This window comes from Notechis scutatus, chromosome 5 (genome assembly GCF_049901735.1).
Source record: "Notechis scutatus isolate UNSWTSFEM ecotype Mainland chromosome 5, rNotScu1.2, whole genome shotgun sequence".
Taxonomy (NCBI): Eukaryota; Metazoa; Chordata; class Lepidosauria; order Squamata; family Elapidae; genus Notechis; species Notechis scutatus.
This window is the reverse complement of record NC_142013.1, coordinates 115,070,765-115,142,853: the sequence shown is the minus strand read 5'-3', so window position 1 is coordinate 115,142,853 and position 72,089 is coordinate 115,070,765. Positions and strand designations below refer to the sequence as shown.

Sequence of the window (72,089 nt, the reverse complement as noted above, 5' to 3'; positions counted from 1 at the left end):
GACTCGGCCCTTCTCCGGTTCCCGCTCCATCGTCGCCCCCGTCCGCCGCTCCAGGAGGCTCGGGACTGGCCGGGACAATCGCCCCTCCGCTGGGGCGACGAGCAACCGACAGCGGTTCTCCTTCGTTCTGGGGACTCCTTCCTTCCTTCCTTCGTTCCTTCTTTCTTCCTTCTCCTTTCTTTTCTTTCCTTCCTTCTCCTTCCTTCTCGTTTCTTTTTATTCCTTCGTTCCTTCATTCCTGTCTTCCTTTCTCTTCCTTCCTCCCTCCCTCCCTCTCCTGCCTCGGACTTCGGTTTTTAGCATGGAAAAGCGACCGGAAAGGGATTTTCTCGCAAACTCGTTTTCAAAAAAGAAAAAAGAAAGAAAAGAAAATATCAAGGCCGGAGGAACTTTTTTAAAAAATCTTTCTCGCGCCTCTGTACATTTCTAAGGCTGTTGTATATATAAAGAGATATTTAAAATAATAATAAAAATAATAATAACTTTATAGATTGTGAATAAAGGAAGGCGGAACGCCTGAGCCCAAAAGCGTTCGCCAGCACTTTGCTGAAAGAGAGTCAACCGGCCGAGGCAGCTGGCCGGTCCGAATCCGTCTTGGCTGCGGCGGCGGAGAACCGGCAGGTCCGGCGGCTCAGCGTGCGCTCCCCGGGTCCAAGAGCGAGGCCTTTCCGTGGGCCGGATCCTTAGAGACGCGTCTTCTCTAGGCGGGCGGCTGTTGCTGCTCCTTCGGAGAAAGGCCGAGGGTGCGGGGCCGTTTGATAAGGAAGAGCCGCTTCTCTTTTTGCGTGGCTTCTCCGTCTCCCACCCAACTTACAGCCTTTTCCTTCCACTAGCACGCAAAGCCCGTCCCGCGTGATCCGTGGAATCGGGGGCTCTGATTGAAATACGCCTCCACCACCGTCGCCTTTTTTTCTCCCTTGGACACTAGCGGTAGGATCCGGCCGTCCACCCCAATGGCTTCCCCCTCTTCAAAACGGATCGGCTCCCTCCGGAAATTTTTATTCCCCTAAAACCTCCCGACCCCAAACTGGTTTCCCGCTGGGCCACTGCAAATGAGGAGGGATTGGGGTGTCTTCCTCCGGCTCAGCCTTCGAAATCAGAAAGCTTTTTCAATATTTTATTTTGATATTTTTTTTGTCTTTTTCCAGACCTTCCGCGCCTCTCGCTGTCCCCGCCCGTGGGAGCTGAGCGCGGGTTTTGGGGTGGGCCGCCCCCCACCCTGCTCTGAAGGGGCCGCAGCCACCGGGAGACCCTTAAAACGGCTCCCTCCGCCGACGCGGGAACAGAAGGACGAATTCGCCCTTGTCCGGGCAGCCGGCAGGTATCCGTGGCCGACCGAAGGCGGCTCGGGCTCCGCCGCAGGAGCGGAGTCGGCCGGGGAATTGCCCCGTGGGAGACCCTGGACTTTCGGCTCCAGAGACCGGGGTCGTGTTGCCGCCCGATGTTTAACCCCGTTCCCTTAACCCCACGGGCATTGGGGGGTTCGCAATTCTGACGATACGGTGCGTTCGCGCACACAGCCGATCCGCGTTTCAAACGCAGCAGGCTGGAGATTTTTTTTTTCCTGCCTCGCGCGGGGTCGTCGGGCGAACCCCAGTTTTTTTGTGGTTCTTCGAACGGTCCGGGGACTTCGCGCCAACCCGGGTTGAAAGGAGGCACCCGAGTTGGTGGGTCGTGGGAAGGCAGCCCTGGGGGGGTCTATTCGAAGTAGGCGATTCGCGCCTGGGTTGAACCTCCCTGCGAGGCGGCAGGGCGCGGGTGGCCGGGAAAAGGGGGGCTTTGGGGGCGCAGGTTGCAAGCAGACCCTCGGAACAATTGGGGGCGTGGGAGGTGGAAGGTTCGTCCGTCCGACCTTCACTTAAAACCTGCGCCTTTCCCAACCGCTTAGCTCCTTTCTCTCCTTTGCGTCCTCAGCTGAACAATCCTGACAGCCTCTTAGCTGTCCCCGCAAAGCGAGCGCGTTAGAATTTTTTTGACAGAGAAATGACCGTTTTTAGTCCAAGGCTGGAAATGGAAGGAGGGCTGGTGGGAGCCGGTGATGCGGGGGGCGGGAGGAGAAGAAGCGAGGCAGGGGTCGCCCGGAGCGCCATGGCGCCCAAAGGGATCCAACGCCTGGCCGGCCAGGACCCTTGGAAGGCTTTGTGGGCAGCGCCTCGTAGGAGAAAGCGAGCCCTGTCAGGACCTTTAGGCCGCCATTTTGACTTTTTTGACCTCACGGCCACCCGAAGCCGTGCCTCAGTTTATGTCGCTGGGCCGCAAAGGCAGCCCCTGCCCGTCGGCCCTTGGCCTCGGCTTGGCCTCGCAAGGGGCTTCGACCTCTTCGTTTCCGAGCGGGCTGGAAGGGAAGCCAGGAGAGAAGCGCCAAGGCTTCTTTCAACGCCCCCCTCCCGCCCCAAGGCCCGTCCCTCCCCGAGGCTGGCCTGGGAGGAGAGGGGCTCTTCACCTGCCTGGGCGAACCACCCCCACCCCACCCCCGCAATCCCACGGTGAGGCTCCGTCCCTGGAGGGTTTCCGGAAGGGACTGGACAGCCATTTGTCCTGAATGGTATAAGATCTCTTGCTGGAACAGGGAGCGGGTTGGGCTAGATGACCTCCAAGGTCCCTTCCAACTCTGTCCGACCTCCTGCTTAGCTCAGAAGTTGCTTCCTTCCAGGCAGCCTTTCAAGAAAGGAGCAGGAAGGGGCGACTGGCCCAAAAAAGAAAAAAATGTCCTTGTCCCCCAACCCTGATGGCCATTCGGCAGAAACGCTTCCACCCCCCTTGGCCAAAAAGTTGGGTTGACAGCAACAGTACTGAAAGGCGCAGGGAAATGAGAAAGTGGGGGGGGGGGCTGCGTCTCCCTGGATTTCCGGCTGCCTCGCTGTACTTGACACACGCGCACATGCACACACACCAACGGACAAGCCATGAGCCTTCTCCCTTCTCCGCTGCAGGAGATCCCCAGCTGCCCGTCTTTCCAAGGTCGCCCCAATTTTAGGGAGTTTTGTGGGATGATTTAAAAAGAAAAGGAAACCCCAAGCAAACACACATGGTCACAAAGACACAGGGAGCACCGGGGTGTTTGTGTATGCTTTAGGTCTATGTGTAAATGTGGAGAGGATATGGAGGGAGAGAAGGAAGGAAGGAGGGAAGAGGGAGGGAGAAAGAGGAAAGAAGGAAGGAAGGCATGAAAAAGAGAAGGGAAGGAAGGAAGGAGGGAGGAATGGAGAAAGAGGAAGGAAGGAGAAAGAGAAGGGAAAGAAGGAAGGAAGCAAGGAAGGAAGGAGGGAGAAAAAGGAAGGAAGGAAGGAAGGAGAAAGAGAAGGAAAGGAAGGAAGGGAAAAGAGGAAGAAAGGAAAGAACGAGGGAGGGAGGGAGGAAGAATGGAAGGAGAAAGAGAAGGAAAGGAAGGAAGGAAGGAAAGGAAGGAAGGAAAGAACCAGGGAGGAAGGGAAGGAGAAAGAGAAGGAAAGGAAGGAAGGAGAAAGAGAAGGGAAGGAAGGAAGGAGAAAGAGAAGGGAAGGAAGGGAGGAGAAAGAGAAGGGAAGGAGGGAAGGAAGGAATCCAGACTCCTGGCTGGGGAATTCTGAGAGTTAAAAGTCTACAAATATTAAAGTGGAGAGATTTGAGAATCTCTGGTCTAGAGATCCGGATCAACTGTGGATCTCACGGCCTTAAACCATTTGGGGTTGGGAATTGCCCTCTCTCTGCCAACTGCGGTCCCATTCCAGGTCAACCAGGCTCCCCCCGCCCCGCCCCCCCCCGCCCTTGTGCAGCTGACAAGCCAGAAATGCTGGTGAAAATCCAGCCAAACGGCTTGCAGGACCTTTGCACGCGCAGCATCCTCGCAGCCCCCCCGGAAGGCATCCTGAACAGGGGTTAAGGCCGCCTGGAGAGGCGGTTGAGCGGTGCTAAGGGGGAGAAAACGGCCCCAGAGATCACGAAGGATCCAGAGACTCCGAAGGGAGCGCCTCACTTGGCCTCCCCCGGATCGGAGAGCCTTAAACAGTGGATCCTGGCTTGTTAGTGGCCGGAGCAGCTTGCAAAGATGTTAATCCTTTGTCTTATTTCAGTGACCCTTTGAACTGCCCAGGGGTGCTTTAAAAACAACAGCAGCAGCAGCAGCAGCAGCACCTCCACCTGGTTCCCAGCAGGTACGGTCCGTCCAGAGTCCCGGTTAATACAACAAGCCAGGAATGAAAGGGTGAAACGTGGCCATCCGGGCAGAAGGACGTTCCGTGTTCGATGCGCTCAACTCTTTCCAGGGGTTCAGACCCCCTGACGGGCAGGAATAATATGCGGGGAGATTTAATTTGGTTCTGCCTGTTGGAAACGGTTTTCTCTCCAAGGCTGAGATCACCAGTAACCAGGAATGATGGGTGCGCTTCAGGCTGGATTTCCCCTAATTATCTGTGAGGTGGCTTTTCAGTTTTCCTTGGATAATCGGATGCCTAGAAAAACAAATTTTCTGCCTGCCTAAGAACCTCGGAAGGGTTTTAACGGAGAGTGCAGCAAAATGAAAAGTTACGGAGTGCAGAATTCTTTTCTTTCTCTCTTTCTTCCTTTTTCTTCCTTTCTTTTCCATTTTTCTTTCTTTCTTTCTCTCTCTGTCTTTCACTTTTTTTCTCTTTCTCTCTTTTTCTTCCTTTTCCTTTCTTCCTTTTTTGTCTTCCTTTCTTTTCCATTTTTCTTTCTTTCTTTCTCTCTCTGTCTTTCACTTTCTTTCTCTTTCTTCCTTTTCCTTTCTTCCTTTTTTCTTTCTCTCTCTTTCTCTTTCTCTCTTTCCTCTTTCTTTCTCTCCCTCTTTCACTTTCTTTCTTTTTCTCTTTCTCTTTCCCTCTTTCTTTCTCTCTCTCTCTTTCACCCTTTCCTTTTCTTCCCTTTTCTTCCTTTCTTTTCCTTTCTTTCTCTCTCTCTCTTTCACTTTCTTTCTTTCTCTTTTTCTTTCTTTCCTTTATCTCTCTCTTTCTTTCTCTTTCTCTTTCTCTCTTTCCCTTTCCCTCTTTCTTTCTCTCTCTTTCTCCTTTTCCTTTTCTATAGCTGCCCAGCTCAACCAAGTGACTCTGAATGGCTTACAATTTAGGTTTAACACAGACATAAAATCTGTTTTTTTCCTTCACATTTTAGTTCTGTAAGAGATTAACGAGAGCAGCCAGTTGGGACACCAGGCTAGAAATTGGGAAGCTGTGAGTTCTAATCCTGTCAGCCACTGACTTGAAGGCAGGCACAGACAAACAAAACACATGAAGGGCAGCAATACCACAAGGGCCCTTGCATCATTGTTACTTGGCTAAAAACTTATTTCTTGGTCAAAACCTCCCCACAGCTTCATTTGTTGTCTTGGTTCATAGGCACATTTATTTCAGGAAGCCCACGGGTGTTTAGTGTGTGTGTGTGTGTGTGTGTGTGTGTGTGTGTACATGTGTGTCAAAATGGCAAGAGTGGCTGCAACCACGCTAATAAAACCCAACGACGCCTAAAATAAAGGCCAGGCCTAAACTCTAGTATCCTGACCTTGGTGTTTTGATCCTCATTCCAGATAGCATGTAAAGTAGGTAGGAAGTCAACGCAACGCACCATCACAGTATAATCTTGGCTTGTTTTGTGCTTGTTCAGTGGACTATAGTTAAACAGTCTCTGTTTCATGGTTGTCTCAAAGGTGCTTATTTTCAGGAGGCAACTGGACTTTCTTTTTTTTTTTTCTTTTGAAGATGTTTTGCTTCTCGCCCAAGAAGCTTCTTCAGCTCTGACTGGATGGTGAGGATGGGAAAGGTTTACATTCCTTGCAGAGAGCTGATCATTTTCATCCTTTGAGAGGGTTGTTGAGGCCACTTGGAGGTTTACCTGTGTCCTCAAGAAGATCACCTGAGTGGTGCTCCTGGTTCCTGTAGTCTGCAGTTTTCCCCTCTGGAAATCCATTCCTAACCCCTACACCATTCCAAAGGTCTTCATCCTAAATTGTACAGACTTCTAGTTTCATTGATGTGAAAGTAACATCCTCCCCTAATTCTTGGAGCAACAGGACTGGTGCAAGTATTCTTAGGGAAAGGCAAAAAAAACACCACCACCCCAAAACCTTAGGATGGAGGCTGAAACCAGGTGTTTAAAGCTCTATCTTTTTTTCTTTTTAAATCACCCTATCCATCATCTGGAATTCTTGGACCCAGCCACATCCTGGAAACCCCTGAATAAATCCCTTTTAAGAGGGAAGCTAATGTTTAAAGAAAGAGCTAAACGCAAAGTCCGTTCTTTTGTCAGCATCTCTGAGAACTGAGCTGGCAGGCAGGTTGATGGACAAATTGGCCAGGTTTGAATTTTACTCATTTAACACCTTCCGTCCTGCTTTCCTGTCAGTCCGTGAATTGGAAAAAGAAAAAGAAAGCAGAAGGAAGAAAGGAAACCATCTCGCTGTCCGCCGTTTTCATGCCCATTCTTTCTTTCGTACATATATTTCTCCACCAAGAAATATATACAAAATCTTTATTTTGCAGGCAGCTCTGAAAACCAAACATTTGGTGCATTATTTTCATTCATGTCCTCGTTTTACATCTGTGTTTCCTTAAGGTACACATTAATTAGCTTTCCACGTTGTCCTGGAAAAAAAAAACCCAGCTAACAGGGAAGTGCAAATTTTGAAAAATCATTTTATTTGGGTATGTAAACAAGTGTGTGTTTGTGTCTGTAAATATGTTTCTCTCTCTCTCTCTCTCTCTCTCTCTCTCTCTCTCTGTGTGTGTGTGTGTGTGTGTGATGTACAACTTGAATGAAATTCTCCCCAATTTCTGTACGTGGTTGCTAGATGAACAGAATTCATATTAATCTTGAAAGCAATTGTGTTATTATAAAACTGGCTTTCTGGTAGCTGCAGTAAGAAACAAGTCCTTATTTTATTTTTATTTTTTCATCAAGTGACACAGACCCTGCTAGACAGATAGGCCAATACAGTAACAGGACAAGAGCTGCTGAATGCAGAAGCATTTATGACTGCCTTCTCTAGTTAAAAATTTCCTTTTTTCTATTTATTGTTCTATTTCACATGCATATCGCCTGGACCAATGGGGTGAAAAATTAAGGTTTTAAACATTTGGAAGCATCCAAGTGCTGATATTTCAACAAAGCAGATCACTTATTTTCCCCCAGAAAGATGAATAAGAGTCACAGAGTTGGAAGGGATCTTAGAGGTCATCTAGCCCAACCCCTGCTCTTGCAGGACACCTATATTATTTCTGATAAATGGCTGTGCAGTTTCTTCCTAAAAGCCTCCAGTGTTAGAACATCCACAACTTCTGAAGGCAACTCATTCCACTGGTTAATTGTTCTCACTGTCAGAGAAAATTTCTCCTTATTTCCAGGTTGATTCTCTCCTTGGTTACTTTCCATCCATTGTTTCTTGCCTGGCCTTCTGGTGCTTTGAAAAACAGCTTGACCCCTTCCTCCTCTCTGTGGCAGCCCCTCAAATATCAACACACTGCTATCATGTCACCCCTGGTCCTTCTTCTCACTAGACTAGAATTCCAGCCACTGATCTTCATGTTTTAGTTCCTAGACCTTAATCATGCGAATTATGTGTTGCAAATGAAGTTTGCACCAGGTTTTAAAAGTACGGAAGCGAAAGACGCTATCTGTCCCCAAAAGACTGAGATAAACCATTGTGGAACATAATCAAAACATTTTCTATGGGACCTTTTGCCATTTTTATTGTTCCTAAGTTGCCCCATAACTAAACCTATTTGGGGAGGTGACACATAATGTGAAAAGCATTGTTTCTCAGCTGTAATCATACTTAGAGCAGATCAATTCCAGTAAATGAGAGTTAAGTTTAAATCCCATAGATTTTAGCGTCACCGTTTCAAGCGTGACTAAATCAATTGCAAACAATCCAAAACATAAAATAAAACATTGGCACGCTACAATAACCCAAAGTGGCCCTCTATTCAGATTAAATTCCAGAGACTGCAAATTCCAAGTAACCTTTCTTTAAAAAAAAAAAAAAACGCTCACATTTTTCATCGTACTGATGGCTTTAGAGGAAGTTGAGTGTGTGTTGTGAAAATAATTCAGAGAAACGAATTTGGACCTGCTGAAAGCATCACGTCTCCTGCTGGTTCTTTCCAAACTTCCATGCCAAAGAATATTTCAGCTATTTCAAAAAAAAAACCAAAAAACAACCACCACATGTTGAATGACACTTTAAAGCAGCTGCATCTTTAAATAAGATGCAAAGGGCCACATTTTTAGTAACTTGTCCTCATTTCAGGTTGAAGTCAAGGTTAGGGTCATCTCTTGATTGGAAAAAGGTGATTCTGTCTAGGAATCAACTGGATTTTAGACCTCAAGTAGGCTAGTTTTTGTCAAGCAAACATCTCAGTTATAAACTGATGTGTTAGACATACTTTGAGCTGCAATTAAATGTTTCAACCTATGGGCAGAGTATAGAATAACGGAGTTGGAAGGGACCCTGGAGGTCTTCTACTCCAACCCCTGCTCAAGCAAGGTGACCCTACACCATTCCAAACCAGTGTCTGTCCAGCCCCTTTTTAACTTTAACCACATAAATTTTGGGCTCAATTGTGGCCGTACGTCAAGGACTACCGGTATTTGAAACTGGTGCTTCCCACACCATGTTAGTGTGAGTGGAACACCTCTTTTTGAAGCATTAAAAGGAGTTCATTTCTGGGAGATGCTTGTACAGCTGCTGTCTATCCAGGTCTCACTGATGGTCCTTGGAGAAGTGTGATCTGTGCAAAAAAATTTGAAGGACAGGTGCCAAAGCACTCTCAAACATTTTTGCAAATCCCTGTATTGCTTACAATTAATTACTTACAATTAATCAAATCCCCCTGTATTTGTGCAGCTGGGCCTTAAGAAGTCCTTGCAATAATAAATATTCAACTTTTTAGGGCTATTCATTTCCTCTAAAAAATAACACACACGCAACACTCCATGTTTTCTCTCCCTATTTCAGTCCAGAGTTTGTGTTCTGTCTGAACTTTTCTAAATACGTGCTGATTGACAGCAGAGCTCATGGGGTTGCAAGTTTTTCTAACAAATTTGGGCGATGCTATTAAGTGGTTGGAAGGAATAACTGTGATTTACAAAAGCTTGAACATTCATAACTGTCACTCAGATTCACTTGATTGCATTGAAATGAATTTGTAAATCCAAAACACCTCCATTTTTGATAACTGCCCCTCTGAATCAGGTCAAACAAAACACTGCAATTCAATCCCTTGTCACACACGGCTAAGTCTTCGTGGGCACAGAATATCTGCTGAATTAAGTTATGTAAGAATCAGATTTTTGAGCAGTGTTACCCAATTAGCTTCTTCTCAATGCCCTTTGGCCCTTCATAGGCAAAATATTCCATCAACATTGGCTGGAAAACAACCTCCTCCTTCTCTCCATTCCCTTCTAGCACTGATGATGTTACCCAGTTGGGTAATGAAACATCTGCAAGGAAACAAACCAAGCTCAGAGAGCACCAAAGACCTCACAGTCATATTATTATTATTATTATTATTATTATTATTATTATTATTATTATTATTATTATTATTATTATTATTATTATTAATCCCATTTACCAATCCAAACCATCCCCCATTTTTTTTTTAAAGAATTATCTTCAACTCTCTTTGTTTCTGGATGTGGAAGGCAAATTATCTCCAGATTTAGCTTCAATTCGTCTTTCCCTAAACCCATGTGGATTCCTCTCTAGCAACATTTGTCCCTTAGGTTTTCTGTCTACCTCATTCAAGAGGACGTAAGCCCATCTCTCACTTCCAAACCAGTAGATTATCACATACCCCTGTCACCATATTGCTGGTGAAACCAGTTGATTTATCCAGCTTAAAGATAAATTTTATGGAGACAAAACTGTCTTCCTCTCAGTTGAATATATTTATCTTTCATAGTAAACAATAAATACAGTATTTATCTTTGCAGCCTATTTACTAGGAGCTTTATCAGCCTAATTGGATTTACTTATATGGATTCCTTTTATTATTTATCTTGTAAAGAAGCCACTTTACAGTCCTCTGGGACTGGAGGTCTGCCAGTGAGGCGCTGTTCTTAGGGATATGGCACATAAAAATACCAGTATCGCAATGAAATTCAAATGGACCCAGTGAACAGTTTGTTTCTGATTTCTCACCCCTCTCCTAGAAGAATGAAATATTTTGAGAAATATTTAAAAAAGCAGACTATTATATTTCCCTGGATGAGAAATTGAGAAACATGTTTTGTTAGAGGGAGAAAGCAGCTCCCACCTTTCTTAATAGTTCTCAGTAGATGTCAGCACTTAAGAGATAAAGAGCTTATTGAGATCTAGGTAGCTTTACTTATAGGCATAAATTCCCTGCAGGAAGGTCTCAACAAAAGTAGGGTTAGCCCTCAGCCACAATAGGAATTGCCCAATAAGCCCCTTCATTGCATCAGCCAAACTTCAACCAAACGTAGCTCAGACAAACATGACCTCTACAAGGCCTCATGGGAGTCTGACAACAGTCATTAGAATACATGTTCTTGCACAGGCACAGGAAGTTCAAGTGCAAAGCTCAAGAGAAGGTATACCCCTTACTCTCAACTCCATGTGGTCAGCTGCCCAGAACCCATGTGCTTGGTGGTCCTGTCCATCATTAAACCATCTTTCCCATCAACCGCCAGCCTCCATTTTGTCTCCAGTGCCTTTCTCCCGGCTTGGAACTGGCTGTTTCTTCCAACAGACGTGATATGATTAAAAATTTTTTTGAGACTCTCTTCCTAAAAAAAATACTAATTCAGGCATGACTTTCTGCATTACTTCTTTTCCAGTGAAGACCTAAGAAAAGAATTAATTCACCTTTTCTATCTTCATGTTCTTTTGACACCTACAACATTGGATGTCCAACTGCTTCCCCACCAGTTTTCAGCTTTGGTTTATTTCATCTGATCAAAAAGCTCTTAATTTTAATAGCAAAATACTCCTGTAGATCCTTTTCTGTATAGCTTACTCTTTTATGTATTCTTACATTGGATGTCTATTTTTCTTTTTCTTTAAGCACTACCATTTTTAATACAGTCTTTATCTCCAATAGCTTCCTTGGCAACACTGATTAACCATGGTGATGAATTATTGGACTTTTTGGTAGCTTTCCTGACTTTCTTTTTAATTTTTTTATTGTTTTATATCATATATTTCCTTTCTAAGTTGAGCAGTGTGCTCTCTAGGTGTCCAAGGTGTTAACATAGAAACATCATCATCATCATAATCATTCATACACACACACACACACATAAACAAATATGTGGTAATATATCAACAAATATGCGGTTACATCAATCATAACATATCTTCCATTATAGTATCTATTATATAACAATCAGAAATATTTACTCAACTGTTTTTCTTTCTCCTATAAACCATATTTCACCTAATTCTACTCCTCTAACCTCAAGATCTGTCGTTTAACCATTTATAGAGTAATTCCCATGTTATGAAATAGTCCGAATCTTCTTTTTAGGGTTAACATATCCATCTCTGCACATTCCAGAATGTTTTTGATTATAATAGCGTCCGCTTATTAGTTTCTTTTGTATTTAGAGCTCTTGAAAAATGCACCTTTCCTGATTTATTCTTAGAACTTTATCAGTCCTTTTATTTTAGTGGAATTTCCTCTACCCTGAAAGTGAGTCCTAGCTTGATTTTTAAACATGTGCCCAATATATGCCCTACCCTCAAAATAAGCCCTAATTAAGACCCCACCCACTCCAGAGTGGACGGGTAAAAATTAAGCTAGGGTGGGGATGAGGGGATGGAGCTGCCCTACTACTTACCTTTGGACAGGTGTAGCCAGGCCTCGCACATCCCGACACCTGCCTTGCCGGTCCATTTCTTCTGCAGCCGGCAAGGCTGGCAAGGCTTTCCTGAAGGCCTCTGGAACTGATAGCAAAGCTCTGGATCGATCCTGAAGGCTGCAGAGGCCTTCAGGAAAGCCTTGCTAACTGCAGAAGAAGTTCCTGAAGGCCTCTGACAGCGAAAAGGAGGCTGAGAGCGATGCATGCAAGTGAGGTGACTCAGTGGATGATGTCCCCCCAAAATAAGACCTGGTGCCTTTTCTGGTGGCAAAAAAAATAAAATAAAAAATAAGACAGGGTCTTATTTTTGGGGAAACATGCTACTTTATCAACATTGGAACCGGCTGCCAATTTATTTCATTATCCCAACTTTTGTAATAAGCCATGTCCCATCTGGCTCATATTTCCAACATAAACACAACTATGATGGTTTGATGACTGGTTCACTCACTTTCATATGCCTGGCTACCTGAGTCATGTCTTCCCTGGGAAACTTGATTTATTCATCATCCTGCCTTCATTTATCTTAGCCTCAAGGGAACAATCTCCCTCTCAAAGACCCAGAGGGGTCATTACACTACACCACACCACCTTTGTGTGTAGTTGTTAGATATGAGCAGCCTGCTTTCCCTTCAGGAATTTCCCTCCATTTTTTTTCTCTTGTTCCTCGTGGGACCTTAGCTTTTAATGTTTGATTTTAGTTTATGCTTTAATTGTATTTGTATGGACGTATTTTTAGGACTGGAAGCAGCCCAGAGTTACCCTATGATAAGATGTGCAGTTAATGAAGTTAATAAATAAAATACATTCTGATGGAAGTAAATACAGCTGATCTTCCATTGCTGAAGATGGAATACGATTCTTTCCTTCTTTTAATATATATATATTTTAATTATTTCCCAAAGTTAAAATACAAAATCTGAAAAAGAACAGAAAGCAGAAAAAAGGAAAGATTTTTTTAAAAAAATCAAAAAAATGTGCATAAAGACAAGGTAAGAAAGATACACTTTGTCTCCCCCGATTGAAGACTGCCTAGATACTTCCAATCTTACGCGGGAGAAAACCCGAATAACCAAAGATCCACATACAAATACCCGCGAGAACCTCAGAAAACATATATATATATATATATATATATATATATATATATATATATATATATATATATATATATATATATATATATATATATATATATATATATATATATATATATATATATATATATATATATATATATATATATATATATATATATATATATATATATATATATATATATATATAATATATATATATATAATATATATATATATATATATATTCAGTATATATATATATTTATATTAGTTTAAAGTTGTAGCTGTGGAGATTCATCTGTCATCATCAGGCTTCTGTATTGTGTCCGTCAGTGAGTATATACAGAATACAATTGCCCAGAAGCCTGATGATGGCAGATGAGATTCTGCCAAAACGTTGCTACAACTTTAAAAGCACAACTATAATGACGTGGGAAAATACCCAAACAAAGCTGAATACCATACATGCAAGTACCTGCAAAAACTTAAGAAAACAAATATATATATATATATATATACTTATATTAATGAGATTATTTCGATCAATGCACAATTACAGAATTGTACAGCAGTGCCCGGGGAAGAAGTTTTAAAAGGGGGGAGACAGTCAATCAACTGTAGCCCCTCCAGGTTTTGTACATATCGGCTGGTGTTTTTCCAAATTTGGCAACTTTTGAGACGGGTGGACATCAACTCCCAGAATTCCCCAGCCAGCTTACAAGGAAAACCGACACATAATGTTCTATCATTGGTATATATATGCCACCTTCAAAATTGGCTAAGATCTACCCAAATCTAAAACCAAATTGCTGGAAGTGTGGACATCAACAAGGTACCTTCTTTCATTCTTGGTGGTCATGCCCCGAAGCAAAGAAATATTGGAAAGTGATTCATATGTGGTTAGTTAATTGAAAATAAAATTGATTTCATCCTGGAACTATTCCTCTTAGGAATAATTAAAAGCAAGTATAACAGAAAGATAAAATATATTACATGTAATAACAGCAGCTAGAATTTCCTATGCCCAGTACTGGAAGAAAAATTTCATACCTCCCGAAGGTTTAATAATTTAAAAAATCTTCGAATGCGTGGAAATGGATAAATTAACTATGGAACTGAAAGGGAAAGCTGACATGGAATACAATACAATATGGGAAACATGGTATTTGTGGATTGAAAATAGAGAAAATAGAGATAAGAATAGAAAATGTAAATAATATATATATATATATATATGTTTTCTTAAGTTTTCAAGGGTACTTACATGTATGGTGTTCGGCTTGGTTCGGTATTTTCCCACGTCATTGTAGTTCTTTAAGTTGTAGCAACGCTTTCAGCAGAATCTCATCTGCCATCATCAGGCTTCTGTATTGTGTCCGTCTGCATATATATATGTATATACATATACTGTATATACTCGAGTATAAGCCTATTTTTCAGCCCATTTTTGTGCTGAAAAAATCCCCTCGCTTATACTCGAGTCAGATTCCCTCTGAAAAAAAATGGTGTGGAGTCGCGGCCTCCGGCGGCAGCGACTCCCAACAGCCGCCGGGAAGGGAAAGGCAAAAGCGCTTTGCCTTTCCTTCCGAGGCGGCGGACTGGGGCCGCGCCGGCGGTAGTGACTCCTGACTCAGGGGGCCTCCGAGGGAGGGGAAGAAGTGACTCCTGCCTCCCGCTGTCATCATCATCTTCTTCTTTTGGGTTAGTGAATCAATTAAACCTTTCATGATAGTGAGATTGTTTCCCAAATTAATTATTTTTATTTTTGAAATTTACCAGTAGCTGCTGCATTTCCCACCTCGGCTTATACTCAGTCAATAAGTTTTCCCAGTTTTTTTGTGTAAAATTAGGTGCCTCGGCTTATATTCGGTCGACTTATACTCGAGTATATACGGTATATATATATATATATATATATATATATATATATATATATATATATATATATATATATATACACACATATATATATATATATATACACACACACACACACACAACACACACACACACATACACACAGTATTGTTCAATTAGTAATGGTATTATGTATAAACGGAAAAACCCAATAAAGTGTTGAAAAAAAAAAGTTGCCAAATTTGGAAAAACACTGTATAAGAAGCTCAAAACCATCACCAAGGATTTTTTTTCCTTAATCTTTCTCTTGATGACGTTCAATTCAGCGCATAGTTGAACTGGTTTGCAAACTTTTCGTGTTTCCTTTGGTCGATGCGATTCATCGCTTTGACGACTCTCTTCACCGCACTTCTGTAGAGCAGGAAAAGGGAGGGGAAAAAAGAAAGCCAAAACTGTTATTTTCACACAAACGTTGGCCAACTTTGTTCGCAAAAATAAACAGAGTGGGAGGGCTGTGATTGATGGCTAATCAGCCCTTAAACACGCCAGCAAATGATGAAGCAGAACAAATGTATTATGTTAGTCCAATTATTTTTGACAATATAGTTTTAATTTAGTAATGTCCTCGTTAACAGGAAACAAACAAACGGACCTCTTTCAGGAAAAAGCCTACAGGCCTTTTGTCACCACATTCCTCCTTGACAATTACTTGCACAAAAATATAATATTATCTTAAGAATAGAAGAACCACAAGCCTGCATAGTGTAATCGTTGTAATGTTCTTTTCATTCCTGTGTATTTTGAGGTTGGGGAACAAAAACTACTTTTTAAAAGAAATATCAAGAAAGCACCTTTGAAACTAATGGATTCTATTTAGAATAGATTAATAGACACCCTAATAGGAAAAGCAACTAAGAATTGGCTCTTTCCCCTCTTGTAGTTTTAATTACTTTTTATAGCACCTAAGATTATTTCCAGAAACAAATTTAAATGGTTAAATACATGATAGATAGGTAGATGATAGATACATGAGAGAGATGATAGATAAATGGATAGGAAAAAATTAGAGATAGATAGATGATAGATAGATAGATAGATAGATAGATAGATAGATAGATAGATAGATAGATAGATAGATAGATAGATGATATGAGAGAGTAATAATTATAGATGTAGGTAGATGAGATAAATAATGATAGATGGATGAAAGGATAGGTAAAGATTAGAGATAGATAAGATAGATAGATAGATAGATAGATAGATAGATAGATAGATAGATAGATAGATAGATAGATAGATAGATGATAGGGATAGATAGATATGAGAGAGAAATAATGATAGAGGTAGATAGATGAGAGATGAGAGAGAGAGAAATAATGATGGATGGATGGATGGATGGATAGGTAAAAATTAGATATAGATACATAGATGGATGGATGGATGATAGGGATATACAGATGATAGATAGATAGATAGATAGATAGATAGATAGATAGATAGATAGATAGATAGATAGATAGATAGATAGATAGATAGATAGATATAGAAAAAAAAATACAGGTGCTCCTTGACTTACAACCACAATTGAATCCAAATTTTTCATCACTAAGTGAATCGGTTCTTAAGTGACTTTTGTTCCATTTTACGACCTTTCTTGACCACAGTTAAGTGAATCACTGCAGTTGTTAAGTAAGTAACATGGTTGCTAAGTGCAGCTGGCTTCCCCATGGACTTCGTCAAAAACTCGCAAACCTGACGCCGGGATACTTCCACCATCGTAAGTGTGAACCAGTTGCGTCTGAATTTTGATGCTGCAGCCATCTTAAGTGTGAAAAACGGCCACTGCTCCCCTTTTCTCAGTGCCGTGGCAACTTTGAACGGTCACTAAATGAACTTGTTGTAAGTCGAGGATTACCTGCCAAGCCCACCTAATATAGGTATCTATCAGAGCAAACCATGATCATCATCTTCATTTCACGACTCCATGATCCCTTGCGGGATGGAGTCTGAGCATCTGAATGGAGCTAGCAGAGTGTTTTTCTGGCCGGATGCCCTTCTTGTCACCAATGTGGAGTTCTGCCTCTACCTAGGATCGAACTCACAGCCTCCTGATTATGGGGCAAAAGTTCCACCTCTAGGCCACCGCACCACTCTGATTAGAGCAAACAATGATGCTAGTCGTGAATGAACCATTGATAGATCAGGGCACCAGAGAGGCATCCCAACCCTGGTGGGATCGAAGTATCACCTGGATATTTTGTTTCTGAGATATTTGCTCCGAGATGGAGTGGCCAACAAACCCAATCAGAGTCAGCTTTGGAAGCCATATTAGCTAACCAGGAGCTTCCACACTGCCACATTCTTGAGCCTGGGAAGATGGGAGGGGGGAATTTCATGGAGCATATGTGGTTAGACATAATAGCATTCTTTTTTAGATTCAAGGTCATGTTGTTTCTGCACCTGAGTGAGGGGACGTCTCAAGTTGGGACGGATGGTGATTGGGGCATGTGATGGAATGATGGGGGCAGGGGGTGGATTTGTAATATTTTACTTATTGGAAGGAAAACCGGAACTCTCAGGTTCCAGTTTTCCCAGGTGTGCCAGTATTGTTCTGACCCAGGCTTCATCAAACGTAATTAATCACAAACTTGTTTTAAAAGCAAAACCTATTTTATTGCAACGCTGGGAATTGCTTTCATTCCCAGCTGGAATTAAGCTCACACAGTTCCCCAAGATAAGCACACACCTTTCACTGCTGTGGAAGGCTGCCAAAAACACAATGAACTAGAAAAGAAACCAACCGAAGTACCAGAAAAAAACCAACCAGAGTAACACAGAGCTTCAAGGAGGACTCGGAATTGATCGAACGACTTTGCTTCCTGCAAAGGCCTCGTCATCTTGGCTTGACTTTTATCCCTTATGGGAGGGGCCATCACCTCCCAGCCTTATTCCCAAGTCGCCCCTTTTGTTTCAGCTGCTCTCGCCTTCTAGCAGCTCTGCGCATACACGCACTGGGAACAGGCTCCCCTTGTTCCTCTGCCTTGCTGCTGCCAGACTCCCAAGGCTCCAAAGGCAGCACCCCTATCCCAGACGGTCCTGGCCCCATCTCTGCATCGGACGCAGGACCGAGTCCTCTCCAGACTCCCAGACTGGTCCCCGTTCTTCCCCACCGTCCGATTCCGCTGCCATCTACACCGGCTGCCGGTGAACCACAACAGGTGATTGGGGCACGTGATGGAATGATGGGGGGCAGGGGGTGGATTTGCAATATTTTGCTTATTGAAGGGATAATTTCAGATTTGGGGTTTCCCAGATGTGCCAGTTTACTACTCCAATTAAAAAAAAAAAAGGAACTTTGAGAGAATGCCTGTCTGGGAGTTATTTGTTGGAGTGGAGGTTTTCTGGAACGCTGACCATCAGCCTATAAATAATGAAATTAACAAATTGGCCAGCTTCCTGCTACCCCAGGATTTCCCCCTTCCAGATACGAAGCATTTAGAAACCAACCTTGTTAACAGATGGGATGGGAATCTGTCAGTCCAGGATGACAGTTTGAGACGGGAAGGGAAACTTTAATTGGCAGGAGAAAAGTGAGCCTTTAGCACAACACAATGGCCTTGACACTTGGGTGTCATGTAACTTCTTTTACATTAGCACACCCCCCCTGGCTTCTGCGATACTGTAAATGAAACGAGCTCCCTCCGGTGTACAATTCCACCTCACTTTATGGGCAGAGCCGAGAGCTGCTGCCATCATTCACACCTTTTCAAGTAATTTGGGGACTGTTAGATACGAAGCCAAGGTGACTGCCGTGGTTTAAGGGCTGCAAACCATGAAACCTATTAAAACATGACAAGATTGGATTCTCACGCCTGGCACTAAGCCACAGGCAGAGTCATTAGTCTCGTCCGCAATGTCCACTGAAAAGACCAAAAAAAAAAAAAAAAAAAAAAACCCCTCCAAAAACTTTGGAAATTTATTTTCTAAAATCCGATGTGAAATTCGCCTCATTTAGAAGTTTACGGCTTATTATGATGGACAGTTCAGAAGAAGAGCAGATCACGCCGGATTCCGATGGACCAATGGTTGCCAACCAGCAGGGACCACTGGTGGTCCATGAGGAAACTGTGGTGGTCCGCAGAGAAATGTCCCCCCCAAAAGCAATTAATCCCGGCTGCGCGGGAACACAAGGCTGAGCCGCCCACATGGCCTATGGGAACACAAGGCTTGCGTCGCTTGCATCGCGAACAACAGGAGGTAGTGAGGGGAGGGGGGAAAGGGCAGAGGGGGAACTTGCCTCACTTGCCCCACATGCCTGGCCTGGCCACCGGGCTGCTTCTTTCTACTTCTTCCTTCTTCTGCTTTTGGCTGCATGCAAGGAAAGCAGCAAAAGTCTCTCTTTCTCTCCCCCCAAACTCCGCCAGAAACGAGTCTTTGGGACCCTGCAAGGCCTCCTGCTCCAAGAGGCTGCGCCGGCAAAGACTCATTTCTGGCAGAGTTTGGGGGAGAGAAAGAAAGACTTCTGCGGCTTCTGCTGCTTTCCTTGCAGGAACTGGGCCTGGCTAGTCTAGGGAAGAGAAGGACCAGGGGAGACAGGAGAGCATCTTCCAATATTTAAGGGAGGGGCTGCCACAGAGAGGAAGAAGGGGTCAAGCTATTTTCCAAGGCACCCGAAGGTCAGATAAGGAATAATGGATGGAAACTGAACAAGGAGAGATTCAACCTGGAAATAAGGAGAAACTTTCTGGCAGTGGGAACCATCAACTGATGGATCAGAAGCTGCCCTCGGAAGTTGTGGGAGCTTCATCCCTGGAGGCTTTCAAGAAGGGGCTGGACTGTCCTCTGTCAGAAATGGTGTAGGGTCTCCTGCTTGGGAGGAGGGGGGTTGGACTAGGTGACCTACAAGGTCCTTTCCAACTGTGTTAATCTTTCTTCTTCTTCTTCTTCTTCTTCTTCTTCTTCTTCTTCTTCTTCTTCTTCTTCTTCTTCTTCTTCTTCTTCTTCTTCTTCTTCTTCTTTCTTCTTCTTCTTCTTCTTCTTCTTCTTCTTCTTCTTCTTCTTCTTCTCCTCCTCCTCCTCCTCCTCCTCCTCCTCCTTCTCCTTCTCCTTCTCCTTCGCTGTCAGAGGTGGGCTCTCAGACAGGTAAGATGCCTTTCTTTGCACAGCCCATCAATTCTGGGAGAAAATCTTCCAGGCTTGGTCTGCGACGGTCATAAAAAGTAATTGAAAATCTTCAAGGCCTTTGCTCCAGGTGCACAGGTAGGCCTCGACTTACAACAGTTCATTTAGTGACCCTTGGAAGTTACCACGGCACTGAAAAAAGTGGCTTTGGACCATTTTTCACACTTAGGGCTGTTGCTGTCACATGATCGAAATCCACACGCTTGGCAACTGACTCGTATTTATGATGGTTGCAGGGTCCCAAGGGGTGGGGAGGGGTCATGCCATCCCCTTTTGCGACCTTCTGGTGAGCCAAGTCAGCGGGGAAGCCAGATTTAACAGATTTACAGAGTTGGAAGGGACATTGGAGGTAATCTAGTCATTGGTCCGGCAGGGCAGGGGAAGGAATTCCAGACGTGAAGGAATGGCAATAAGTCAACACGGTTGGAAAGATACCAGGAACACAGATAAGCAAAGTCAACACAAGGTAAACTCATGTTTGCTCCCAGCAGCTGCCGCACTCAGCATGCATGTCTTTTAAACTCCCTTCCCAGGTGTGGCTAATGAAGGGAGTCAGGGCCCTTTCCTCCCCCGTAAGTCACGCCACCCATGTTGGTCCCTTCTCCATTCCTCCCTGCGTGCCGTAGGACGAAGAGGGGGTGGGCCTGGGTCTTCCTCCGAAGTCCCTCTCCCTTGTTCTCCCACTTCCCTGCTCTGCCCAGCTAGACTTTGCCCTTCCCCCAGTCTTCTCCACAGCCAATGGAGCCACACTCTCACTCCCTGTCAGCTGTTTGTCTTCCTCCTCGGATTCAGACTCCCACAGGGGCATGACAGGTTGAGAAACCCTGCTTTGATGCCTCCAATATCATGGTGGTTGATGCTACGTATCAAACCAAGGAAGGTCTGATCCAGAAAAGGAACCAGACTTTGCCGAAATGAGCTACTCTACAGAGTGTGGGGTCTCAATGAACCCTCATCCCACCCCCCAAAACCCACAAAAATTTGGTAGCCCCTTCATGGTCCACCTTAGTTCCATTTTCTTGGCAGATCTGGCCAGATTTTGGAGGACCCGGCCTGGAACCCCAAAGTACGTTCACAAGAACGACCGTGAGAAGACGACAACCAAAGGCATCTCTTACTTGTTGAAAACTCTTTTTCCGAGTCGGGCGCGGGATGTGTTCGCCTCCTGTTTCAGGTCTGTGAGGTTGGGGTATTTCTTCTTGGTCTTCCCTTTCTTTTTCCCTCCTTTCCCTTTCCTGTTGAAATGAGAGGAGCCAAGATCGACGCCCGTAGCGGCTTCCACTTCTCTCATGAAGTCGGCATCTCGCCATTCTGACGATAAAAACAAATAAATACGACCACTGTACCAGTGATTCGTCCCCAAATCACTTTCCTCCTTGGGATGCTCAGATCTGGAAGCCGTATCTCTCTAATGATATAGGCATACTTCATAGAATAACAGAGTTGGGAGGGACCTTGGAGGTCATCTAGTCCGACTCCCTGCCCGAGCAGGAGATTCTATTTCAAAATGAGCCTCTACCTCAGGATCGAATTCACAACCTCCCGATTGTGAGGCGAGAGCTCCACCTAACGTTAGACTTTCATCTCCTAAATGAATTGATATTTTTCATGGTATTGCAATATACAGAATTATTTTTTTTATGGGGATACAAATAAATAATGAATTAGGACCAGCTCACTGCCACGGTGCCTTCTCAAGACATGTGGGCACTTCTGCATTCTGCTCTCTTAAAAAAAAAATAGTAGCTGATTCTAATGAATAATCAGAAATTCAGTGAAAAGATAAGTTAACTGATAAGTTAAAGATGAGCTGCCCAGATTTCCTTTGATAGTGAGATGGGCAACATATAAATTTGAGAGAGAATAAGAAAATATATGGCTTTTTCAATTATTGCTTAGAGTATCTATCCATTCCTCCATCCATTCATCCACTCATCTATCCATCCATCATCTATCTATCTATCTATCTATCTATCTATCTATCTATCTATCTATCTATCTATCTATCTATCTATCATCTGTCTATCCATCCATCTCTATCTATCTATCTATCTATCTATCTATCTATCTATCTATCTATCTATCCATCTGTCTTTCTATTATCTATCTATCTATCTATCTATCTATCTATCTATCTATCATCTATCTATCTATCTATCTATCTATCTATCCATCCATCCATCCATCATCTATCTATCTATCTATCTATCTATCTATCTATCTATCTATCTATCTATCTATCTATCTATCTATCTATCATCTATCTATCTATCTATCTATCTATCTATCTATCTATCATCTATCCATCATCTATCTATCTATCTATCTATCTATCTATCTATCTATCTATCTATCTATCTATCTATCTATCTATCTATCTATCTATCTATCTATCTATCTATCTATCTATCTATCTATCTATCTATCTATCTATCTATCTATCTATCTATCTATCTATCTATCCATCCATCTATCTATCTATCCATCCATCCATCTATCTATCTATCATCTATCTATCTATCTATCTATCTATCTATCTATCTATCTATCTATCTATATCTATCTATCTATCTATCTATCTATCTATCTATCTATCTATCTATTTATCATCTATCTATCTATCTATCTATCTATCTATCTATCTATCTATCTATCTATCCATCCATTATCTATCTATCCATCCATCATCTATCCATCCATCCATCCATTATCTATCAATCCATTCATTATCTATCTATCTATCTATCTATCTATCTATCTATCTATCTATCTATCCATCCATCCATCCATTATCTATCAATCCATTCATTATCTATCTATCTATCTATCTATCTATCTATCTATCTATCTATCTATCTATCTATCTATCTATCTATCTATTATCTATCCATCCATCATCTATCTATCCATCCATCCATCCATCATCTATCCATCCATCATCTATCCATCCATTATCTATCTATCCATTATCTATCCAACCATCCATCTATCCACCCATCATCCATCTATCCATCATCTACCTACCTACCTACCTCTCTACTTACCTACCTATCTATCACCAGCACCCACCCAGTCAATCCAGTTATAAGAAGAGAGATCAAACAATTGAAATCAATACATTTGCCAAACGCTGGCACTCGAGAAAAACATCAAAAATAAGCTGGACTATATGATTTTGTGGTCCAAGCAACAAAAACGAAGATACCTGAATGTTCTGATAGAAACCCTTAAAAAATTAATACCTGTCTTCTACTGAGAAACAGTTGTACTCCAGGAGGGGTCATTTCAGTATTATAAATAATACTATAGTTATGAATTAAAAAGGGGGGAAAAACTTTACTCTTTTAAAGACTGGGGTGGAGGGTTTCAGATAGTCCAGATTAAAAAGAAAGAAAACTAGGTGGGAGTTTAAGAACGAGGGCCTGACTATTAGCTTTGTGAGCTCTAAAGGAACTCAAAGAAAAAGTCTGAAAGGGGAAAAAAAAATATCACAAATTCTTTCTCACTCACAAACACACACAGCCATGATGGGTCACAAAGCTTCTTCTTTTTTTTTTTTATTGCAGCAAAGAAACCCAGACGCAGGAACAATTAATCCCAGATTAACAAAAAACTGTCTAAACTGTTTTATCTCCCAGTAAATAAGAGGGCCGGCGCTGCGGGAACCCGGCTGAACGGTGCAATTGTTTAAACACAATGGGGGGAGGACAAACCGCCAGTGTGTGTTCACTGAAGATGAAATGAACACCGGAGGAAAACGAAGGCGCAATTTAAAAGCCCTCGGAGGGAGAAAAAATCGATCGGGTGCCAGGAAAAAGGGCCTCTTTTTTTTTCCTTTTCTTTTTTTTGGCCATCCTGATGGAAGAAGGGGAGACCTCGAAGCTCTCCAGGCATTGTGACGGGGTTTAGCAGCCGGGGAAAAGAGAAAATTATAGCGCTTGCTCGCTTTGCTTTCACGAGGGTCCGGAGAAATCGATACTTGGTAGTTAGTAAAAGAGATAGTATGTCACATCTGGCTGGCCAGCGGCTGCCTCGTCCCCCATACCGGTTTGTTAACAAGTCGCTAAAGGGTTGAGATGGCGGGGAAAACCCAGATCTTCTCTCCGGGGCTGATACACACAAAAAAAGAGGCCCCTCAATTTGCTCTCCTGCGTGAACGATTGCGAAAGGATGAATGTGTCAGTTTTGGAAGCCATATTGAGACCAGATGCTCCCACGCTGCCACATTTTGAGCCTGGTAAAGTGAGACTTTTTTCAGACTTTTTCTTTCAATTCCTTTAGAGCTCACAAAGCTAATAGTCAGGCCCTCATTCTTAAACTCCCACCTAGTTTTTGTTTTTCCTTTTAATCTGAGTTTCTTGGAATGTATGAACGTAGACAGACATAATAACATTCTTTTTCTAAGTCAAGGTCATGTTATTTTGCGCATAAGTGAGGGGAAATCTTAAGTTGGGACAGATGGTGATTGGGGCATGTGATGTCATGATGGGTGCAGGGGATGTGTCGTGCCCCTGTCGGAATCTGATTTGGAGGGGGAGGCCGAGCAGCTGACAGGAAGTGGGAGTCTAGCTCCGTTGGCTGTGGAAGAAACTGGAGAAGGGCAAAGTCCAGCTGGGCAGAGCAGGGAAGAGGGAGAACAAGGGAGAAGGAGTTCGGAGGAACACTCAGGCCCACCCACTCTTCATTCTAGGAGATGCAGGGAGGAACGGAGAAAGGAGCAACGTGGGTTGCCTGGCTTATGGAGAAGGAAAGGGCCCTGATTCCCTTCATTAGCTGCAGCTGGGAACACAGTGTTTAAAAAGGGAAGCTGCGCACAACAACTTGTTGGAAGCAAATCATGAATTATCTGGTATTGTCGAGGCTTATCTGGGTTCCTGGCATCTTCCCAACTGTGTGTGTTTTGTTGGCCTTTCAAGTCTGCAATTCCTTCTCCTGCCCCGTCAAGTTAAGTGCTGCAGCGTGGTTTGTGTAGATTTTTATTAATAGTTTGTACGTACTTTGTTTTCGGACTGAATTTCCTCCACTTAAAGGCTGTACCTGAGAGAGTTTTTTTTCTCCAGCCGAAGGTAACCTGGACATTGGGGGCAAAGTTGGAGGTATTAAAGGGACACTTCTTGCTTATGTGACTGGGTTGCCTTTGTGCCACGCCCCTTTGGGTCATCCCAGGATGGATTTGTAGTTTTTACTTCTTGGAACTTTCAGATTCAGGATTCCCCAGTTGTGCCAGTTTGCTATCCCAAATAAAAAGAACTTTTGAGAAGATGCCCGTCTCAAGAGTTATTGGCTGGAATGGAGGTTTGCTGGGATGCTGACAAAATGGCGAAGATCGGGCGGGCGGGTCAGCCTCATCATCTCTCAGGATTCGGCTTTGCAAAAGACCCCTAGCGGGCTCTGCTTGGCAGCCTCTGGGGGGGAGGGCAGGAAGGAAGAGGGTTCAAATTGTGTCGAGAAATGGCGTTATGACACACCAACAGCAGGGGATGCCCGGACATAAAAGCAACATTTAACAGGGGGACACGGCTCTGCTTCCCGTTGGGTACAGGGCTGAGACCGCTGGTGGTGCGCTACTGATTCAGACCAGTTTGATTGAACTGGTGGTAAAGGAAACAAGCTTCTGACGATCAGCTAAGAGGAGAAAGAAGAGAAAAATGCAGAATTGACCCTGCCACCCACTCCTGCACTTTTCTCTTCTTCATCCTGATTGGTGCAGCAGAGCCTCAGCTGGTGCGTGGAAAGCTGCGTGCGCAAAGTAGGTACTCGCGCATGCACGATCACCAAACGGGTAGTGGAACAGGTAGGACTCCACTGCTGGCTAGGAGTCTAAGCTTTCCAATTGAAAAAAAAATTTACCATCTATATCAGAGGTCTCCCACCTTGGCAATTGTGATGACCCAAAGGGGCGTGGCACCAAGGCAACCCAGTCAGACAATCAGTAGGAGTCCCTTTATTAGCTCCAACTTTGCCCCCAATGTCCAGGTTACCTTCTGGGCTGGAGGAAAACTCTCCCAGGTAAACAGCCTTTGGCTGCCGAGACTCAAGTCCAAAACGTGGTCAACAAAAACTGTAACTATAAGTCCAATCAAGGCAAGGTGAGGTAATTAGTCCAGCAGGGCAGGAGCAAGAATTCCAGATGTGAAGGAACAGCAATAAGTCAACACGGTTGGAAAGATGCCAGGAACACAGATAAGCAAAGTCAAGACAGGATAAACTGATGTTTGTTCCCAGCAGCTGCCGCACACAGCATGCATCTCTTTTAAACTCTCATTCCCAGGTGTGGCTAATGAAGGGAATCAGGGCCCTTTCCTCCCCTGTAAGCCACGCAACTCATGTTGCTCCCTTCTCCGTTCCTCCCCTGCGTGCCCTAGGATGAAGAGGGAGTGGGCCTGGGTCTTCCTCTGAACTCCCTCTCCCTTGTTCTACCTCCCCCCTGCTCTGCCCAGCCGGACTTTTCCCTTCCCCAGTTCCCTCCACAGCCAACTGGAGCCACACTCCCACTCCCTGTCAGCTGTTCATCTTCCTCCTTGGAGTCAGACTCTGACAGGGGCATGAAAGCAACTTTAAACCTGGGGGACGTCAACTCCCAAAATTCTGGGAGTTGACGTCCGCCAGGCTTAAAATTCCCAAGCCTGGAGACCCCTGTTCTCTATGATTAATTGAGAAGCAACCGTTATTCATTTGATAGCTAGAAAACGATCCAGAAAGCACAGCAGTCCAAGACATACAACCACAATCACAGCCAAAATTTATGCTGCCAAGCGAAACATGTCTCAAGTGAGTTTCGCCCCCCCAATTCACTGTTTAGTGAATTGCTTCAGTTGTTCAGTTAGTGACAGGGTTGTTAAGCGAATCCGGCTTTCCCATTGGACTTTGCGTTATCAGGTCGCAAAAGGGGGGGGGAAATCCTGTCACTTTGGGACACTGTGACCATCATAAATACGAGCCAGTTGCCAAGTGGCTGAGTTTGATCATGTGACCATGGGGATGCTGCAGCGGTCGTTAAGTGTGAAAAATGGTCATAAGTCCCTTTGATAAGTGCCATTGTAACTTCAAACAGTCACTAAACAAAACTGATGCAAGTTAAGGTGTTGTGGTTCACCGGCAGCAGGTGCGGACAGCTGAGGTCTCGGAGAGCGAGGACTCGGATGAGGGGCCTGCGTGTGATGCAGGGATGGGACCAGGACCATCAGGGAGGGGAGTGCTGCCTTCGGAGATGGTGGAGGCTGGCAGCAGTGAGGAAGAGGTCCCTGAGGAGCCTGTGCCCAGTGCATGTGCACAGAAGAAAAGAGCAGCTGCAGCAGCACTGGCGACTCAGGAGTAAGGCTGCAAAGTAATGGCCCCTCCCTCAAGAGATAAAAGCCAGCTGAGAAACTGGTGTTCTTTGCAGGAAGCAAAGAAGTTTTTGCACTCACGCCTTGTGGAAGTTCGGATTATCTTGGTTAGTGTTTGGAGACTCTTTGTGTTTGAACTATTTCTGAATGTCTTTATCTAGTGTTCTTGGCAGCCTTGCACCACCTTGACAAGACTCGCTCTTATCAGAGACAATCAGTTTGAAACAGCCTTTTAACCCGGAAGGAATGGAATTCATAAAGAATCATTAACAGGTTTTGCTGTTATCTCCGTTTTGGGTTTGTTTCCTTGGAACCAGGTTTGAGTCAGGACAGGAGTAAGGCTGGAAGGTGATGGCCCCTCCCATAAGAGATAAAAGCTAGCCTTTGGGGTTGGCTTCTTTGCAGGAAGCAAAGAAGTTCTTTCTACTCAAGAGTTCTCGTTGAAGTCCTACTTACTCCGGTTTGTTTTTTGAAACTTCTGGCTTGGGATATTTATCTGCAAATAGTCTTTTGTTCTTGGCTGCCTTTCACAACCTTGAGAGGACTGGCTCTTATCTGGGACAATTAGTTTTGAATGACTGTTGGCTGTGAGTGCATAGAATTCACAGCGCCACAGTAAAAGAGGTTTGCTTTTATACAGACTTTGTGTTTGTTTGATTTGAACAAGGCTTGGGTCAGAACAGGAGGACTACTTGTACACCAAATGCAATCTAATCTAAAATGTAATTTATTAATTGCTGGAATTCCTTCAAAGAAGCAAATACAGTGAGGGACAATATTTCTCATATTGGAAACTTCTTCAAATTTCCATCTATGACAAGTTGCTTTAGTTTGTGCAGGTGTAAGAAAGAAGCCCAGGTAGTCTTTGACTTACAACAGTCCATTTAGTGATCATTCAAATGTCAGGGTTCCAACGGATGCCCTAATTAATTCATGAGCCTCGAGCCAAGTTTCAAAAGAAATCTGATTATTTATAGGAGCAACATGTCGGCACTTTTCCCAGGTGCAGTCGACTCTGCCCTATGTAATTTACTGCCCAACTATGACCCTGTTTCCTCCCTCCTCCCAGGGCATGTCATAAATCACATTCTCCAACTAAACACTTTCCCGGGCTGTACAAAACATGACCCTCGGCTGGCTCTGGTAACCTGGGACACAGCCTGGAGAAAGGTATGCGTGGAATGTGCTTCTGGTCATAGCAACCGAAGTGCTCCATCAGATCTTCCTCCCCCTCCCTCCTCCTTATGGCAACTCGAGAGCAAGCCAGGAATGCTTTACGAGTTGACATCAAAGTTACGAAGGTGCTGAAAAACGTTGACTTATGACCATTTTTCACACTCACAACCATTGCATCATCCCCTTGGTCACGTGATCAAGATTCAGGCACTTGGCAACTGACTCGTATTGATGACAGTTGTAATGTCCCGGGGTCCTATTTTGCGACCTTCTGACAAGCAAAATCCATGGGGAAGCCAGGTCCACCTAACTTCACAACTGCAGGGAATCCCTTAACCATGGCAGCAAGGGAGGTCGTAAAACGGGGCACAGCTCGTTGAACAACGGTCTTGCTTAGAAATGGAAATGTTGAGCTCACTTGTGGCCGTAAGTCGAGAACTGCCCGTGTCCTGATTTATTAGACTCCCATCAAAGAGTTTGCGGCGTTCAACCGTCCTGTAAGCTGAATTTAAGGTAAATTCCCGCGAGAGACGGAATCCCCTCCACCAACCTGGCTGCTGTTCTTTCCTCTCGAACTGCCTCTTCGCTTCTCTCTCTCGGTCCTCTTGGTTCACGGGGTTTCCCGATTCATCCCGAGGAATGATTTTTCCATGGAAAGGGCACTTGGGGAGGAAATAGGGACAGGATCTTTTTTTAAGGTCTCAGGGAATGCTCCCGTGACATGATTAATTTATGAATCTAAATCAATTTAGACAATTTCCTGACAGGGAGAGCAATTAACCAGTGGAACAGAAGTTGCCTTCAGAAGTTGTTGGTGCTCCATTACTGGAAGTTTTAAAAGAGATTGGAAGAGATTGAAGGTCGATAATCTCCCTATTCTTTTGTCTGAAATGGTAGACTCTACTCTACCTTAGGTCATTATATTCTAGAAGGTCCTTTCCAATATATTATTCTATTCTATTCTCTATTCTATTCTATTCTATTCTATTCTATTCTATTCTATTCTATTCTATTCTATTCTACTCTACTCTATTGTACTGTATGCTGTGCTATGCTATGCTATTCTATAGTATATTTTCTATTCTATTTTATTCTGTATATTCTCTATTCCACTCCATTCTATTTAGTAAGACTGTATTACTATTCTTCTTCTCATCCTCCCTATTTTAACCAATCTCTTCCAACTTATAACTATAACAGTGTTGCTTGTATCTTTACAATTTATGTTGTTTTATTTAGTTTCCTGGTATGATTTGATTGCTTATTTAGTATCCTATGATTATCACTGTGTTGTATCTTATGATTCTTGATGTATTTTTTATGTACATGGAGAACATTTGCACCAAAGACAAATTCCTTGTGTGTCCAATCACACTTGGCCAATAAAGAATTCTGTTCTGTTCTATTCTATTTTCTATTCTATTCCATTCCATTCTATTTTCTGTTCTATTTTCTATTCTATTTTCTATTCTATTCCATTCCATTCCATTTTCTGTTCTATTTTCTATTCTATTTTCTGTTCTATTTTCTGTTCTATTTTCTATTCTATTTTCTATTCTATTTTCTATTCTATTTTCTATTCTATTCCATTCCATTTTCTGTTCTATTTTCTATTTTCTATTCTATTTTCTATTCTATTCTATTCCATTCTATTCCATTCCATTTTCTGTTCTATTTTCTATTCTATTTTCTGTTCTATTTTCTATTCTATTTTCTATTCTATTTTCTATTCTATTCCATTCCATTCTATTTTCTGTTCTATTTTCTATTCTATTTTCTGTTCTATTTTCTATTCTATTTTCTATTCTATTTTCTATTCTATTTTCTATTCTATTTTCTATTCTATTCTATTCCATTCTATTTTCTATTCTATTTTCTATTCTATTTTCTGTTCTATTTTCTATTCTATTTTCTATTCTATTTTCTATTCTATTTTCTATTCTATTCCATTCCATTCTATTTTCTGTTCTATTTTCTATTCTATTTTCTGTTCTATTTTCTATTCTATTTTCTATTCTATTTTCTATTCTATTTTCTATTCTATTCTATTCCATTCTATTCCATTCCATTCCATTTTTTGTTCTATTTTCTATTCTATTTTCTATTCTATTTTCTATTCTATTTTCTATTCTATTCTATTCCATTCTATTCCATTCCATTCCATTTTCTGTTCTATTTTCTATTCTATTTTCTATTCTATTCCATTCCATTCTATTTTCTATTCTATTTTCTATTCTATTTTCTGTTCTATTTTCTGTTCTATTTTCTGTTCTATTTTCTATTCCATTCCATTCCAAGTTCCTCCTGCTCTCAAAACCCTCGAAGAAAGGCTGGGTGAGATCTTCTGCACAGGGTCTGACACGACCTTCGCACCCACCTTAAATCTATCCTGCCTTTCGCAAAGGCCTCCGCTGGGCATCGGGGCTCGGCACTTGTGCTTCACGGGTTCAAAGGTGCCAGCGTAGGTGATATAGCGGCTTTTGAGCATCCCTGAAAGCTCCTTGTTTTCTACTTCTTCTTCCACCTCACTGGGAGCCCAGAAGCGATGCTGAGAGGAAAACCTAGAGAGAAGAAAATTCAGTGATAAATCACCGATATAAATTCCTCTACATGCTCCTGATATTCGGCCCTTTTATATATCTAATTTTTAGTTTACTTTCTTGCAACTGCACCTCGTACAACGAAATCAAACACCATCTTCAGTGCACATCATGACCATGAAAATAAACACAAACACACATCCTTCACCCTCCACACATTGAACCGAAAACCCCCGACACCACACCAACATTGCACTATACAGTAGAATTCAAATGAGCTACTGCTCTGGGATAGAAGCTGTTTTTCAGCCTGTTTGTCCTTGTTTTTATTATTATCCTGTACCATCTGCCAGGTGGTAATAGTTAAAAAAAAGGGTGCCCAGGATGAGACCTAATAATAAAAGCTTGGATTTAGTGCGCCCAAATACAACTATTTTAACCTCAGCTGGTCCTCAACATATGACCTCAAATGAGGCCAACATTTCTGTTGCTAAGCAAGACAGGTATTAAGCGAATTTATGACCTCTCTTGCCCCCATTGTTAAGTGAATCTGGCTTCCCGTTTGCTTGTTTGTTTGTTTTTTATAATTTTTATTTTATTTTATAACTTATAAAAATTCCATCTTTTAGTTAAATAGTGTGTTCTGTGGGTACAAATATTTCTAGGAAATAATAATCAAAGTGTTTACAACAATGTTCATTATATTAGTATTAGTTCAATAATAATAATAATAATAATAATAATAATAATAATAATAATAATAATAATAATAATAATAATAATAATAATAATAATAATATAGCTTATCCATTTTAACAAACCTCCCTTGCATCATTAGTCCTTTTCTTATATCTACATTTCTAACTTCTGTTTTTATTAGCTAGCCACTGATCAAAGAAGTCCCATGTCAAAAAGTATACAGTTTCTTCCTTTTGCTTAATTGCAAGTGTTAGTCTATCCATTTCTGCACATCCTCATATTTTTTTTAATCACATTTTCACCTGTGGGGATCTCTTCCCTTTTCCACTGCTGTGCAAACACAATTCTAGCTTCTTTGCTTGTTAAAAGGTCGCAAAAGGAGGACCATGTGACACTGCAACTGTCATAAATATACGAGTCAGTTTCCAAGCATCTTAATTTTGACCCTGGAGAAGGCTGCAATGGTCGTAAGTGTGAACAATGGTCGTAAGTCAGTGTTTTCAGTGCTGTAGCAATGTTGAACTGTCACTAAAAGTAACTGTTGTAAGTCGAGGACTTCCTGTACAAGCTAACTTCAATCAGGTGCTATTTGAAGGGAGTCATTTCCAGATCTTTTCCTTTCCTTGGTTATTAGATTTGCTGTCTTGGAGTCTCTGCAGAATAAAGCTGCATAAAATTTCAGGGGAAGAAATGGGAGGTATGTGATTTTGCTGAAGGTCCCAAATGTTGTCAGAGACCAAGGAAGAACAAATCAAGCCATCTGGAACCCCTGGTTTGTGGAAACGGTCATCACACGGTAACCCAGACAGAATATAGAATGTCCTTCTCTCCTTGATTAGAAGGGGGTTGGACTAGATCAGGGGTCGCCAACCTTTTGGACCCCAGGGACCACCAAACTCATAATTTTAAATCTACTAAGGCTACTAATATGAATTTTGACTGGCATTGGCTTGCTGATGTTGGTGCAAGGGAGGGAGAGAAAAAGAGAAAGAGAAAGAAAAAGAGAGAGAGAGAGATCTAACCTATCCCTCTCCCCCCCCCCCCAAACACAGAGGGAGGGGTAGGGTTCTGTGGGTGTGGCCTAATTTGTGGGTGTGGCTTGCTGGTCATGTGACTGGCTGGGCATGGCTTGTATGTAAATATTATAAATATTTATGTAAATATTGAATTTTTTATTTAAAAAAAGAGCAACTTTTACCCAAAATCGGGCAAAGCAGGCAGGCAGATTGAGTTGCTCACAGAATCACAGATTCACTCAGAGATCTGTATTTCTGCCATCAGCTACCTGAGTCTGCCCTGAATAATGGAAGCTTCAGGCTCAGCTCTGCTTTTAGATTAGCTAGAAAGCAAGAAATCCAATGTTTTCCTGCTTTCTAGCTAATCTAAATCTCCTGGCACAGCAGAACAGCTGATAGTTGCGGGGGGGAGAGAAAGATAGCAACTTAGCAGGCAAGTTTGCCAGGTCAGGAGTCAGTGGGCAGGGAGGGTTCCCGCCGGCCATGTGGGCGGCGCAGCCTTGTGTTCCCAGGCAGCCTGGATTAATTGCTTTGGGGGGGGGGGGACTATTTCTTTGCAGACCACAAAAATTTTCTCGTGGTTGGTAACCACTGGATAAGAAGCTCCCTTCCAACTCTTGTTCCTCTGTAATTATGAGAATGGTCTTTACTAAAATGGGAAGATAAAGTTAGTATGTAACTGTTTTTTGGAATAAATATATGGTTTGAATATAATAAAGGGAATACCATGTGGAATCTGATGTAAAATGTATATTTGTACGTGTGCCTAATTAATAGTAGTTAAGGAACTACTACGGCTGTATTGTTTATACATTTTTATAATGGGTTAAAGGGAGTAAATGGGGAGTAAATGTATAAGTAAAGGTGTGGCAAACTCAAATTGGGAATAAAAGGGGAAAAACCTTTGAATGGAATAATTGCACGTGGAAAAAATTGCAAATGTGGCAGATGTAAGAATACGTGTATAATTATTATCGAAATTGAATAAGAATATGGATAACATTGTTCAGTAAGACAGGAGAATATTTAAAGAAATGAAATAAGCTGTAATATGAAATAAGATTATATAAAATAAGAGTAATGAATATAGAAATTGAATAAGAATATCGATAATATTGTTAAATAATGTATGCAAGTATTTAAAGAAAAGGTTAATAAGTAATAATATGATATAAATTTGGATATGAAAGCTGGTATGTAATTATGGTCACGTTTGTATGGAAATGTGAAAACCTGGAAACACATTGTTCACCTAATGAGATGTTTTTAAAAGATTAAAAAAATAAAAAAAATATTTTTAAAAAATGAGAGAGAACGGTCCTTGAATTTTGAAAGCAAGTTTGGGGCTTGGTTCAAAGCAGATGCTACTAATTGTGGGGAAGGTTATTTTTTTCTCCCAAAAAAGGGTAATGAAAATTGAAAGTTGGATTTTATTTTAAAGAGAGGGAGGAAGGAAGAGAAAGACTCGACTTTCCGACGTCCAAACTGGTTTTATGCAATCTTATTGTTGACATCTTATGCCCCCTAGCGGATTAAGAATAGGTTTTCCTGGAAATTTAGCCAACGTTGTTGATCTTCACCAATTTTCCTATTTCTACCAATTATAATATTAATATTTTTGCACTACCCTTCTCGGTCTAAAGCAGTCTGCAAATGAATAAACAGAATTGGACACTGAATTAATTAAACATTGAACTTTGTTTGAGCTGAATCAGTTTGGGTAAGAAATTATCTGAATGCTCTTTCTCTCCCAGGAACTTGAATAGAATAGAATTCTTTATTGGCCAAGTGTGATTGGACACACAAGGAATTGGTCTTGGTGCAAATGCTTTCAGTGTACATAGAAGAAAATATACATTTGTCAAGAGTCGAGAATCATCAGGTACAACACTTCATAATAGGGTACAATAAGCAATCAAATGAGAGAGAGAGAGAGAGAGAGAAAGAGAGAGAGAGAGAGAGAGAGAGAGAGATGATAGGTAGGTAGGTAGGTAGGTAGATAGGTAGGAAGACAGGTAGGTAGGTAGGTAGGTAGATAGATGGATGATAGGTAGGTAGGTAGGAAGGAAGATAGATGGACTAGACTAGAAAGAATAGAATAGAATAGAATAGAATAGAATAGAATAGAATAGAATAGAATAGAATAGAATATTCATTATTGGCCAAGTGTGATTGGACACACAAGGAATTTGTCTTGGTGCAAATGCTCTCAGGGTACATAGAAGAAAATATACATTTGTCAAGAGTTGAGAATCATAAGGTATGACACTTAATAGTCGTCAAAGGGTACAATAAGCAATCAAATCATACTAGGAAACAGTCAATATAAATCGTAAGGATACAAGCAACGAAGTTACAGTCATACAGTCACAAGTGGGAGGGGATGAGGGATAAGGAGTGATGAGAAGATTAACAGTAATCGTAATGCAGACTTTGTAAATAGTTGGACAGTCTTGAGGGAATCATTTGTTTAGCAGAGTGATGGCGTTGGGGAAAAAATGAGCATGTAAAATGTGCGTGCATCTATCATCGTAAACAATTTTGGAACTGGTTCACCTCCAGGCAGGGAAACGTGTTAAAATATTTGGGACCCATTTACCTGAGGATTTTTCCAGACGTTGGTTGCTCCTGGCCCCAGTAGAAGAGATCGAGTCCAAAAGGGACCAGGGGAGCTCTGGCTTTCTCCCTTTGCGTTGATTGCTGGCCTCCTTGGATGTGGTTGGTTCACAATCCCTAACAACATGCATGGAAAAAAAAATGGGAAAGAGAAAGACGACCAAATTTCAGCTTGCGCTCAAATTTGCGTGATGCAGCCTGTTGCTAAGCGGGAATTCACCTGGTTTATTGTGTGTTCACAACAACACTCTTGTGTTTTGGATTCCTGGGAGGAGAGGCAGACCAAGCAAGATCTAAGAAGGGGGACTAAATTTTACAGCCTTCTCATCTTTAACAAGCATAATTATAACAATCCTTCACACTTTCCTTCTAATTAAGCGGTTGTTTGGCTGTTGGAGTTGGTGGCTTCTTCGGCTGGGGGTTCCAGTGAACAAACCTCATCAAGGAACCCCCCAGAAACACCCAAACCAAAACTCTCAGGGCAAGCCATTTGTACATTAAAACGAAGAGTAAACCCCACTCCCTTCTAGCACTGATGATGTTACCTAGTTGGGTAATAAAATGTCTACAAGGGGGAAAAATAAACCAAACTCAAAGAGCACCAAAGAGCACCTCCCTCCCTCTCTCCTCCTCTTCCTCCTTCTCCTTCTTGTTTTCTTCCTCTTCTTCCTCCTTCCCCTTCCTCCTCCTTCTCCTCTTCCTCCTTCTCTTCCTTGTTCCCCCTCCTCCCCTTCCTCCTCCTTCTCGTTTTCCTCCTCCTCTTCCTCCTCTTCCTTCTTCCCCTCCTCCTCCTCCCCTCTTCCTCCTCCTTTTCTTCTTCCTCCTCCTTCCCCCTCCTCCTCCTCTTCCTCCCCCGCAACCATTACTCCCTTCTAACACGGATGACATTACCTAGTTGGGTAATGAAATGTCTGCAAGGAAAAAACCAAACCAAAACTTAGAGAACACCAAGGACCCCCAAAATGTTCACAATGCCCTGATTTAAAATATCGTCTCTACAACGACATAAGAAAGGCCAACTTTACACAGTGATTAAGGCCTAACATGCTTCCATGCCGTTGATTGGTACCCGAGAATGCGATGGGGGCAGAGATGCCTCTTCAACGTCTACTATCTACCTGTCCTCTGCAGTGGGCAGCCTGGGCAGTTTATCTCGGATAATTTTCCAGGTGGCTGCAGCGCAGGTGGGATCCAGCTCTTCCTCCTTCCTCACAGATGGGGACGAGAACGGAGATGCTGGGGCAGCTCTGTTCTTTCCAGTCCCGGCCACATTTTTCCTGGTGGGCAAGACAGGCTCCAGGCCTCAGAGAATAAAGGAAGAGAGAGTCTGGTGAGTGGAAGTATTGCCGAGCTGGGCGTAAAACGATTCCTGCCTCATCCGAAGGTGGGTTTGCCCAGCTAACGTTGTACACAGAATATGGTTCTAAGGCTACCTGGAAAATTAGTTCACGAATCCAAAACATTGCTGTCCAGCAAAAGAACCAAACTGAGTAAGAAGAGACATACATTTTTGCCTGCACGGTTGAGGGATGGGTATTTACCTGAGCTAAGTTGCAACATTTCTGATTCATGTTTTGTATTTAAGGAAAATATGATTATACTCCTCTGTCTGTTGAGCCCTCGTGGCACAGTGGCGAGAATGCAGTATTACAGGATGGGCTCCCTGCCCACTGACAGGAGTTTGATCCTGACCAGCTCAAAGTTGCCTCAGCCTTACGACCTTCTGAGGTGGGTAAAATGAGGACCGAGATTGTTGGGGGGCAATACGCTGACTCTGTAAATCACTTAGAGAGGGCTGGAAAGGACTGTGAAGCAGGATAGGATAGGATAGGATATTGGAAAGAAGAGTAGAGTAGAGTAGAGTAGAGTAGAGTAGAGTAGAGTAGAGTAGAGTAGAGTAGAGTAGAACAGAAGTTATTGTTCTATTCTATTCTATTCTATTCTATTCTATTCTATTCTATTCTATTCTATTCTATTCTATTCTATTCTATTCTTCATCCCAATATTCTATTCTATTTCTATTTCTATTATTTCTATTTCTATTTCTATTCCTTTGTTGACAATAACTTTGAATGTACACTAATCGGCCTACATTAGAATGAAATTTCATTGCGTTTAGTTCTCAAAGACTCACCATCTATATATGTGCATCTGCTCTTGCTATCCCAGGTTATGTAACTTTCCATTTCACATTAAGCAAAATGCTCCCAAAATTGCAATTTTTCCAGACTTTAAAGCTATCCTTTACGTATTTTTAACGTTCCATCATACCACTGACAATGCTTTTGGTTAATACACGTCACCTAATACTTTCACCGGCAGAAGGAAAAAAAAATGAAATAAAAGTCCAAATTCCCTTTTTTCCTCCTCCTTTAAACTGACCCAATGGCACCTATTTGCCTGCGGCAATAAAGCAAGACAGTGCTAAAGAGAGATAAATCAATAGAAGGAAAGAGAGAGGTTGGGTTTTCCGCAGCAAGTTGGACAGGGGAGAAGGCTGACTTTATTGATTTCAGCTCGTTCAGCTGGCCTTGTAATTAAAATGTAAATTTGAGAAAGAGATTATGTCCTGATAGAAATGGTGGGATTAGGGGGAAGATTAAAAAAACTCCTTGGATAACAAAAAACAAAAAACAAAATCCAGAGAAGATAGAAGAGCAGACTTCATCGGGATTTAGTGCAATGGAGAGAAATGCACACCAAGCAAGAACATAAATTATAAAAAATAAAAACTTTTCGGAGAATGGGTTTGCTTCCTACCAGCCTTCCCGTACACAGATCCAATCCATTTAATCTACGAAAAAATGTTGATTAATATGAGCTAGAATCCCAAGAATTTAGGCAGGAGAATTGGGAAATCTTTTGTCTTCTGCTCCACGCAACAGGAGCAAAATTGTTGTGTGAAGGCACACCACCATTCTGTGTTACAAGCTGAATTTGATCTCAATCTGATGTAAAGATGCACAAATGTGCTTTGGATCCAGTTTGGGCACCTGATTTTTTTGATATATTTCCCAATTTTTAAAAAAATATTTTTTAGAATATATTCTTCTAATATCATTCATTAAATCTTTAGCCTATCGCTGTGCCTTTATCTATCAGCATCGTTTCATTCTCTGCTTTTTACTGGAACTACCAGCCTCATTTTGGTTCAAATATACTCTTCTATAAATAACTTCTCTTAGTTTTTAAGCATTTCGTTAAAGTTTATTATAAGGTAGAATAAAAGAGAAGCAAAAATCGAGAAAGTTAAAGAGAAAAGAAGTGCAGAAAGAAGAGAGAAAAAAGGGGGTGTGGAGTTGTGACTTCCAATTTTTTCAGTACAGTGCAGTAGAATACAAACAAATGCCAGGTCACGATTGTCCCAAAAGTGCTTTTTTCAGGAAGCAACTGGACTTTCCTGTTTTTCTTTGAAGATGTTTCACTTCTCATCCAAGAAGCTTCTTCAGTTCCTCTTCTTCAGAGCTGAAGAAGCTTCTTGGATGAGAAGTGAAACATCTTCAAAGGAAAAACCCAGAAAGTCCAGTTGCTTCCTGAAAAAAAAAGCACCTTTGGGACAATACAAACCAACCTTTTTGCTTTAAATTTCTAAATATTTCAACCCATTTCTACCACCACAAAAAAACCCTTGTAGTCATCGGAACCTACAATTAAAGTTTTATTTCTCTTTCAGTTTTGAGTACAGAATCCAGAAGCCATTTCCAAACAGAAGGAAAACTAGATAAATTCTTCTTCCCTTTCGTTGGCTTTGTCATCTTTGCCAACACTAGAGTCAGACCGATTCTTCCACTGAAGGTCTTTCCATCTTTTGGGCATTTATAGTAAGGAAGTTCCAAATTTTTCTTTCAAGGTCTTTTATCGGTCAAATTTAAAATAAGTTCCGATTGCAATCAAAGGGCCCGTTTCTCAATCAAATTGGACTCTTTTGCTGGGAATTTGGAGTGCAAAAAAATCCATTGGTGATCAGGTGCTAGTGTAAATAAGGATTATACAAATGAGGGGTCATTAAAAAAGGCTGGTAATGTTAATTTGGCATGACACCCCTTAATGGGTTATGTCTTCACACTTCAGTTGTCTAATCACAGAAATTCTTTTGCAAATTTGCATTCCATCTTGCCCACAGAAAATCAAATTGGCTCTCACTTCTATCCCAAAACTCATTTCTTGCCCTAATGGCAGTCAGGATGTACTTTTTTTTTTGCAGCTGTGAGATTAATTAAAAACTACTCTGCTGTTTCTGGATGGTAACTGTTTGGTTATAGAGCAGAGACCTAGTATACAAAGAAAAGAAAAATTGGTAAGCCATGAAACAGAAGGTTCTAAATTTTAAGGATAAAATGGAAATTGGACAATTCAGTGCTTCTTCTCTATCTCAGTGCTTGCTGTGAAAAGGCATTCAAGTAGCAGTTGAACTTTGGAGGTTTTTTATATCAGGATGCAAAAGGCTTAGGAATTGCCCACTTTATACGAGCGTGGGTTTCAGAGTGGAATGCTTTAATTAAAAGCAAATTAATTTTTATTCCAAGATAAGCAGTTTATAATTTGCTGTTAATCAGCATGCAAATTCAAAGCAACGTGGACAATTTTGTGTAGGGGTATTTCCTGAAAATGCTTCGTAAACAGATCACTGGGCATCCAATTCAATCAATCGATCGATCAATCAACCAGAATGCAGCTGGAAGGGACCTTGAGAGATCTTCTAGTCCAACCCCCTGCTCAAGCGGGAGACCCTATACAATTTGAGACAAGTGGCTGTCCAGTCTCTTAAAAACCTCCACCCACAACTTCTGGAGGCAACTTCTATTCCACTGATTAATTGTTCTAATTGTCAGGAAATTTCTCCTTAGTTCTAGGTTGAATCTCTCCCTGCTTAGTTCCCATCCATGGTTTCTTGTCCTGCCTTCAGGTGTTTTGGAGAATAATTTGACCCCCCTCTTCTTTGTGGCAGCCCCTCAAATACTGGAATACTGCTATCATGTCCTCCCCTGGTCCTTCTTTTCATTAAACTAGCCATGCCCAGTTTTTGCAACGGTTCTTCATATGAATCAAGTTAATTCATATTTGGATACCACAGCTCTGCAGATGGACAATAAGGTATTTTGAAGCAGATGGGGGAGTTGGCACCTGGATAGGTTTCCTTAATTGAAAATACATCATTATGTCAATTGCACAGGGCAGGTGTGCAAACCCAGGTGTTTTTTTTAAAGATGTTTTAGAGAATTACAGATGTTCTTCCCTTTTGAATTTGAACACCTGTTAGGTGTTTGTGAATTCCTTTTTAAAACATCTACAATTCTTCTTCACTTTTACTTCTTTAGACTTTCACTTAGAAGACAGTTTGCAACACCAATTGAAAATACAGGTAGCAACAGAAGAGAAAATGCTACCCAAAATATACAATTTTCTTTTGAATTTCAAAATGGAAGAAGAAATTGTAAAGGAAACAACGATAGTTTGGGCAAAAAATCTGGGATATAACATTGAATTAGAATATTGGGAAAAACGTGGGGGAAAAAAATATAACTAACTCTATCAGCAGCGCATAGAGAAAACATATACAAAATGTTTTACAGATGGTACCTATCCCCCGCCAGATTGGCAAAGATGTTTCCAAATAGAAGCCCAAACTGTTGGAAATGTAAAAATAAACAGGGCACCTTCTTCCACATGTGGTGGACATGATTGGAACCCAAAAAAATATTGGAGTAGAATTCATAAGTGGATAGAGGAAATAATGAGGGGGAAAAATCAAAGTCAGACAGGAACCGTTCTTATTAGGAATATTAAGGGAAAGTCATGCTAAAACAGATGTATATATTATTTTACATATACTAACAGCAACTAGGATTGTATAAGCACAGTCCTGGAAGCAAGAGAATATACCAACTGAACTGAAGGGACAGTGATAAGAAAGATCCTGGACTTTGCAGAGATGGACAGGCTGACCCTTCAGTTAAAAGAGAAAAATGAAATTGAGTACTATCTAGTCTGGGGCACCTGATATATTTGGCTAGAGCAGGGGTCTCCAACCAGTGGGCCAGGGACCAATGGTGGTCCATGAGAAAATTTTGGTGGTCCGCAGATAAATGTCTCCCCCCCAACCCAAAAGCAATTGGTTCAGGCTGTGCAGGAACACAAGGTTGTGCCTCCCACAGGGCCTGCGGGAACACAAGGCTTGCGTCGCTTGCATTGCGAACAACACGAGGTAGTGAGGGGAGGGGAGAAAGGGAAGAAGGGGGGAACTTGCCCCATGCACCCCACGCACCTGGCTTGGCCACCGGGCTGCTTCTTTCCGCTTCTTCCTTCTTCTGCTTTTGGCTGCACGCAAGGAAAGCAGCAAAAATCTTTCTTCCTCTCCCCCAAACTCTGCCAGAAATGAGTCTTTGGGACCCTACAAGTCCTCCTGCTCCAAGAGGCTGTGCTGGCAAAGACTCATTTCTGGCAGAGTTTGGGGGAGAGAAAGAAAGACTTCTGCTATTTCTGCTGGTTTCCTTGCATGCAGCCAAAAGTCTCTCCCCCCACCCCCCAGAGAACGGAGCTGGTATCCTGCGATCCCAAATAAAGAATGATCGATTGGTAGGAAAATGGGGTGGGGGATTTTCCTGCAGACTTTTGGGGGGATTTTCCCAGGGTCTCTGGGCCACGGGATTTAAAATGATGAGTGTGGTGGTCCCTGAGGTCCAAAAGGTTGGCTACACCTGGGCTAGACAATAGATATAAAAGTAATATAGCAATTGATATATGAACATGAATGATGATGATGCTGTAACGTCGTTGGAAATGTAAATATGTTTTTAAACTGTTGGAAATGTCTAATAAAAATTATATACATACATACATACACATATATATATACATGTAATGTAATGTAATGTAATGTAATGTAATGTAATGTAATGTAATATAATATAATATAATATAATATAATATAATATAATAATATAATATAATATAATATAATATAATATAATATAATATAATATAATATAATAAATATAATATAATAAATATAATATAATATAATATAATATAATATAATATAATATAATATAATATAATAATATAATAATATAATATAATATAATATAATATAATATAATATAATATAATATAATATAATATAATATAATATAATAATATAATATAATAATATAATATAATATAATATAATATAATATAATATAATATAATATAATATAATATAATATAATATAATATAATATAATATAATATAATATAAACAGGTAGCCCTTGACTTATGACCATCATTGAGCCCAAAATTTGATACTAAGTGAGACATTTCTTAAGTGAGTTTTGCCAATCATGCCACCGTTGTTCAGCGAATCACTGCATTTGTTAGGACACTGTGACGTCATAAATATGAGACAGTTGCCAAGCCTCTGAATTTTGATCTAAAAATAAGTCACTTTTTTCCAGAGATGTCGTTGTCAACTAAAAAGATGCCCTTTTTAGCTGCCAGCAGAAAGAGAGTGGGGGGAAATAGTGCATTCCTCAAGTGCCCAGATAATCGCCCTGGAAGCCTAAAGTTGTCAGTGAACAAAAATATGACTGGAGAGCCTGATTGATGTCTCTTGGCTATGGAGGTGTCCCATTGAAGAATATACATCCAGGGGGTGGGAGGAAGACCAGGATCAAGGGGGAAATGAATGATGTATTTTAGTGTCGGCTGCACCCAGCTAACGCCGTCATGGCCGCTCCTAATAAAGCATATTTTTTTTTACTCTGAGCGATGCGGCTAGAGACTTCTGATTTGAATGAGGCTGGATTTGTTGGAGCCCTGACAGTCGTAACTTTGAACGGCCATGAAGTGAAAGACTGTAAGTGGAGAACTACTTGTAAAAGGTCTGAGGGCCATGAGGGAAAAAAATATGTTTAATTGACAGAGAATGTAGACATTTTATTATGGATGGGAAAAGGAGAAAGCCAGGAGTAGCAGCTCCCAGGAATCCGTGGGAGCCATTTTTTAAACTGAGCTGATCATTTCTTACAGAGCGTACTAGATCGAGTGAGATCCTAACAAAACTCTCAAGAGCCGGTGAAAAAAAAAAAAGACTGAAGAAGGGTGACAAGATTTACCCGGGTTGCAAAGCTCTAAATGCCATGGTAAAATTAAGGCTGCAAGTTTTAATTGAATAATTGGTGTCGTTAATCAAAGGAAGCTTTAAGGAAGGCTTAAAAATGTCCCCCCGATTAATCAGCCGGGCTGGAAATAAATAAAGATGGCAGATTGCTGCTGGATAGACTAGAATCCACCGGGACACGATACGCTTTGCCTAAGCAAAAAAGAAGTTGCTAGAAAAATATAACAACTGAGGTAAGACTTTTCTCTAAAACCCAGCACAATTAATTCCCTTTTCCGCATTTCCAAAGCAAAAAATTGCAGGCAATTAACTCCGCTTAACGAAGGTCAGCGGTTCTCCAAAGATCAGGCAGTCCTCAAACTTACAACAGTTCATTTAGTGACTGTTCAAAATTACGTCATTGAAAAAAAGTGACATACGATTGTTTTTCACCCTTATGGCCATTGCAGTATCCTCATGGTCATGTGATCAGAATTCAGAGGCTTGGCAACTGGCATGGATTTTTGACGGTTGCAGTGTCTTGGGGTCATGTGACAGGGAGCGGGAGTGTGGCTCCGTTGGATGTGGGAGAAAAGGGGGAAGAGCAGGGGAGAGGGAGAACAAGGGAAAGGAGGTTCAGAGGAAAACCCAGGCCCACCCCCTCTTCATCCTAGGGCATGCAGGGAGGAACGGAGAAGGGAGCAACTTGGCTTACGGGGGAGGAAAGGGCCCTGATTCCCTCCATTAGCTACAGCTGGGAACACCGTGTTTAAAAAGGAAAGCTGAGCACAGCAAGTTGTTGGAAGCAAATTGTGAATTATCTGGTATGTTTGAGGCTTATCTGGGTTCCTGGCGTCTTCCCAACTGTGTGTGTTTTGCTGGCCTTTCAAGTCTGCAATTCCTTATTCTGCCCTGTCCAGTGAATTGCTGCAGTGTGGTTTGTGTGGATTTTTAGTTATAGCTTGTGTGTACTTTGTTTTCGGACTGAATTTCCTCCACTTAAAAAGGCTGTTCCTGAGAGTTTTTCTCCAGCCGAAGGTAACCTGGACATTGGGGGAAAAGTTGGAGAAAGTTAAAGGGACTCTTCTTGCTTATTTGACTGTGTTGCCTTTGTGCCATGCTCCGGGTCATCACACGGGGCAAGAAAAGTCATAGATGGGACAAAACTCACTTTGCAAATTTCCCACTTAGCAACTTCAATTCCAGACTCAATTTTAATTGTAAGTTGATGGGCTAGCTGTACATCTTTCTTATTCGTATCCATTTCATGTATTCATAATCATGTTTATACTGATACCTATTATCTAACAATTGCTTGACAAAATAAAATAAATAAATAAAATAAAAAAAATGTTATTCAGAAATCTGATAAGAATTTCTCCTTGAAAACTTCCGGTTTGTCGGCTTCATGAGTGGCAGGGATTTGCGAAGCTGCGCGATCCCTGCCGCGCTAGCCGTTTTTGGGGCTCCGATCCGGACGGATACGGAGCTAGGCTGCCCTGCAGGGGCAGCTGAAGGTAGGGGGATCCGGAGAGGGGTTTGGGGTGTTGCAGACCCCCTCCCGGCCAGCAGAACCCCTTTTCCCAGGACGGTGCAGCGGTGGTCCGTAATGGCCGCCACAAAGAAGCTGGCAGCCGGGTAAGAATGCGCAGGAGGAAGTGGAGAAAGTACTTGAAAGGAGAAAGTTTTTCTTGGTTCCTAGGACTCTAAGACATATTTAACAAAATTCCTGAAAAGTATGACTTTCTGAATGATACCTTCGAGAAGAGGAAAAAGCGGCAGTTTGATGGTGCTGAAAGGATAGCTTACCCTCTTTTTCTACGGAATAAAAAGTGAATATTAAGAAACCTATTTTTTTTTTTTAGGTGAAAACTGGCTCTAAGCGATGAGTGGGAAAAGAGAGGACTAAAAAAAAAATATTTGTATGCTAAGACTTTGTTGGAGGAGATGCCTTAAGGATTGAAAGACTAAAATATATTGCAATAAGATTTTAAGAAATAGATTTGGACTTTCTTTTTTTCTGATTGATACTACCCTAGGAGGAGAGAGTGGGAACTCTGTCTTGGTTTGGACTGATTGATAACTTTGGGATTGTTTTATTTTTCCTTTGGAATATTTTGGTTGTTGTAAGAGAAAAGAAAAGAAAAGATTTATAATGGCTCCTTCTATTGAGGAACTGAGAAGGGACTATGAGCAAGCAAAAAAAAAATGGTAAAGCTGGTTTGAAAGAAGCCTGCCTTTTTTTGGAAATGGCGCTCATTAACTATCAACAAACATTGCAACAGATGAAGACAGCAGAAGAAGAAGAAGGAGAGGAAGCCATCTTTAATAAATCTCAGAACTCGACCAAGAGGGAAGGAAGAGGAAAGGAAGAGAAATAAAGGACTTAAGATTTAAAAAAACATTTAAGAAAGGGAAAAATAAGGTGCAAAATCAATATAATGATGGTAAACAAAAGGGAAGAGGAATACGACAGAGAAGGGAAGCCAGTAAGGCAGAGGCTAGAAGAAGGGGGTAGAAAGGTTTGTTGGGAGAAGAAAGAAAGGAAAAGGTGGAGAAAAGCTACAAAGTTTTGAAATTAAATGGGAAAAAAGGAATCTTTTTTAGGAATAAAGGATAAGTATAATTTCTGCAAAGAGATTTTGCAAGGTACATAAGATGATATTGTAGTATTGTATTAGAAATAGAAAACTTAAATGGCTTAAGAGTTGATAAGAGATTAAAATGTTGAAATGTTAATAATGATTGGTTTTAAAATTTAATAATATGAGGGGAGATTTAGAATATTGAGCTTTAATTAAAGAGTTTAACAAGACTATGGTATTGATGTTATTATAAAATTTTTATTATAGTATTTGTTTTTAATATTTAGATTTATTGTTTAACTATGTATTTAATTATTCTGGATGTATTATTCAGTTAGAATGTACCAAGCAAAATCGGATTGGGTATTGGGTGTTATTTTAAAGATTAACTTGATTAATTTAGTGGGGAGATAGAAAGGCATCATACTCTGATTAGTGATTTCAGGAGAAATTTCTTTTTTTTTTATAAGGAATGAGACAAAGGTACAATAAAGAATGGACAAAAGATACAAATATAATGACTCAAATTAAGATGATTAATTAAGATAGAATTAAAAAGAGTGAAATATGGGGAGAAGTTAATATAGAAGACTTAGAATGGTAAATAAAATAAGTAATGATATGTAATATGAGCATGAATACAGTGGAAGTCCATGAAGAAAGAGATACCTGGGTCCAAGTTACTTTCCAAAAAGATTTTTTTATGTTTTGTGTGTTGTGTATATATGTTTTTTTTTTTTTTGGGGAGAATTAATGAAACCTTGCAGAAATATAGAATAAGAATAATGGTAACTAAGTCAGAAAGAAATAGATGAAATAATAATAATAAAATGGAATAAGAGTAAAGAGAAATAAAGAGAAAATGGATAAGAGGTTTTTGTATGTTTATATGGAAATGGTTTAAAATAGAATTATAGTTCATCTGACTTGTTAAATTTATAATGGAAAAAGGTTTAAATATGTAATGGATAATGATGACTTGTGTGTTTTGAAAATTAATAAAACTTGTTTTAAAAAAAAAAAAAAGAATTTCTCCTTCTCAAATTCACTGGCCGAAAGAAAACGTTCCAAACGGAAACCAGCCCCAAAAGCAAAACTTTCCTTCATGGTTGGACAAACTCACCATATTCTTCCCGAAGGTGATCAGGGATGTGCGGCTCAAACCCCTCTTTCTCAGGCACCTCAACAAACTCCTCTTCCTCCTCCTCCTCCTCCTCCTCCTCATTTTCACTTTTCATCTAGGACAAAGAGTAAAAAAAAAAGTTCATGACACCATGGAGGGGTGGGAAAATCTCACCATCCATTCTAGCAGAAGCCGCAGGCTTGGGTGTGTTATTACACTCAAAATGTATTTAGTATTTATTTTCTGTGGCTCCCTTCTGGCAGGCAGTTCCCAAGGATTTCTAGCAGGACTTCCAGATTCTGTAACCACTTTGGTTCCCCGTGCCATTCGTCTCGTAAACTTGCAAGATGTTCGTCTCTCTCGATGTACCCGTATACATCTGAACTAGGCTGTTGTTTCTCCGTGTCATATAATATATGTGGGTACAGGCATAATTTTGTATTTGTTTATTTTGTCATGACTGTCAACTCATAAAATATTTCTAGGGTCCTTTTAGAGGTGCCAACAGAAAGGAAGGGGGGGAGCAGTGCGGCAGCTTGGAAACTGAAAGTGCATTCCATAAATGTTTTCAAAGATAATAACTAGGTGACCGAAGTTTCTACCAGTGCAAAATTCTAACTGGAGAGCATGATTGATGACTCTGAGCTATGGATGTGTCCCATTGGAGAATATGAATTATGATACACCCAGGGGTGGGGGGAAACCAGGGTCAAGGGTTACAATGAATGACGTGCCTCATAGTCGGCTACACCCAGGCAGTGCCGGCATGTTAACTCCCAATAAATCCTTTTTAAGTTTTGGAAGTTTGGCTCGAGTCTCAGGATTTAATTGCCGGAATCCTGACAGCATTCATGTAACATCATTGGAGGTGGTGACCCCTTTGAGAGCTGCATGCAATGAAATTTCATTTTAATGTATGCCAATTAGTCTACATTCAAAGGGACAATCAAGTTATTCTAAGTTTATCAATGGAAGGTTTGGCATCTCTTTTCATTTCCAAGATTAACTTCCATACTGTTCTGACCAAGGCTTCCTAAGACGGTAACAACCACACGCTGTTCCCAAAAACTTTTTTTTAAAAATTATTTCAATGGCTGTTGAAATATATGCATTCACAGCCTGTCATGAGTCCCAAAAAGTTTGTCAATAGTCCCACAGAAGTTCTGCCACAGTCCTTCAGGATAAGGCTGATAAGCACCCACCTTTATCTCCCTTGAAATGCTGCCAAGGACTAAATTGCCAATTAGTTGTACAAGGCCAAATGGAGCACAAACTCCACACAGAGCTTCAAGGTTTCAAACTGACCAGAACGAGCAAAGTTGCTTCCTGCAAAGGCTCGTGTCCCTTTGCTCCTCCTTTATGTCTTATGGGAGGGGCCAATCACCTCCAAGCCTTACTCCCGAGTCGCCCCTTTTGTCTTAACTGTTCTTGCCTTCTGGCAGCTCTGTGCATGCGCGCGCTGGGAACAGGCTCTCCTTGTTCCTCTGCCTCACTGATGTCAGATTCTGGAGGCTCCGGAGTTCACATGTAACTCTCATATGGCCCTGGCACCATCTCTGTGTCGGACGCAGATCCCTCGTCCGAGCCCTCCCCAGAATCCAGGACCAGCCCCTGTTCCTTCCCTCTGTCCGACTCTGCTGCCGCCGGCGGACCGCAACATATATTACTGGCAGTCCTTCCACTTACAACCATACATTTAGTGATGGCACTGAAAAAAGTGACTTACAATTGGTTTTCACACTTATGACCATTGCGGCCTCCCCATAGTCATATTGACCAAAATTCAGACATTTGACATATTTATGATGGTTGCAGTGTCCTGGGGTTACGTGATCCCCTTTTGGGACCATCTTGATAAGCAAAATCAATGGGGAAGCCAGATTCACTTAACGACCGTGTGACTAATTTAATGACTGCAGTGATTCACTTAACCATCTATGTAGCAAGAAAGGTCGTAAAATGGGGCAAAACTCACTTAAACTGTCTCACTTAGTAATGGAAATTTGGGGCTCAGCTGTGGTCATTGTAAGTCGAGGACTACTTGTGTACGGAAAAGCACTACAATCCGTTGGCCCATTCACCCAGGAGGGGGTTAGAAATATATCAGGGAAAATGAAAGCAATACCATACTGTATACCTTTTAATGAGAGATTTTAGGTTTGATCCAATTGGTGTCATGCCCCTGTCGGAGTCTGAATCCAAGGAGGAAGACAGACAGCTGACAGGGAGTGGGAGTGTGGCTCCATTGACGGTGGAAAAAACTGGGGAAGGGCAAAGTCCAGCTGGGCAGAGCAGTGGAGAGGGAGAACAAGGGAGATGGAGTTCAGAGGACGAACCAGGCCCACCCCCTCCTCATCCTAGGGCACGCAGGAAGGAACGGAGAAGAGAACAATGTGGGCTGCATGGCTTACGGGGGAGGAAATGGCCCTGATTCCCTTCATTAGCCATAGCTGGGAATGAGAGTTTAAGAAAGATGCAAGCTGAGTGCGGCAGCTGCTGGGAACAAACGTGAGTTTATCTTGTGTTGACTTTGATTATCTGTGTTTCTGGCATGTGAGTTTTGCTGTTCCTTCACGTCTGGAATTCTTGCTCCTGCCCTGCCAGACTAATTACCTCATCTTGCCTTGATTGGACTTATAGTTACAGTTTTTGTTGACCACGTTTTGGACTTGATTCTCTGCAGCCAACGGCTCTTCCTGGGAGAGTTTTTCTCCAGCCAGAAGGTAACCTGGACATTGGGGGCAAAGTTGGAGCTAATAAAGGGACTCCTACTGATTGTCTGACTGGGTCGCCTTTGTGCCACGCCCCTTTGGGTCATCACAATAGGGTTGTTCTTCAGAGGGAGAGGGGTGGCATATAAATTTAATAAATAATAACGTTTGCTGTTAAAACTAAGTATATCAACATAAGAATGATTGTTCTTCCCTCGCTTCAGTCTTTTTTTAAGTTTATTTTTGAAGGAAATGCTGAGAAACCTCTGCTTCTCTCAATGAAAAACAACAAAAATTTAAAAACTAGGATATGGCAAGAACGGGGGGACGGGGGGGGGGACCCTAAACCTTTACATCATTGCGTGATGTTTTACGCAATCTCCTTGTGGCAGCCGTGTGGGGAAGAATTACAGCCAACATCCTATTTCCCCAGAACCTAATAACGCCTTCGGACTCAAGAAATTACTGGAATTACAAGAGGCAGACTGTAAATAGATAAAATAAATTGCACATTAAAAGTTAACTGATTCATAAATTTTATACTCGTTATTGCTATTTTTATGAACTGCCAAATCTCTTTACCATAGTTATATTCTGGGAGGGGAGGGAGATATTTTTCCAGGATAGGTAAAATAAGTGGTTTTTTTTTCAAGAGGCAACTGGACTTTCTGGTTTTGCTTTGAAGACATTTCGCTTCTCATCCAAGAAGCTTCTTCAGCTCTGAAAAACTGAAGAAGTTTCTTAGATGAGAAGTGAAACATCTTCAAAGCAAAACCAAAAAGTCTAGTTGCCTCTTGGAAAAAAAACCACCTTTGGCACATCCAGGACCTGCAGGATGGAGAATCTCCATAGATGTAAAAAAAAAAAAAAGGCATTATTTATAATAGCTAATACTATAGTCTCCCTTAACATATTGTATATGCCTAGGAATTATCCTTTTTTTAAAAAAGTCTAACTTTTCTTTGAGATTAACTTCAGATTAGAGTTCAGGGAATTTTTTTAAAAGAAGTTCTGCAGTTTTTGATCTGACGTTAGGGAAATTCCTGTGCAATTTCTTTGCAACAATGCAATTGTGCCAGTGATCCCTAACAATGAGAAGTTTGCAGGCTGTGTTTTTGCAAAGGGCGCTTAAAACTTTCATTTACAAAGAGAGAGAGAGAGAGAGAGAGAGAGAGAGAGAGAGAGAGAGAGAGAGAGAGAGAGAGCCTATCCTGGTTTTATTTTGTAAAACACTGAACCCAATCCAATAACCCTTCAGCAAAAATTCACCGTTGGCTTGAAAAAGATAGAGAGGCCCCTTTAACTTGGTAAACTGGAAGAAAATGGTTTAACCTGCTTATGAAGGGCCTTCCTTGTCAGCCTATTTTTGACCAAGGAGAAAAACCAGCTTTTGAATGCAATGCTAAAACATCACTGAACTTTTCCTGCAGGTGACTGATGGGGTATACAAATCCTCAAACCTTTTCCTTCCTCTGAACTTTAACCGTGTGCTTGTGAGCAGGGGAAGGGAAATGAAAATGTAAGTTTTGGTTCTTGATCTTGATATTTTTAGGATGCTCCGCCGGATAGGACTGGTGCACGCTTGAGTTCCAGGGAAGAAGATAAAAAAATTAGGAAGAGTTTGGTGGCACCCACAGAGAAAGAAAGTTGAAATAATTTGAGTGCTTCTGAAGGCAACTGAGTTGGGACTGAAAGGAAGGCGGCAGATTTCCTTAAATAGTTCTCTAAATAGTTGAAATTAGAATTGGAATATTCTTGACTGGACACACGAGGAATTTGTCTGCGGTGCAGAAACTCTCAGTGTACGTACAGACAACAACATGATAAATCATAAGATGCAATCGTTGATCATAAGATACAAACAAGTGATAAACCATATGATACCAATAGGAGAAGGGACTAGGAAAGATGATACAGCCCTACTACAGTACATGGGTATATGTCTTTAGGCATAAGACAGTGCTGCAGGAGTTAGGTGTTCCGCAGAGGGATAGCATGGGGAGAGGAAACCATGATTTAATATTAAATAGGATTTAATATGAGGTTAACCTGGAGGAAAAGTTAAAATGGAGTTTAAAAGTTTGCTGAAACTTCCCAGTTACTATTTTACCCAGTGCCTAGAAAGGATTTAGGCTCATAAAGAGGTATCTCCCAATTAATCCCCAAGAAGGGACGTGTGTAAGATGAAACTGGGGCGGCAACATTCTTGCACACTTACACTCCAAGAGGCACAAAGGTTTTTGCCGGAGAGCGGAATAATAAGATGCAAATTCACTCTGTTTAGGCACAATCCATGAAGTGCACATTTAGTCTCTATAGAAAGCATTAATCATGGGAAACTGTAATATTTGTTATCAGTCCAACACTAATCAAAAGCCAAGCCTGTCACTTCCACTGACCTGTAAAACGTCCCAATTATACTCTTTGGAAATGACAGGAGCACTTAACTTCCTCGCGGAGCAAATGACGACAATCAATCACGTTTGAATAACAATGAGCCACGGAGCTGAAAATTATTTTTTGTATAGGATCTAGCCAGGAATTTATGAAAGGTGAAAAGCCACCAAGGTTTTAGGGGCGATGATTGCTTTCAGCTAGTACAGTGCATATCAAACACTAAACAGAATTTATGGGTTTTAATTTCCCAAAAGGTAGATGTGGACTTGGTGCTACAATGCATAACATATAATGCCAGGTTTTAAATATGAGGGTCATTTTCATAAAATATTATGCTTATTGTCTGCACCCTTGGATTCGACGAATAACTTCTTTATTAAGTTCTCATTTGCGGTAAAAGAAAAAAAGAAAATTAACGCCTTAGCATTAATCCCTCGGTTCCCAAATAAAGATATTAGCATTCCTATTATTTTAAGCAAACTGCCTTCCCCTCTTTATTTGTAAAGATAATTGACTATAAATGGCATTGAGTGGGAAGAAGATATCTTGAGGGGGAACGATCAGAACTGGGCAGAAACAAGATCATTCCATCATTTCCATTTCCCTCCCCACTTCTTTTCATTTAAAAACTGCTTATTGAAAGAACACTCTTTTTTTTATACCCAGAAAAGCAGCAGAATTGCATTAATTAAGACTTGCAATGTTTGAATCTCTTTTTTCTAATTCAAAAATATGTCTTGCCTCAGTGCAAAACTCTGCTTCTGACTCTCGTGGATGTAGAAGTGTGCAGTTTGAATGCACCCTCAACAGTAGTGACAAGACAATCAATAGGCTAGCAGACCTCCGAGATCCCTTCCCACCCAATTATTCTATGTTCTACCTAAATATCTTTTCCAAGGTCTTCGTGGCTAGTCTGAGGCATATTTCCTGACTTCATTCATGGTTCCTTCATTGCTGATGGCTATTTTTATTTCACTTATTCCAATGAGCAATGCTGTATTCAGTGAGAAACGATAATTGTTCTTCATTTTTTTTTTTACAAAGAATATCTACTTTGGGGTGCCACAGACATAGCTCTCTTAGATGCTTCTTCATGGTCAGCCAGGGTGGACCCTTGCTTTAGCATATATAATATAATGGTTTGGTCAGATTTGCTTTATAGGTCAGAGAAGCGGCATCTTAATTAATCAATTAATTAATTAAATTCATCCATCATGTACCATCAATCCATTGTATATTCTATCTATCTATCTATCTATCTATCTATCTATCTATCTATCTATCTATCTATCTATTTATCTATCTATCTATCTATCTAATTCTTTCTTGGCCAAGTGTGATTGGACACACAAGGAATTTGTCTTGGTGCAAATGCTCTCAGTGTCCATAAAAGAAAAGATATATTCATCAAGAGTCACAAATCATAAGGCTTAATAATAATAATAATAATAATAATAATAATAATAATAATAATAATAATAATAATAATAATAATAATAATAATAGCAGCAGCATACGGTACAAAAAGCAATCAAATCATACTAGGAAAGTCAATATAAATCATAAGGATACAAGTGACAAAGTTACAGTTATACAGTCACAAGTGGGAGGGGATGGGTGATAAGGAGTGATGAGAAGATTAATAATACAGTGCAGACTTTGTAAATAGTTGAACAGTGTTGAGGGAATTATTTGTTTAGCAGAGTGATGGCGTTGGGGAAAAACTGTCCTTGTGTCTAGTTGTTCTGGTGTGCAGGGCTCTACAGCGTTGTTTTGATGATAGGAGTTGAAACAGTTTATGTCTGGGATGTGAGGGGTCTATAGATATTTTCACAGCCCTCTTTTTGACTCATGCAGTATGTAGGTCCTCCATGGAAGGCAGGTTGGTAGCAATTGATATAGTAATAGATGGTAACTATCTATCTATATCTATTTATCTATCCATCCATCCATTTATCTGTTCTATTTATCTATCCATTTTGTATTATGTACCATCTATCTGTCTATCCATCATATATTCTTTCTTTCTATCTATCTATCTATCTATCTATCTATCTATCTATCTATCTATCCACCCAACTACTCATCTATCATATCCATCCATCCCTATAATTTCTCATCTATCTATATATCCATCTATCTATCCATCCATCATCCATCTCTATTTATGATCTATCTATCCATCTATCCATCTATCCATCATCTATCTATCTATCTATCTATCTATCTATCTATCTATCTATCTATCTATCTATCTATCTATCTATCTATCTATCTATCTATCTATCTATCTATCCATCTATCTATCATCTATCTATCAATCTATCTATCTATCTATCTATCTATCTATCTATCTATCTATCTATCTATCTATCTATCTATCTATCTATCTATCTATCTATCTATCTATCTATCTATCTATCTATCCATCCATCCATCCATCCATCTATCTATCTATCCATCCATCATCCATCTCTATCTAGGATCTACCTACCTACCTACCAAGGAGTCAGTGTGGTTTAGTGGTTAAGCACCAGGGTAGAAACTGGGAGAGTCTTGAGTTCTAGTCCCACGTCAGGCACGCAGCCAGCTGGGTGGCCCTGGGCCAGTCATTCTCTCTCAGCCCTAGGAAGGAGCCAATGGGAAGCCACTTCTGAACCCTGACTAAGAACATGACAGGGACTCGTCCCGGCCGTTGCCAGGAGTCGACAAGGACTCAATGGCGCACACCCACAACTGCAGACACGTCCCTAGGAGAAAAAAGGAAGCCAAAGCTATTAGCTCGCCGACTCCGAATTTCCGAAAAAGACAAGCCGCTTTGTGGATCACAATGTGGGCAACCCACAACGTCTCCCTTCCCCTCATGAAACCGCTTCCGCTCAGGCGTGAGCGTAAGTGGGGCCCAGAGTTGAGTTGTGATTTTTTCCCCCGCTAATGTGAGGCAATCCTCTCATAAGTGAACTCTAAACTTCATTTGTCTTTCAGCAGGCTTGATGACTATGCATTTAAAAACCCATTCTCTCTTATAAACTAAAAATTAAGCGTACTCAACTGTGGTGGCCGTCACTGCACCTGCTATTTATATGCTAATATCCTCACCAGAAGATCTTGCAAATTATTCTACCACACCAATATCTCACACGCATCTACTCACACTGATTCTCTCTCTCTCTCTCTCTCTGATTTTTGGCCAAGGAATTTCTCTCTCTCTCTCTCTCTCATTCACTCTTTCTTTCTCTTTCTCTCTCATTCTCTCCCTCTCTTTCTGTCCCTCATTCTTTTTCTCTCATTCATTTTCAGTCTCTCTCTTTCTCTCCCTCTCTTTCTGTCCCTCATTCTTTTTCTCTCTCATTCTTTCTCTCTCTCATTCTTTCTCTCATTCTCTTTCTCTTGCTGTCCCTCATTCTCTTTCTCTCTTTCTCTTTCTTTCTCTCATTCTCTCTTTCTCTCATTCTATCTTTGTCTCTCATTTTCTCTTTCTGTCCCTCATTCTCTTTCTCTTTCATTCTTTTTCTGTCTCTCATTCTTCCTTTCTCTCTCTCTCTGATTTTTGGCCAAGGAATTTCTCTCTCTCTCATTCACTCATTCTTTCTCTTTCTCCCTCATTCTCTCCCTCTCTTTCTGTCCCTCATTCTTTTTCTCTCTCATTCATTTTCAGTCTTTCTCTCTCTCTGTGTGTGTCCCTCATTCTGTTTCTCTCTTTCTCTTTCTCTCTCTCATTCTCTTTCTCTTGCTGTCCCTCATTCTCTTTCTCTCATTCTCTCTTTCTGTCCCTTCTCTTTCTTTCTCTCTTTCTCTCATTCTCTCTTTGTCTCTCATTTTCTCTTTCTGTCCCTCATTCTCTTTCTCTCTTTCATTCTTTTCTGTCTCTCATTCTTCCTTTCTCTCTCTCTCTCTTTCTGTCCCTCATTCTCTTTCTCTCTCTCATTCTCTCTTTCTCTCATTCTATCTTTGTCTCTCATTTTCTCTTTCTGTCCCTCATTCTCTTTCTCTCTTTCATTCTTTTTCTGTCTCTCATTCTTCCTTTCTCTCTCTCTCTCTTTCTGTCCCTCATTCTCTTTCTTTCTCTCATTCTCTCTTTCTCTCATTCTATCTTTGTCTCTCATTTTCTCTTTCTGTCCCTCATTCTCTTTCTCTCTTTCATTCTTTTCTGTCTCTCATTCTTCCTTTCTCTCTCTCTCTCTTTCTGTCCCTCATTCTCTTTCTTTCTCTCATTCTCTCTTTCTCTCATTCTATCTTTGTCTCTCATTTTCTCTTTCTGTCCCTCATTCTCTTTCTCTCTTTCATTCTTTTTCTGTCTCTCATTCTTCCTTTCTCTCTCTTTCTCTCTTTCTGTCCCTCATTCTCTTTCTCTCATTCTCTTTCTTTCTCTCATTCTCTCTTTCTCTCATTCTATCTTTGTCTCTCATTTTTTCTTTCTGTCTCTCATTCTCTTTCTCTCTTTCATTCTTTTTCTGTCTCTCATTCTTCCTTTCTCTCTCTCTCTCTTTCTGTCCCTCATTCTCTTTCTCTCTCTCATTCTCTCTCTCTTTCCATCTCATTCTCTTTCTCTTTCTCTCTCTCTCTATGATATATATGAATGAGAGAAATTGGAACGGAACCAACTGATAGAATTGCACCCCGATGCCGAAGGGAGCCCAGTTACCTCGAAGGGAGGGAAGGCGAGGCTTGCAAAAAGCCACCTCCTGCTATGTATAAAAATCCTTGGAATCGACTGACCGTCGGAGCAGCTGCCAAGATGCTTCACTGGGATGCAGACTTTTATAACTCTGACACGGCCGTTTTTTCACACTTATGACCATTTTTTCACACCTATGACCACTGCAGCCCCCATGTGTCACGTGATCAAAATTCAGACGCTTTTGCAACTGACTCAGAGTTATGATGGTCGCAGTGTTCCCTGGTGGGGGGGGGTCACATGATCCCCCTTTGCGACCGTCTGACGAGCAAAGTCAACGGGGAAAGCCAGATTCACTTAATGTCCGTGTCACTAACTTGAGCCCCTGCAGGGATGAACAGCTGAGGCCAGAAGGGCTGTGAAATGGGGCAAAACTCACGTGACAAGGGTCTCTCGCTTAGCAACAGAAGTTTCGGGCCCAATTGCGGTCGTAAGTCGAGGACTACTTACATAACGTCCATAATGCTGCCAAATGGACCTAGAATGTTCTTTCAGAGGTTCAACCTGGAACAGACGTGGGACTAAATAACTCTGAGGGAGATGAGGGGTTGAGAAATATGGGGAATGAATGAATGAATGAATGAATGAATGAATGAATGAATGAATGAATGAATGAATGCCCCGCCCTAGTCAACTCTGGCACCTGAACCTAGACCAAAAAAAAAATCTCATTTTTTTTCCCTTAGAAAACAAGAAGCAGAGCCACGAAGGGTGTCTATTTCCCAAACCCTTCCCACCTTTTCCATGGCCAGACATGTTGTCGAACGATAAAGACTTTGTGGTGGCACTTAATGCCTCCTTTTCCCAAACCCTTTTCCCAAACCCTGTTTGCTTTTAAAGGCCCCCTAACTCTGAACCAGGCTGTCTCCCAACTGGAACCTCTCCGCAAGAGAATGGGTTGATAACTCTACAGTACTACTTAAGATGGTTATTTTTTAGCCTTGAATTTAAAGTTTAAATATGCAAAAGGTTTGCCAAACGTAGCACACTAGCGTGACCTAGCAAGTCCTAAAAATGCATTTTTGACCACGAGTCCTAATAAAGGTAGGGTTTCCTGCCTAGGCAGGGGGTTGGACTAGAAGACCTCCAAGGTCCCTTCCAGCTATTCTGTTCTGTTCTACTCTATTCTCTATTCTATTCTATATTTATTCTATATTCTATATTTATTCTATATTCAATTCAATCTATTCTATTTTTTATTCTATTTTCTATTCTATTTTCTATTCTATTCTAGATTCTATATTTATTCTAGATTCGATTCGATTCTATTTTCTATTCTATAAAAAGTTTCTTCTTGCGAACTGAAAGGACAAAGGCATTTGGGAGACTTGCTGTGGGCTACAGCTCACTTTCCTGCAAGGAAGTAAAAGAGATGCATTTTTACCCTGCATTTGGCATTAAACTATTCTTGCAGCTACCAAATTTCATCCCGCCCACCTTGCCACGAAAGACACAGGTCCATATTTTGTAGCAGTAAGATTCCTCTACAAAATTAAGCAGTGGAAGAACAGGTGGCCCTTTGCAAGTCCTCCACTCAAATTAAAGCCCTTCCTAACTGCAACCCAAGAAGCTGCTTCGAGGCCATTAATTCCAGCTATTAACTTAAGCGCATATATTAATTCAGTAAAGCAACACCATCTTCAAACTGCCCTATCCAAAGACTAGCCAGCCCCAACTTCTGCGTAGCTTTCCAAAATTCAAAGTCAACCAGATGCTGCCCTCTAGCTGGTCACAAGTATTATTTTAGGCAAAATGTTGAAATAGAAATTATAAAGTGGGATTAAAAACTGGCAGTTTAAATCAAAATTTCTCTGCATCTTTTCTCCTGCTGCTTGCAAACCAGGAGCAGGTTTGCCTTCTCTTTAATCCTGCTTCAGTACAAACTCTGCACAAAGTCCTACAACTTCATCGCATGGTTCCTTGTTGTGTTTTGTTACAAGCGGATTTCTCTGCCAACCGAAAACTGTCATTGCCACGTTGCAGGACTGTTGTGAGGGCTTGCTTCCATTTCTTTAGCAAACTGCTTTTGAACAAATAAGGAATTCTCAACTCAGGATAAGCCTCCCTTTTCCAAAATGTTCAACTTTCAAGAAACAACGTAGGGGATTCAGCTTAAGTTTTTCTTCTTCTTCCCCATCTCAAATATCAGAATCTAAAACTAAAGTATTCTCTAACTATATCAAGTTATAGTCTAAGAGGACAACATTCTGTGGAGTCCTTAAAGTTAATTTCCGCTGGTCTCATATAATATGGTTCATACGATAAAATAATGCAGGGTTGGTTTTTTTTTTTTTGGTTTGGTCTTTATTTGTAAACTCAGTGACTATAAAAAAACCACATGACTTGATCCCACTTTGTTCATTACGCTTGTCAGTATTTTAAACGTTCAATTTATGATTTGCTAGTTCTAATTTAGGGAATTTCAGATCCCCCTTCATAATATAGCTAGTGTCAGGAGGGCAAAGTTGGAGACATTAAAGGGAATTTATTCTACTTTGGTGACTTCTGTTATTTTTGTGCCATGTTCCGGGTCATCACAAAAACCTCCAGTGATGAAACACCCACAACTTCTGGAGGGAAGCCGTTCAATTGGTTAAATAACAGAATAAAGGAGTTGGAAGGGACCTGGGGGAGGTCTTCTAGTCCAGGGGTCTCCAACCTTGGCAACTTTAAGACTTGTGGACTTCAACTTCCAGAATTCCTCAGCCAGCAAAGCTGGCTGAGGAATTCTGGAAGTTGAAGTCCACAGGTCTTAAAGTTGCCAAGGTTGGAGACCCCTGTTCTAGTCCAACCCCGTGCTGAAGCAACAAACCCTTTACCGTAGTTCAGACACCCATGGTTTAATGGTGTGTCATGGTAGATTCTCTGTGTGCATTTAAGGCTCTACACTTTGCAATATTGTACACCGAGAAGGGAGGCTGCTCACACACACACACGCAGGGGAAGACAGATGTGTGAACAAGGCCTTCCATTTTAATCCGAGCTTCGTTGACTCCATCACCCATCTTGTCCCAGAACGGCCCACCCGACAGCTTGGCAGAAAAGTGTGAAATTGGAAACCCAAATGACTTTTCCTGCAGCCGCTGAGCAAGAAAGCACATCCTTGGCTTGTTTATAAACAAAAAAGCGGGGTTTTAAATGTGATTTTTTTTTTTTTTTAACATGGAACATTAAATAATCCAAAGCAAACGCTTACGGAGAAAGGCTCCGTGGGCAAGCTAATCACTGCAAGCCCCGAGCTAATTTTATGACACGTAAAAACACCTCGCATAGTTCCAAGAATAAAATCTCTAAAAGGGAAAATGTCTGTTTATGATGGTCAGTGACCAGTCAATGTGACAAGCACAAAAACAAAACAAAACACCAGACAACCAAGAGAACAAATAAAATAGATGGTACATTAGCAAACTAGAGAACGTGAGGATTTCACGAGCTATTTAAGATGTACCCCCTGGTCTGTAATCAAGTCAAACTGCGGCAAATATTGTCGTAAAAACAGAATAAAAATAAAATTGTGGCTTATAACGGGGAACACATTTAAACATGCTTGTGCAACCGAAAAGAATAAACTTCTCTTTGTGGGTTACAAAGGCAACAAAGCTGGAGAATTGACAATTAAAGCACCGCTGGTCAACCTGAACATCTGTTAAGAGATGTAGATTTCAACCCCCAGAATTCCCCAGCCAGCCAAGAATTAATAAAGGGTCCTTTGGCACTCTCTGAGCTGGGTTGTTTGCTTGCAGACGTTTCATTACCCAACTAGGTAACATCATCAGTGCTAGAAGGGAGAAGGTATTGTGGAGAGGAGGAGGAGGAGGAGGAGGAGGAGGGAGGAGGAAGAGGAGAACTGTGAGATCCTTGGTGCTCTCTGAGCTGGGTTGTTTTCTTGCAGATGTTTCATGACCCAACTAGGTAACATCATCAGTGCCAGAAGGGAGAAGGTATTGTGGAGAGGAGGAGGAGGAGGAGGGAGGAAGAGAAGGATAGGAGGTCCTTGGTACTCTCTGAGCTTGTTTTCTTGCAGATGTTTCATTACCAAACTAGGTAACATCATCAGTGCTAGTAAGGACTGCGGTTTGCAAATGCCATTCCTTCTACCACTGAAGTTACCTAGTTGGGTCATGAAACGTCTGCAAGAAAACCACCAAGCTCAGAGAGCACCAAGGACCCCCTCATTTCAACCCTGAGCTACAAATATTCTCCTTTATTGGCAAGAATGAATAAATAGCCTGTTAAGAAAACACAGCCACTTCCGTTTCAGGAGACCCTAATATTCAATTAGAAATATCCGGTTTGACTCACCTGGTTTTTCCTCTCTTTAAAATCAATGTTCATTTTTTTGGTCTTCTCCAAAGCCGTCTCCAGTCTGTTTTTAAGGTCAATGGCTTGTCTCAGGCGATCGTCGCTTATCCCAGCCCTGGTGAATAACTACAAATTGCAGATCAGTCAGTTCATCCTTCTAAGATGACCTATGCATCTCATACACCGCAAGGAAAAATAATGGCAATCTGCAATTCTTTAACTACCGGCGGCTCATCTGCTTATTTCAAATGAAAAAAAAAATGCGGGGAAAAATAAGGAGCTAAAAATCTAATATAATTTCTCCTTAATTCCAGGTTGCTTCTCTCCTTGGTTAGTTTCCACCCATTGTTTCTTGTCCTGCCTTCTGGTGCTCTGGAGACTAAGTTGACCCTCTATTGTCCCCACAAATATTGGAAGGCTGCTCTCATGTCTCCCTGGTCCTTCTCTTTGTTAGAATAGATCACAAAAGCATCTTATAGCTGTTTTGGTCCCAAAAGGTCTCAGCACCATTATAATTACAGAATGAAAGCAATCCAACTTCATTCTTAAATTATTATTATTTTTTTAAAAAATGCTTACCTGAATCCAATACTGCACCAATGGCAAATATTTATTTGTTACGAGCTTAAAACTATCCGAAAGGTTATTGATGATGGCTGCATTGTCTTCATTCTCGCTCAGTTTCACATCTAGCAGGAACAAAGGAAGAGATCAAATTTCTCTCTCAGGATTCTTGTGCATTTTTCGCTCTCTAAGTAGATACACAGTACACACACATATGTACATAGACTGTGTATACACAATGTATGCACCACAGAAACACAGGTAGCACTGATAAATTCAGTAAAAAAAAAAAACCAGTAACAGTAATAGAGTTGGAAGGAAACTTAAAGGTCATTTAGTCCAACCCCGTTCTTGCAAGAGACCTAGACTATTTCTGATGGATGGCAGTCCAGACTCTTCTTAAAGTCCTCCAGTGTTGGGGCACTCACAATTTCTAAAGGCAATTTGTTCCACTGGTTACTTGTTCTCATTGCTGGGAAGTTTCTCCTAAGTTCTAGATTTGCTCTTCTCCTTGGTTTAATGCAGAGGTCCCAAAACTTGGCCACTTTAAGACTTCCAAGTCTCTATGCTGGCTGGAGAATTCTGGGAGTTGAAGTCCACAAGTCTTAAAGTTGCCAAGTTTTGGGACCTCTGGTTGAATGGGTTGCTTCTCTCCTTGGTGTCATTATTTTCAAGAATAATGGTTCAACATTATCCTTGGAAATATATGCTCCTGTTGAGTGTTTGGCAACTTATTCTAGAGCTGTGTTGGCGCAGCGGTTAGAATGCGGTACTGCGGTTCTGCTGACTGCCGGCTGACTGCAATTTGGCAGTTCGAATCACACCAGGTTCAAGGTTGACTCAGCCTTCTGTCCTTCCGGGGTGGGTAAAATGAGGAGCCAGATTGTTGGGGTTTGCAAGAGGCTGACTCTGTAAAACCACTTAAGAGAGGGCTGTAAGGCAGTGGTCGCCAACCAGTGGGCTGGGGACCACTGGTGGTCCATGAGAAAATTTTGGTGGTCCGCAGAGAAATGTCACCCCCAAAGCACTTAATCCAGGCTGCGCGGGAACATAAGGCTGCGCTGCCCACATGGCCCCCGGGAGCACAAGGCTTGCGTCGCTTGCATTGCGAATGAGGTAGTGAGGGGAGGGGAGAAAGGGCGGAAGGGGAGAACTTGCCCCACTTGCCCCATGCACCTGGCCTGGCCACAGGGCTGCTTCTTTCCGCTCCTTCCTTCTTCTGCTTTTGACTGCATGCAAGGAAAGCAGCCAAAGTCTTTCTTTCTCTCCCCCAAAATCAACCAGAAATGAGTCTTTGGGACCCTGCAAGGCCTCCTGCTCCAAGAGGCTGCACCAGCGCGACAAGTCTCACAAAGACTCATTTCTGGAGGAGCTTGGGGGAGAGAAAGAAAGACTTCTTCTGCTGCTCCTGCTGTTTTCCTTGCATGAAGCCAAAAGTCTCTCAGCCTCTCTCTCTCTCCCCCTGAGAATGGAGCTGGAGACGGTATCCTGCGATCCCAAATAAAGAATGATCGATCGGTAGGAAAACGGGGTGGGGAATTTTCCTGCAGACTTTTTTTTTGGGGGGGCGGAGGGGGTTTCCAGGTTCTCTGGTCCGTGGGATTTAAAATTATGAGTTTGGTGGTCTCTGAGGTCCAAAAGGTTGGCAACCCCTGCTGTAGGGCACTGTGAAGCGATGTATACATCTGCTATTGCTATTGCTACTCATGTGGGCTGTTCTGCTGTGGCAAAAATGATATTCGATGCCCCCTGTGAGCAAAAAGCAACTTCTGGATGAAACAGGTCCAACAACTACCTGAAGGCACTTCAAGACTGAGGGTGTATTTGTAAGAGCCGAGTCCGTGGCTGCGAAGGAACATGGCGGGATCCTCATCTCCCACAACCCCGAGAGAACTCGATGCAGGCTTTTGTAAGGGATCTTCTGGATCTTGGTCCTTCTCCATTTCACCACCGGAGTCGGGGGAAGGATCGTTTTTGGGCCCTGGAGAAATGGCAGGGAGGTCCTTGCTACAACAAGGCTGTGGATCGTGATCCATGAAAGCTGCTTGCTGGCTTGCAACCCGGGCCGAAGAACCTCGCCTCCAACCTGTGGTTTCAGCCTCGTGCATGGCGAAGTCCAAAGGATCTGGAACCAGCAGCTGAAAACAACTCTCCAGCTCGGTCAGCACAGACTGGATTTCTGGAGACGCCTCTGCCAAGAAAATGCAGGACACTTAGGTGTGGTGACCCGGAGAGTAACACAAACGTAACAAAATCCAAAACGTAAATAAATGTCCTTTAATGCCTCCAACTTGGCCCCACTCTTCAATAATTCTCCGTTGGAGATAAAACATATTCAAAAATAGTCTTCAAAAGAAAGCAATACAGTGTGAACTTAAATGTGCAGATGAAGGTGAAATAAAAACCCAAAACAAAGTTTTCTGTGTGTCCAGAAAACACACACAGATGACTGATTCAGCAGGATCATTCACTTCTTTATAAACATAATGAGTAAAGTTTACAACACCACTTGTAGATCCTTTCAAGGCAACACAAGCAAACACACCAGCAGCAGCTAAGAGGGCTCAGAACAACTCTAGTTTCACTTTCACTTCTCACACAGAGCCAAATTGCACCCCAGGCTGTCATATCCCACTGGCTGGTCTGTTGCCATGCTGACTTTGTTAACCATGTGTCTGACAGTTAATGAATATACTCTGATAGATTGGGAAGAGGGAAGAGGAGAATAACGATAATACTGCCTTTCTAGATAGTTTGATAGTGTTGTGAGAATTTTAAAATGTATGTAACTTTTGACCAAGGTGGATGGTCACAATCTGTCACAAGCCACTTAGAAAGTTTTCAGACCTTCATCAACTCAATTTTTTTTTACCTTTCACCATGATGATTTTATTTTTCCCAAAGCTGTCTAACACAGATCTTTACAGATTCCTGATCTACGAACAGATCATCGTTTTACAGCAACGGTACTATGGAAGCACTCCTATGGATAAAATCTAGAAACACCAAGGAAGAATGTGACACCCAGAAATAGAATGGGAAGAAATATACCATCCAACTCTCACCTTCCATTTCCTTTTCAGCTTTTTGGGCTTTCTCCTTGTAAATATTATCCAATCGTTTTTGCCTTTCTTCATCTCTTTTTCGTTCTGCTAATGTTCTGGCATGGACATCTTGAAAATCTACCTAGAAAGGGAAAGAAGAAAACTAAGTCCCATTTAATATAACAGGCACATTCCAAGCATGATAAAAATCTGGATTCGGTTCCATATTGGTTATTTACAGCATAAAATGTTAATATTAATAATGCTGGCGAATCCATCAGTAAAGATTATTTCCTCCTATTTTTTTTTGGTCTCTGGCCTCCTACTTTGAGAGAATGCATGAAAGCTGTTCTCCAGAAGTTTATACAAGTTGCACAAAAAGGAATACATTCATCTCAATAGTTTATTTATTTAAAGTTCTCGGCTGCCAACTCCAGTGGACTCTGGGCAGTGCACAAAACTAAAATATTAAGGCAAAAGAAAGCAAAGATAACACTGGTATTAATAAGCACCTGGGATGCACTCCCCAAACATCTAGAATTACCACTTGAACACCATCGGCATTGACAAAATCACCACCAGTCAATTGCAAAAGGCAGCTTTATTCAGAACGGCTTACATCCTGCCACGTTACCTCTAACACTATCAAACCATAATATCTGGCTACCCCAGGTCCTTGGCAAGGATTTAATCAGTAGACCAAAATGCCAAATCCAGTCTGAACACCTGGCCATCTGTGCAACCAACCATAATAATGAATTATATCAGTGTTCAAATGGGAGAAAAGACTGTGCAGGCTTGATGGGGGGACATAACTTTCCTAAATTATTATTCTGTTTAACAAGGATGACCTTTTTTTACTTCAACATAGAGAAAAAGATTCAAGCAGGCAGAAAATAGGACAAATCCAATGCGGCTGAAATAGTTAATTTCTCAGTGCACATACTCTTTAATTAAATTTAAGCATTGACTAAGATTTGTCAGCCTGCAAACATGGGATGGTAAATTCTGAGGCTGGCTTTTTATTCAAAACCAAAGTCTTATTTCCTCACAAGCAAAGTCAGTGTCATTTTTTAAAAAAAGTAATCAGCATTAGTTCTCGAACATGTTAGAGCAGTATTTTTCACCCTGGACAAGTTTAAGATGCAGGGACATCAACTCTCAGAATTCTTCAGCCCGCTTGGCTTTGCTGGCTGGGGAATTCTGGGAGTTGAAGTCCCCGTATCTTAAAAGTGGCTCAGGTTGGAAATAAATCACCAAAGTCTCAAACCATAAACTGCCAGCCTTCAGATACCTTCTTGTTCTGTTTTAAGAAGTAGTATCCCAAGGAAAGTTTCTTGTAGGCTTCGCCGTACTTTTCATGCCATTCCTGTACAGATTTTATGGCGGCCTTTTTCAGCTTCTGGGCTACTTCGGCGGGTGGAGGGAGAGGCTGGTCATAGTCGGTTTCCACCGTCAGCTCTAAGAATTCTTGGAAGTTGGAAATAAGCCGCGTTCGGAAGAGGTGCGAGCGAGCAAAGAGCTGGTCCACAACCTGAAAGGCTGAAAGACGGATCTCGGCGTGATCCTGGCTTAACTGGGACATCAGCAGGTGGTAAACACGGTTGATGTGCTCATCGGAACACCTGTAGGGACGTCAAGGGCCGGATAAGCATGACATTAAATGTTCTGACCAAGGCTTCCCAAGACCATAATTAAACACACTATTAATTAAAACAACTCGTGCTAGTTCAATGCTGGGAATTATGTTCATTCCCAGCCTGTAATGAGTCCCAAACAGTCCCTCAAGATAAGCACCCACCTTTCTCTCCTCTGAATTGCTGCCTACAACTAGAGTGCCAAATGAACTGTAAAAAGCCAAACGGAGTACAAAGTCCACACAGAGGTTGTAGTTTAATCCAAACAGAACGAACGTTGCTTCCTGCAAAGGCTCCTGTCCCTTTGCTCCTCCTTTATGTCTTATGGGAGGGCCAATCACCTCCAAGCCTTACTCCTGAATTGCCCCTTTTGTTTCAGCTGCTCTCGCCTTCTAGCAGCTTTGCACATACGCGCACATGGGAACAGGCTCCCTCTGTTCCTCTGCCTCGCTGCTGCCAGACTCCAGAGGCTCCGGAATCAGCACCCCACTCCCAGACGGTCCTGGCCCCATCTCTGCATTGGATGCAGGACCGAGTTCTCTCCAGACTCCCGGACTGGTCCCCGTTCTTCCCCACTGTCCGATTCCACTGCCGTCTGCACTGGCTGCTGGGGAACCACAACAATAATACGGACTCATTGGATAAATACAACACGGGCCGTCCTTCGACGCAGAGCCAAATTTATGTTGCTAATGGGATCTTTGTGAAGGGAGCTTTGTCCCATTTTACGCCATTTTCTTGCCACGTTTGTTAAGTGAATCCCTGCTGTCGTTAAATGAGTAACAGGTTGTTAAGTGAATCTGGTTTCTGCATTGACTTTGGCAGTCAGGCAGCCGCAAAAGGGGAATCATGGGACCTCAGGATGCTGTGACCCTCATAAATATGAACCAGTTCTCAAGCGTCTGAATTTGGATCACGTGACCATGGGCATTGTGCAACAGTTGTAACTGTGAAAAATGGTCCTAAGTCACTTTTTAAAGTGCTGTTGTAACTTTGAATGGTCGCTAAATGAGGACTACCTGCATTGGTTGGCAACAGGACTGTTGCACAAGCAAAAGCAAGTGGCATTTCCACTGCAGCCGCTCTCTTGATTTTTTGACCACTGCTTGTTGTGGCTCCATAGTGGTCAGCAGAGCTGGCAGCAGGTTCGGACAGTGAGGAGGTTGGAGAGGAACCTGGGCCAGTCCTGGAGGCTGAGGAAGGCTCGGACGAGGGCTCTGCGTCGGAGGCAGAGATGGGGCCAGGGCCGCCTGACATTTCCCAGCTGCCTTCAGAGGCAGAGATCAGAGGGACGGAAGAGTAGCTAGAGCCTGTTCCCAGTGTGCGCATGCACAGAGCTGCCAGAAGAAGGGAAAAGTTCAAGAACAAGGGTGGACTCAGGAGTAAAGCCACAGGTGGATGGTGAATGCCCCCTCCCCTAAGGAATAAAAGAGGAGTGGGGCTTTCTAGGAGACAATTCGTTCATTCCGGCATGCTTGCCAAGTATTGCAGTGTCTGAAAGATATCTGTAATTGGGAACTATCTTGAAAGACTGTTGGCCGGGACTTTGCTGGAGAGGAATTCATTGTAAATTAGACAAAAGGGGTTTATCGGGATGAGGACTCGGCCTTGTGGTTTTGGGAAAGCCTAGCTCAGAACACTGCTTGTAGACCATCTCTGCATGCAAAAATAATAATAATTCAAACATTCTTTACTCCGGAATATAATTCCTCTCCTTGCACTAATTAAAGTCTTTTTAATCTATCAAAATCTTTAAGGTTCCCATCTTTGGCATATATAATGTAGTACAAACTTCAGACTGAGCCAGCCATTCAATGCATGTGCTCTAAACCAGGGGTTTAGATAAAGAAATAAATCCATCTTCCATTTAAAGTGTGTGTCAACTGGGTACGAACACCTTGTGCAATAATCATTACAATTGTAATTAATCCAAATTCCTTACTGTAATACCAATAACTACATTCTTGTTTTATATCGCTGTACTTAATATATCTTATCGTTATCGATCTTTTGTTTTCCAACCATTGATAAAAATAAACCCCTCATCATATAATATTCAGTTTGTTCTTTTTCTTGGATTACCAGAGTTAATCTACTCCTTTCTGCAGATTCTAATATTTTCTCGATCACGTTCTCTTCTATCGGAACCTTTTCGCTTTTCCAATTTTGAGCAAATGCTATTCGAGCTGCAGTTAATAACACTAATAAATTAAATGTGCTTTTTCTTTACTGTAAATTTCAAATATCCTCTTCTATGGTTTACCTGCAGATGTTCTTCAGCGCTTTCATCTTCTTCGGATCCAGCTGGGGTTCCCCAGAGGTGGTCAAGTCTTCCACAAGCTGTGACAGCTGCTGGTCCATCTCTGGGGGAGCAAAACCATCCTAGCTGATAGGGTGACCCCCCCAAAATTCTGGAGGGTACCTTCTCTCCACCCCACCCTCCCAAAAGCAGCCACTGGGGGCTGAGCAGGCTTGAAGCAGCTGGGGGGGGGGGGCCCTGGGGCTCCAGAGTGCAGAAACTCTGGGCAAACGGAGCCCTTGTGCAGTCTGGCCAGGTGGAGAGAGATGGTAGAAAGGGAGGCCTGCCCTGTCCAGGTCCTGAACTGTGTCCCTCCTGGGAGGCAGAGTAAGAGAATGGCAGAAAAAAAGAGAATCGGAGGATAACAAACAGAAGAACGGGGGGAAAAAAGAGAATTAACAGACAGAAGAATAGAGAAAACAGAATAACAAAGAGGATAACACAGAGGTCTCCAAACTTGGCAACTTTAAGACTATTTTTAAAAACGATTTGAGTTTTCACCAAACAAAGGTAAAATAGAACACCTTTTTTTAGTGAACAGTATGGTTCCAGGTTTTCACTTCTCCATACAGATATAATCTCAATTTCATATTCCTCTTTCATGTTCAGTTTCATATTTTACCTCTACTTTGTATATTCTCCATTTGTTTTTTTCTCAAATACCTCCCTCATGCTTATTTTATAGCTTTCTCGTTCATTTTTAAGTCTATTTCATTTCCTTTTCAAACTTTCCATACCTTCATAATCATTATACTCATACTTTTATCTGTTCTGTTTACAATTTCATTATGCAACTTTTAAGACTCGTGGATTACAGAGGTCTCCAAACTTGGCAACTTTTAAGACTTGTGAAGTTCAGAGGTCTCCAAACTTGGCAAATTGAAGACTTGTGGACTTCGACTCCCAGAGTCCACGAGTCTTAAAGTTGCCCAGTTTGGAGACTCCTAAGAGAATAAGTAACAGAGAAGAAGAACAAAGAGAAGAAGACAATAACAGGAGAATTGACAAACAGAAGAAGAGGGGGGGGGAAAGGAAAAGTAGAAAAACAGAGCAAGGAAGAGGGAAGACAGAATTACCTAACAGAAGAACAGGAGGAGGAAAACAGAGTAACAAAATAAGGCAACAGAACAAGGGAACGACCAACAGAAGGATACAAGGAACAGAACAGAGAACAGCAGCAAACAATAGCAAAACAGAACAACAAAGTAACCAACGGGAGAACGCAACAACAGAAGAACAGAGCAGCAGAGCGGAATAACGACCAGGATAAGAAACAGAAGAGCAAAGCGTTAGGAAAGGGAGGGGTTTGGGAGGTCATCTAGTCCAACCCCCCAATAGCAAAAGAGAACAACAGAGTAACCAACGGGAGAACGCAACAACAGAAGAACAGAGCAACAGAGCGGAATAACGAGCAGGATTAGAAAGAGAAGAGCAAAGAGTTAGGAAAGGGAGGGGTCTGGGAGGTCATCTAGTCCGACCCCCTGGCCCAAGCAGGAGACACCCCCCGCCGCGTTTCATTCCGTATTAATGCCTAGCCAGACTTTTTCTCTCTCTAATACCTCCGGGGATGGAGCTGACCCCCCGCACGTCCCCCAACCTCCGGAGGCAAGGCGGGGAAGGGTGGGAGGGTGGGGGTCCCTTCATCCAGGGCGCGGCGCTGGGCTCCCCTCCCCGACCCCCCGGGGGAAGAGAAGCGACCCCTCCCGCCTCGCACCTGCGCCCGAGCTCTGCATGGCGGCGCCGGGACGCCCCGCCGGGGCTCGCCCGCCCACCGCGGCCGCCGTTTCCTCGGGACGACGCTCCGGACCTTCCGCGGGGGAAAAAGAAGCTGCCTGCCTTCTGCGCAGGCGCGCTTGCGGTGGGCCAAGAGGAGGGGGAGGAGCCACGCCTCGGTGGCGTCACGGAGCGCTGACCAATGGGAGGGCAGGGGCTGGGAGGAAAAGTGGCGGGGTCTAGGCTAGGGGGTTAGTTTATTTTTTTATTTATTTTATTTGTTTGCCAATTTTTACAAATAAAAGTCGTGAATTCATGAATGGGTACATATAAAAATAGAAGAACAATAGGCCAGGCCTGGCTAGAAGGGCTTATCTTTGTGGTCTGTTGTGCGGTTTTATTTAATTTGTATTCATTTATTTAATTTAATTTTGCATTTATTTATTTTATATTTCTTTTAGGGAATTTATATTGCCGCCTACTCACTCCAGGCGGCTTACACAATATAAAAGCATCCTATAGCAGGGGTCTCCAACCTTGGCCCCCTTTAATCCTGGAGGACTTCAACTCCCAGAATTCCCGAGCCAGCTTTGGAGAGAAGGTTTTTTGTTTTTTGTTTAAATCTGGTTTGTCAATTGCTTACAACAGGGGTCTCCAACCTTGGCAAGTTTAAGGCTTGTGGACTTCAGCTCCCAGAATTCCTCAGCCAGCAAAGCTGGCTGAGGAATTCTGGGAGTTGAAGTCCACAAGCCTTAAACTTGCCAAGGTTGGAGACCCCTGGCTTACAAGATAATAGGTATAAGTAAAAACATAGTTATGAATACATGGATACATATAAGAAGAATAAAAGAAACAATAGGACAGGGACGGTAGGCACGTTGGTGGGCTTATGCACGCCCCTGTCCTATACAAATAAGAATAATGAAAGAAAATGAAGGAAAAAGAAGAATCTGAATATGACTCCATTTGGCATAAATGGTACAAATGGTTAGAAAATAGAGATTGAAAAAGGAAGATTATATCGGAGAATTCCTAAGAGTGTGATACATAGATATGTAAAATAGATAAAGTTAGATATTCATAACAAACATAAGTAAAGATAACAATCATTGATGATATGTACGAGTAGATGATGGAAATATAAGATAATACTATATGTCGATGCCAAATGTTGTTGAAAATGTAATTACAGTTTGTACGGGTGGAAAACTAATCATTATTTTAAAAAAAAAAGGAATAGTGAAAGAAAATAATAATAAAAAATAAATGAATTCCAATATAACCCATGGGCAAACCAGGTGAAGTCTTTCCTTTCCTTCTATGCCTCCTTTTCAGCCCATTCTCACGCCCCCCACCCCCCCCCGGGCCCCCAGGAGGGAGACCCAAAGGTGCATCTTTTCCAAGAGGCAGCTGGACTTTCTTGTTTTTTTTCCCCTTGGAATTCCTCACACTGACTCCATCCATTCCCCACCATCCAGCTGTTGGAAGTGAAAACCCACCCCTCTCCTAGGAAAATGAAATATTCTAGGATATACAAAAAAGGCAGAATATTACTCCTAAAAAGAGAAGTAGAAACTCAGGCAGAAGCTCACCCCACCCACCACCCACCTTTGTTAATGGGCAGGCCGTTAAGGCCCGGGGCCAGAGTA

At 41.8% G+C, this 72,089-nt stretch overlaps 1 protein-coding gene across 1 annotated transcript; it reads right to left on the bottom strand.

Moving 5' to 3' along the window:
* Positions 1 to 14,911: 14,911 nt before the first annotated feature.
* Positions 14,912 to 70,548, bottom strand: UVSSA (UV stimulated scaffold protein A). Its single transcript, XM_087967589.1, is given in 15 exon segments — positions 14,912 to 15,161; positions 21,050 to 21,242; positions 28,986 to 29,097; positions 30,813 to 30,996; positions 35,290 to 35,377; positions 35,380 to 35,423; positions 36,425 to 36,608; positions 47,096 to 47,210; positions 61,184 to 61,309; positions 61,763 to 61,872; positions 63,543 to 63,938; positions 64,813 to 64,933; positions 66,086 to 66,416; positions 68,692 to 68,791; positions 70,442 to 70,548. Coding segments are annotated over 15 exon segments (2,217 nt in total). The 5' UTR covers positions 70,461 to 70,548; the 3' UTR covers positions 14,912 to 15,067.
* Positions 70,549 to 72,089: the final 1,541 nt, after the last annotated feature.